This window comes from Colletes gigas, unplaced genomic scaffold, assembly GCF_013123115.1.
Source record: "Colletes gigas isolate AHSC1104 unplaced genomic scaffold, ASM1312311v1 Colletes_gigas_Sc00049, whole genome shotgun sequence".
NCBI classification, from domain to species: Eukaryota; Metazoa; Arthropoda; class Insecta; order Hymenoptera; family Colletidae; genus Colletes; species Colletes gigas.
In genome coordinates, this window is record NW_025106678.1 from 334,650 (window position 1) to 395,597 (window position 60,948).

At 34.3% G+C, this 60,948-nt stretch overlaps 1 protein-coding gene across 1 annotated transcript; it reads left to right on the forward strand.

The window, feature by feature from the left end:
• Positions 1 to 43,190: 43,190 nt before the first annotated feature.
• LOC122403338 lies at positions 43,191 to 55,593 on the forward strand. Its single transcript, XM_043406819.1, has 5 exons — positions 43,191 to 43,266; positions 43,864 to 43,968; positions 46,966 to 47,079; positions 49,662 to 49,843; positions 54,487 to 55,593. The coding sequence occupies exons 1-5, from the start codon at positions 43,191 to 43,193 to the stop codon at positions 55,330 to 55,332; spliced, it is 1,323 nt and encodes a 440-aa protein (XP_043262754.1). The 3' UTR covers positions 55,333 to 55,593.
• The last annotated feature ends 5,355 nt before the right edge of the window (positions 55,594 to 60,948 follow it).

Genomic DNA, 60,948 nt, shown 5'->3' on the forward strand with positions numbered 1-60,948 from the left:
TTTTGTCTTGAAACTGGGTAGGATTTCAGGGGTATGTGTATTCACCAAAAATGATTGTAATTGATCTCCGCACCCAAATATAATTTTTTCAGAATGATTTGAAACTTTTTAATTTAATTTTTTAATAATTTTATTTTGGTCTCTAGAATCTCTCATTAAAATTTTTCCCAGGGGTGGCCGAACACCCTGTAAATTTATAAAGTACTATGTGTTCAACGTTTTTAAATAAACGTTGAATTTAGTTTAAATTTTTACACTCTACTATAAAATGTATTCTTTAATATTGTATCCCAGAATAATTAAATATAAACAATAAATTGTATAAATGCTTGTGTGATATATAAATCTAACCATTTTGGAAACGCAATAAAACACTGAGTGGCGCATCTCCCTACCCTGCCCTTGCAATTTCAGGAAATCGGAAAAAAGAACACAGAATATGGAAACATATTTTTGTATTATTTGTGAATCCGGGGGATCGAATTTGCAAAATAAAAACAGTCTTTTTACGACGGTAGTTTTCCTAATAATCGATGAAAACTGCCGACTCCGATGATTGCGTAAACTGGTAATATTTTAAAGCGAACAAAGCCCCTGATATCGAGTACAAAAGTGATCTCGTCTTGTGGGCTCGTCCGAGCGTCGTTCGCGATACCGTGGTCGCGTAGGGACTGCGCAGAGTTGAAAAGAATATGAGCGGAAGTGAAATACGATAAGCCATAGTGGATTAGTCACACTCCCATGCTCACATTTTTTCGGTTATTATTGGTCGAAGCGGTCACATACGTTAAACTCGGACCTACTTCTATGTCAAAGCATACCATCAAGGACCAAATTGTGGTGGTTGGAGGTCAAAGGTACAATACTCTTGCTCCTTATCTTTTAAGTTTTGCTTAGAACCAAGTCTGAGTAACCGTAAGATTTTTAAGTAAATTTATATACTAATAACATTTTATTTATTGTTAGATCATGAAGTACATCGAAGGTGGCGAATCTCTATTTGAGGGTTACAAGAGTCTCATTAGTTAGGTGATCAAGAGAGTTTTGGATGTTCTAGGTCTGCACAGCTTTTTGTAAATAAAGAATTAAATTAATTTTACAATACTTATAATTTTTTTACTAAGTTTATCTTGTATTTGTGAATGAAGGGTAGAGAAAGGATTCTGTGTAATTGATAATGATGATAATAATAGTAGTGATAATTTACTGTACGGGTAACATCGTCTGAGTATACATTTAATATACTACAGAAAAATAAAACGATAAGAATTACAAGTAGTATGGTTCACAATAATGTCATCAAGTTTTTTTTTTAATTGGCTCGGTAAATTTGTAAGAAAGACTAGCGTAGCGGAAATAAAATTTGCTGCTATGCAGATTCTAGTTAGTGGATCGGAATTTCCATATTTAGAAGTATAAATCTGTGGCCTTAAATTTAAAATAAAAATCTCTTCTGATTAAATTGTAAAGAACAGTTATGTTTTACTTATAATTTGTCCTGCTTTAAATGCAATAAAACAGGAATTTATGTTACGTACTTTCTATCATCTGTTTATGTTTTATTAGGTTGGTCGACCATGTACCTGATGCATATTCAAGCTGCGACCTTACAAGTAAGCAGTAAAGCGATCGAATGCAACATGTATTGGTGAGTAATTAATTATTATTATTTTAAGCAATAGAGCTTTAAGCAATTTATTATTATAAATGAAAAACGAATTTTTAAGAAAAATCGACAAGGGGGAGTGCCTAAATTTCTCGGCGACAAAAAAAATTCGAATCGTTCTAAAAAAATTATTTCTAGGTTCTGGGGTCAAATACAACCATTTTTGGTCAATACAGATACCCTCGAAATCCTACGCAATTTCGAGAAAAAAATTCAGTAAGTGGACAAATTTTTCGACGAAATTGAAAAATTTCGAATCATTCCGAAAAAATTATTTTTGGTTATGGGGATCAATTACAATCATTTTTTGTGAATACACATATCCCCAAAATCCTACGCACTTTCGAGAAAAAAATTCAGGAAGGTGGACAAATTTTCGGTGAAATTTAAAAATTTCGAATCGTTCTGAAAAAATTATTTTTATTTGAAGCGATCGATTACAATCATTTTTGGTGAATAGACATACCCCCAAAATCCTACCCACTTTCGAGAAAAAAATTCCTTACCGAAAACATAATTTCAGGCCAGAAATGTTGCCCCGAAATTTCATGCAAATCTTTAAAAAATCATAACTTCTGAACTGATTAGAGGATTTTAATGTTTAAAAATGGAAACGACGCGTATTTTGCTGAAAAATGTTTAGAAATTCTAAGAATGTACGAAAAGTTGTTTCTTGACTTCGTAGAGTGAGAAAAACCCCATAAAAATGGGGCGAAAAAATGGTTTGGATGTAAGGTATACTTACATACCTCGTCTGTGATGTTATTTATCACAAACTTCTTGTTATTGATAATTGAATTAGTCTAAGATTAATTTGCTACGCGATAGTCGACTGTTTCCATCTACCACGGTCAATCTTGGACTTTGAGAGGCAACATTTACGAACGTTGGCCACGTTAATAGGCATAATTTCCATTATTGGTCCTTTGAAAATTCTCATTAGATGCGAACACCAGCGTTTTAGTATCGATGGTCACCAATCGTTTGGCGTGGCATCGCCAATAACGTAATTATCGGGTCATGTTCCGTTAATGGTTCTTTAATAAGTACAGCATCTGCAATTTTTCGCTAGAAAACATTTTGTCAGAACACTTGCAATGCTGCAACTGCAAAAATACTAACAATTATTTGAAATCGAATTAAAGAAAGAATTAATTAACGGTTGGAAAACATTTTTAACATTTTTATTTTTAACAGTTTTCAATTTACAGACCATTGAATTTATTTATTTTCCAATTAATAACTCCTTTGAACGCATATTTATTTTATTTTGTGGTTTGAATTGTTCAAATGAAATATTTCATTATGGATTACAAAAATAAAAGTATTTTATTCCCCCAGAAATTATTAATTCGATTTGTAAAGAATTTCTCGGAATTTTAATTCCGTGTGATAATCGACGCGATCGAACAAACTGTTTATATGTTGTTTTGTTTAAAAATTATTTGAAATGAAAATGTCGATTCTTTTTTTACGACACGCTGCATTTGTGTATGATTGTGAAGTTACTCGGGTAGGAAAATTGCAAACAGGATGAAGAGAGTGTTTTGTCAGGTTTCAGGTATAGAATGATCCTATCCTATTCTAGAGGACTGGGCTTGCGCATTGGATGGTTTTCCGTTTGGCTTGCTCGACGGCGAGATGCACCTACTTAGTTCCGTCAGTCACGTGGAGAACTTCCGCGACTGCGGTTCGCCTAATCCGTTTTCCGTTTTTCGTCGGGTTCGTCGGTTCCTTCGTGTTGTGTTTAGTGGTACGAAGTGATCGATCCATAATAAAAAAAAAGAAACAGCCGTGTTAACGATCAATTTGCCGAGGACTCTGGCAAAGGTAAGCCATAATTCAAATTTATTAGTCTCTTACCAAACACTGCTTTCCCGGCGCGTTTTCATCATAATTGTGAATCCCCAATGCACAGGTGTCGCACACAGCGAAAATCAAAAACATTGTCAAGTTGAATCGAAGAAAATTATTGCTCGTGTTAACGCATCGTAAATTACAATTAATTCGTATATCATAATGTACAGAAATTCGTGCATCATCAGATTAAATTTATTATTTTAATAAACTTTGTTAACGAATTAGAAAATCACAAAAAACTCAAATCAAAATTAAATCATTAAAGATACATAAGTTGACATAATTGATCGATAGCTGTCGATTTTTCTGACGTGCTAAAATTTTGTTTTTAATAATATTTGTCACGGTATTTATTGTTTTAACTCCATAGAAGCAAGTTCTATTCAAGTTCAGTTTTTTCTAATAGCTTATTTTGAGGATTAAGGGTGTTAGTAAAAGATTTTGTCATTTTTAAATGGTTAACATCGTGAAATTAAATTTTTACAATAATACCAAACTGTCGTTATTAATCATTTTTAGATATATCTGAAATGTAAATGTTTGTAATTTCACATTTTATCAAATTATAGTAGGTTTCAATGTAGAGATTTCAAGTTTAATATCGTCTTGTTGAAACATCAGATTGTTTACAATTGCATCGCGGTGATTTTGAGCGTAATAGTGTTGATTCAGCTAATTTGTATCCGGTACTTTGAATGCCCGATCGTTTTGCTAGCATTCGGTTGTAATGATAATATCAACAGTTGACCAAATACACGCGTCTCGCCATTAACTGTATTGCAGTAATTAACTAGTTAAACTTCCCGTCCACTCAAAGCTGCGTAACTTCAATAAACGTTCGCTACATCGTGCAACAGTTTATTTCAAATTATGGCTAGAAAATGTCATTAAGCAACGTAAACAAAAACTTAAAATATCTTTTTATTTTTGCATTCAGAACTTTCAACGCGATAATAATTTCAAAATGGATAATATTCAATTTATGGACAATATGTAATTTGTTCTTTCTAATTCTGAACATTGATCAAAATGAGGGTAAGAGATTATGGCTATTTGATTCTTCATTCTTTGAGAATTTTCCGGACAGATGAAACAACAATTTTTCAAGAATATAAATAAATAAATAAAAGGAAATTTTTATTCAAACGTTCTTTCGTTCTAAAACGTGTAAATATACTTCAGTTATTATACAAACTTAGCTTATAAATACTGAAAATTAACGTGATTGTAATGAATAATAATTAGTTGAAGCAATTTCTATTTGAACGTGAGAGTTTTAATTCGTAGAATCTTGAAAGCAATTTCTTCTCTCTTCTATTAAACCGGAAGCCCCAGCTGAGTCCCAGTTTCTAAACCCACCGTGTGGAATTGTAGAATTTTTATCTTTTCTTATTCCAAGAGTGTTGGTCAAAGTATATGATAAGAATATATTCACCCAACGCATTTGTATACTCATGCATCATTCATGGTTATGCAACTCCCCATACATCCATTTAATTTTCATAAAAAAAAGCTAAAATAGGTAAGAGTATACACTGTTATACAACTTTTAAATATTAATAGAATATTTTGGACTTTTCTCTATTTATGGGATCATGGAAAATGCAATCACATGGATTTTACAGAGCAGAAATGATTATTACTTTAGTTCTGATGCATTTGTTACTGGAATTGTTAATATTATATTTTGTAAATGTTATATATTAGAATTTATATTCGTTAGTAAATGCTTGTTTGCAATTATCATTTTGTTTGTCCTATTTATGGTCTTTTGTGTACTAAACGGATGAGTTTTACAGTTAATTGACTATTACGTTCAAGAAATATTTGATTAGTTTCATCATGATCTTAACCTACTTCCAAAGCCCTCAAAGGACGACTTGGTAGGATAACAGCAGTTTACGTTAGATTATAATACATAGTAGTTTTAGCGTTAGAACAATTTAAGCTCGACGTGGATGATTTAGTATAAAATAATAACGTACAAACTCTCTTAAAAGCAACTTTCGTATTTTTCAATCACGTTCAATTTCGTAATAATAAATCGTTTATTCGATTTTATTGTTTTGTACTAGTAAATCGTTGGAAAAATTATTTGTACTTCTTCCATACATGGAATTTTATTCCAAACGTAACTTCAATTCTATTGTTATATTTCAAATTTTTATACGTGCTTTATACGTGAATATTGTTTGTAATATTCGTCAAGAAATTCAACAAATAGCACAAAATACGCGTGAAAATTTTAGAGCTGTTTCATATATAATTGAAAAAAATATATATTTATATAGTTTCACTAAAAAAAGAAAATGGTAATTCTTCTTTTATGACTGTTTTTATTGAGATTCGAGAGGAGTTAGGAATTACAGAGTAAAGATCAGTACCGAATTGATAGTTTCAATTAAAAATGGAATCGAAGAAGGAATGGTCGTCGATAGGAAGGCATGTTTGTCGAGCATGAATAACTTCGTTTGAATGAAACACACAAATTGCATTGAAAATCTATTTCTATCGCATTTATGATCTCTTTGACTTACAATTTTTACTGTCCCCGTTTGATTGAAACTTCCGTGGATTACGCGTCGAACGCGAGTCGTTCATCAACGCTGACTATAAAGCGGTACCAACACTTCGCCATTTTATTGCCGCTAGATAAGGAGTGTCTCGGTGAATTTGAATAATGGCGCAAACACGGAATGTTAAAATAAACATCAAACTTACCCACAGGGCTTACGAATCGTTGATCAAGGCAATTTTAAAAGATCGCAATAATCAAATGTAGGGATTTTAACTATCTCTGTTCTCCAAATAAAGCTAATTTAAAAATACTAGTACTTTGATAGGTAAAATTTCGTTGCAGTGTTATTAAAAAGGAGATCACATTAAAAATTTACTTGTCCTTTATATCTATATTGACGATAAAATGTGTCAAAATTCGAGATAAAAAAAAAGTGACTACCCTAACTGGTAGAGGACGTAAAACTGTACAAGTATCATTTAAGCGAAAATAATCGTCAACGTGCTCGTTTTCGAGTTATTAACGAAAAACTGACGCGAACGATCGCTCCGGCGGCAAAAATCGTCGTAGGACAAAATTTCGACAGGCTATCCTGTAGGATAAAATCAGGGGAACCCAACACCATAGAGGGCTTAGAATAAAACGATACAATTAATTATGAAAAAAGTACATTATCCTGTTTGATAATTTAAAAAAAAAATAGTTGAAATTTTTATATTTCGCCTAAAAATATACGTTTCTTCAGAAGTTTTTTTAGTCGAATAAGAAAACTTTCAGAAGAGAATCCATACGAAGATTCAATTATTTAAAAGTAAACAAATAACATGTATTTATGTGAGTGGACAATTTCGTCGAATCTTTGGTGAAAACTAGGGATTCCTTCTCTAGGTTTAGTCGTGCTATCGATTCTATGAATAAATACAATAGAAGAGGACCCAAAAGTACGGACTATTGACTATTCCATCTTTGTATTTATTCATGACAGACAGCATCGGGAATTCTTTTCATCGAATTCCGTCCCTTAAAATATAAACGTCAATAATTGCGTGTTGTCGGGAAACCGACGTCGCGACGGTGAAACGTCCATCCTCGAGCGTTTGGTCGCGCGCTTTGAATTAACGAATCGAATTGCCCCCTGCCTCGACAAATCCCAAAGTGCTTTTAAACTTTCGCCACGCTCTGTGCGCCCGACAAACAAAGACGTTGTTTCGACGGTGTCTCGTGTAGCCAATAAAACAATCAGAGCGGCGAAATTCGACGAAGCCGCGCAGCAAAGACTGGAAATGAACGTCGTAAAGATAAATGTCCCCCGAACCCGTAACAACAGTATCGTCCGGTGATTTCCTCGCTTTGTTTCCTCGAAACGTAAAGGAAATTTGAATAGAATTTTTCGTTGCTAAACAATAATAATCTCGTCCGAAAGCAATATGTGCACCAACGTCGCTACCACTTCTGAAAACGTTGCTGGAAGCCTTCCAGTAAGAGGTTGTTGAGCTCCTCTTGCGTCGCGTTGCGTTTCGTTCGCTTTAACTGTGTCAACATCATCAAATCTTCACGTTTTCAGCTTCGTTTTTGATTCTCGAGTGAAAGGAAACATCACAAGGGCTTGGATCCCCGGGAATAGAAAGAATCGCGCAAGGTGTGCAGAGCCTCTAGCATTAATCGCCAAATTAATCACGAGGCTGTTTGGGAATCAAAGGACTGTTCTTATTTTCATTTTTATGGCTATTTTTTGGATACAAAAAATATTGCAATGTTTGATAAAATAATTCGAGTGGTAAACAAGCAATCTTATTGGTTTTTTTTTTTAAATGATCTTAAAATTTTGGAAAAGATGATTAAAAACAGTAGATTATAATATTATTATAACACGAAGGCAAAGTATGTAATGATTTTGAAAAAGAACTTGTCTGTGTTCTTTGAAATAATGTAGCTTCGTCCTAGGGAGTTTTTTTTTCTCCCTATACGATCGTGAATAGCAAAGACAGTTTTCCTTTATCTTCTTTAATGCTTTTTTTACAATTCCATTTGTTCGCTTTGCATGCACATTTCTCAGGTCTGTTTCCATTTTTCGCGTCCTTAGAAACGGAATAATGCCTTGGGCGACAAAGGGTGGCTCTTGTTGCTCGCACAACGCGCGTAGAACGAACTCTGGATGAATTGTATTAGTCCCTGCCAGGGTGGCGTACCTCTCGTTTATTGTCTCGTGGCTCCAATAGTGTTTAACAATGCTCTATCCTTATCTTTGGCAGGCGAATCAATATTCGATCCTTGGCTAACGAATGTAACAGGCACGAAAGTCTATTTACGATTTATGGTGTGCATGCCCTTGCACGGTGAATCTTCGATCGTCCAGAAAGAATTGAAAATAGAATACAAGAGGACGTTGGGCTAAGTTGAAGGAAAGTCTGGTAACAATTCCACGCGTTGCTTTTTGGGGCAAAGTGGGTTCAAAAATGTCCATTATTAGTATCCTCCTATGCACGGTTCAACCTTTCATCTTAACCACTATGAATTACAAAGGTATTATCATCGAGATAATATATCATTTAAACGACTATTTTTCAAATATTTCATTTCAATAATGGCCAAGTATCTCCATCTTAATATAGAATTTCCATACCAGCAGTGATTATAATTTTTCCTGTACGAAACACTATGATGGGGTTTGGACATTAAATCGAATGGTTTGTTTTAGTAAAAATAATTCATCAAATTTTTCATCAAATTTGTTTAGTAAATTGTTTTATTATAGTATGGTTTTTATCAAATACCATACTACAATCTTAATAATCTTTTACATGTCTTTCTGAATTATTATTTATCCTAGACCAATAGACTATAATTCGAAGAAAATGAGTTACAATTTATAATAGTTAAGAAAAAAATTACTATTAGATTCTTCTTGAATCCTCTCCCTGGCTGGGCCAAAAGTTGTCGATTTTAGAAACTGTCTTTTGTATCTATGGTAGAACGAAAATTATGGCAGTACAAATGTTGTTTACCCAAAATGTCCGATGAGTGGTAACGATTGTCCACCTTTTGAATATCCATAGCGCGGTAATTCGTAATAAATTTCGCGTACGAACAGCATCGAGTGCCTCGTTCATCTTGTCCATTCTTCAGGCATTGTTATGCCGTTCATAATGGTCGTCCCATTGCCAGTTGGTGTTCCCGCATCGCGTGCATTCGGATAATCGAAATGTTCGTTAGAAAAGTTTACTTTTAATCGGTCGAAAATTTATCTGTTTCATTATCCCCCGGAGTTTTCAAGTTTTGTTTTGGAGAAAGAAATGGCACGGTTCCTTTTCGTCGATTTGCCGCAGTGTTGTGCAGCATAATAATTTTTCTCCGTTGTTTGCTGCTGACGCATCGTTGCAGTCCCACGCAGCGGGACGGAAATATATTAAAATTAAATTTCGAATCATAAAATTAAATTTACAATCGAGATTTACGTTCATCAAATGCAGGACATCGTTATCTTAATCCAAACATCAATCGTGAAAATTTTCATAGGATAAAGAACGCTTTGGAGTGATTTATAGTAGTAATGAATGTTGTAGTAAATGGATAAACATTGTTTTATTAAATTTTCTATATTACGATTTATTCATTTCTATTTATTTATTTCTATATTACGAAACTGGTCAGTTTAATATTTTGTATAGTCTAAATTCAACATAATGTGCATCAAACGTTAAATAGAAATTAGAATTCGAATAACAGAATGTTACTTTTGAAATTAATTAAAATTAATATTTTATGTAGTCTAAATTCAACATAATGTGCATCAAACGTTAAATAGAAATTAGAATTTGAATAACGGAATGTTACTTTTGAAATTAATTGAAATCGATGTGGAAGTTATTTAATAATTAGATTTCAAAATACACATGGAAGACAGCATAAATTATGATAGCTCTTATGTGCATCAGATAGGGGATGAATGCTCTTTAAAATAAGCGTTCGTTCAAGTCGATAGCGTAATTAGTTCCGGAGATATAAGGGTTCGAGTGTTTGTTTACTTTTCATTGTTGACGTCCGCGCGAGGTCATTGACCGCACGTGCTCGAAGTAAAAAATGACCCTTTCGCTTAAATTGCGATATCTCCAAAACGAAAAGTCAGATCGACATAATTCAAAAACCATTTCAAAGAGGAAGCTATATCACTTCCAACAGTGGATCAATTATGGAGAAAATGATAGTAACTTCGGAATTGCACGCGTCTAAAGTTTTAGTGTTTCTAATACACTTTTGTGAGATGTAGGGTACAATTTTATATATGTTATCGTTAGATGGAGAATATAGTTAAAAAACTAGATACTTTGTTAACAAAAAAATTGATTTTTAAACGAGCATCGACTTGGCTAACGTGTCTAATCGTAACTCATTTTTGTCCACGTGTGTTGGTGAATGCATGTTGGCAGCGGTACTATAGTATATCGCCCCTCTTATGCCAGAACCGTAAATGTGCAATTCGATAAATTCTGGAATTTGAAGTTTCCGTATTGTTAAACTGGATAATAGCTTGCATCCATGAGTCAAGCTTAGAATGCCATCATCATAGTTATCCAACCCATGCAAGTACACTCATGGATTTGGCGTAAAGTTACGAATAAAAAAGGACGATTCGAAATACATTTTTACTGAAAAAGGTGAAAATCTTCACGTTCACAGATTAATATAATTGTAATACTTGGCTAGTGATTCGAAGTCTAAAAGTCTCACCAAGAATTATTCAACATATAAATAAAAGAAGTCTACTGCTTTGAAAATTAATATTGTTTCGTAATTTAAATATTTTCAAACAAAGAGTATTTTATTTCATGTATCTTTCGGTCCAAGTATTACCAGAGATGGGTTAAAACCAATTTTTGAAAACGTTGCAATTGGAAAATATTAAACGCACCATTGAAAGACCAAAGACAGTATTAGTTTTATCAGACATCTCTAAAATTTTCTTCGAACGCGATATACTATGGTTCTCTTAACAACGTGGCTTCATTGATTTCACATTTTCACTTTCATTTGTTATTTATGTGTAATATAAAATTTAAACATTTTTTTTTGCTATCTGAATTCACTCTAAGAGGTTGAAATTGACCCCCGAAAAAGGAAACAAAGGGTATAGCCGAATAAGGGGGTCAAATGTGCCCCCAAACCGAATGGAACGAGCCATGGGTCATTCGATAGCAAAAAAAAAATAACCCCTGTGTGCAAATTTTTAACTTGAAATCTCGACCGTGGGGGTAGTAATGGGGTGAAAACGAAAATCATGTTTTTGAATTATTTCTCTTGACCTATTGAGTAAAAAAATGTAAAAAAATTCAGAGACATTTCGGGTACCGGGGCACATACTTTGGGAGATTTTCAGATTTTTTGATTGATGAACCAGGTAGTGAAAAATAAAAAACAGCAAAAAATGCCGAAAAATGCCGATTACGTATTGAAGGAGGCCCGGAACTACTTTTATACTTTTACAGTAAACAGGTATTACTATTACTATTACTCTCAATTTTTTTCAGATTTTTCATTTTGGTGCGCCGCAGTGAAAAAAAATAAAAACCGAGTTTTTCCTCGTTTTCTGCGTATTAGAGTAACTTACACGTTGAATTTTTATGCATCCTTCAATATATAAGTGTTTTGTAGACTGTTTAATGTTTCTACACTAAGCAGAATTACATAACAATTGAAACAAATAAAATAAAGCCAACCATTGGGAGTATATATCCTAAAAAATCAACGATATTTTCAATGGCGTCGATGGCGCAGCGTTAGAGTGTCCGACTGCTGAACCGCTGGAAGTTTTTTTACCGTAGGTTCGAGTCTCTCTTCTGGACTTAGTATTTTTTTTTCTCCATTATTTTTTTTTTCAAATTCTAACTATATAACAATGCTTTATATTTATTTATAAATGTTCTGATAGCATTTTACAAATATTTTAACCTGAGATATGTATAAATATAGTCTTGAAGTGTTTTTTGCGTTTTTATTTTTTTTGTCAACCACGATTATTGTTTAACATCTCTTACACTGAAATTAATGTGAAATGTTAGTTTTCAAATCTCTTACCTTTGACTATTGTGAATGGATCGGAGCAGAAGATTGTATATTGGCTTACTATTACTTCTTCTCGCCCTTCGATCAAGCAGATCTTTCCTTCTCGTTCTCTTTCTTTGATAAATATGAATGTTTGCTGCGGCTTTAGTATCTAACGTAGACATGTAAGGGCCATTCCACGCCAAATCTATTAACCCACTCTCTGCCAATGATACTTTTTTCTAATAAACCCATTTTTAAGTACCAGTTTGATCGTTTCATGCTTATTTTTGAATGAAGTATCATTGCTCGATGGAAACCACGGGGAAAAATGATTAATTGTCCTACCTGCGTTACGAAGGAAATAAAGGTTCGTTGGGTGAGGGCCCAGACCGTTCAGGTCAATGGGTGATTGTCGCGTTCGGGTTTCACAATGTATTTTTTAATTACTCAGTTCAAGCTACTGTATGCGATGGGATTTATACATAATTACTTGGCATGGTCCGTAGAGGTTGGTCCTACAAGTGTTTTCATTATCTTTAAAACCAGCAGTAAGGAAAGGATAATAACCCTTACATGTCTACGTTAGATACTAAAGCCGCAGCAAACATTCATATTTATCAAAGAAAGAGAACGAGAAGGAAAGATCTGCTTGATCGAAGGGCGAGAAGAAGTAATAGTAAGCCAATATACAATCTTCTGCTCCGATCCATTCACAATAGTCAAAGGTAAGAGATTTGAAAACTAACATTTCACATTAATTTCAGTGTAAGAGATGTTAAACAATAATCGTGGTTGACAAAAAAAATAAAAACGCAAAAAACACTTCAAGACTATATTTATACATATCTCAGGTTAAAATATTTGTAAAATGCTATCAGAACATTTATAAATAAATATAAAGCATTGTTATATAGTTAGAATTTGAAAAAAAAAATAATGGTGAAAAAAAAATACTAAGTCCAGAAGAGAGACTCGAACCTACGGTAAAAAAACTTCCAGCGGTTCAGCAGTCGGACACTCTAACGCTGCGCCATCGACGCCATTGAAAATATCGTTGATTTTTTAGGATATATACTCCCAATGGTTGGCTTTATTTTATTTGTTTCAATTGTTATGTAATTCTGCTTAGTGTAGAAACATTAAACAGTCTACAAAACACTTATATATTGAAGGATGCATAAAAATTCAACGTGTAAGTTACTCTAATACGCAGAAAACGAGGAAAAACTCGGTTTTTATTTTTTTTCACTGCGGCGCACCAAAATGAAAAATCTGAAAAAAATTGAGAGTAATAGTAATAGTAATACCTGTTTACTGTAAAAGTATAAAAGTAGTTCCGGGCCTCCTTCAATACGTAATCGGCATTTTTCGGCATTTTTTGCTGTTTTTTATTTTTCACTACCTGGTTCATCAATCAAAAAATCTGAAAATCTCCCAAAGTATGTGCCCCGGTACCCGAAATGTCTCTGAATTTTTTTACATTTTTTTACTCAATAGGTCAAGAGAAATAATTCAAAAACATGATTTTCGTTTTCACCCCATTACTACCCCCACGGTCGAGATTTCAAGTTAAAAATTTGCACACAGGGGTTATTTTTTTTTTGCTATCGAATGACCCATGGCTCGTTCCATTCGGTTTGGGGGCACATTTGACCCCCTTATTCGGCTATACCCTTTTCATACAAAAGATACTTCTTTTCAATTAGATCTATTAAATGGTGGATTTATAAATTGGTTGAATGATCAGGAATAAATAACTAAATAATTAGAAAACAGGATAGTCCACTTTGAAACACAAATACAACTCACTTCCTAGCAGAAAATTGTTTGTTTTTCCTGTCGACGAAATTTCACGGGAATTCCAAGTTTCCTTCTTCGATGTTTCGCCATTCTTTGACGAGCCGTTGATACACTTCCTGCCATAAATCCTCCACCCCTCGCGGCGGACGTACGTTGAAGTAGCAATTTCGAAAGTTGCCCGACTCGCTTTTATACGCATTGAAAATTGATAAGGGCGAAACGAGCGCGTTCGCGTACAATGCGTGAACATTTTCGCCACACCGAGCTAGCAAAGTTTGCGATACGATCACCGGATCCTCCGCTATTTTCGGATCGATTGAATCGTTCAAGGATTTTCAGGTTACAATCGGCTTTTGTGCTCGTCAGAAATAGAAAACACAACGACGCGAGAAAATTGGGGTTCATTAAAGTTTCGAATTTTCGCTGCGTCCGTGTTCGATGGCAGGCCAGATCTATCCCGGGGGATCCCGAAGGGCAAGATAGAGATATCCAAGTTTAACAGTTCTCGAGAACGAAAGTATCCGGGGATTATGGGCCTGAGGGAAACTTTGCGTCGTTGTTCGAGTTACGTTACACGCCGTACGTGCGATACGTGCCGCGGTATTGTTTTTTCTAGACGCCATTGTTCCCTAAAAGCAGCATTACAAAGCCAATAGTAGAGCGTTATTATTAATTACTATCGATTTATTGTTATTTTTATTTATTTAATGCATTTGCTGAAACGGTAAATCTTTAAAAAAAAATAGCGATTTAAGAGAGAGTTTTCACGCGTTTTTTTAAATAAAAAAAAATAGAAAATTATGATTATGTTGGATTTCGTCGCGTGGTTTTAGCTTACATTTAAGAAGTGTACCAAATTTTTATAACGTAAATATATTACAATTTATTTCAATGAAGTCTGTTTCTTAAATCGAAGACCATTTTGGCGAAAAAACGTTTGATTTGTTAAAAATAAATTCTCGTAGTTGAAAGTTGTGCAAAAATATTGAAAAATAAAATTTTCACAGCACTTTATATCTCTTAAAATTTTGGTACGAACTTATTAAAAACGAATAGAATACTTGTTTTGCTATTCTTTGTACGAAAAAAAACGATTAACCAATAACGTTAAAAATTAAAGTACTGTGTGTATAAACGATTTTTAGGTAATTGGAAGGATCAACGAAGAATTTAGAAACAATTTTTGTTGGACTTTGTTTCGGAACTCGTGGCTTCGATCGCAGAATTTCGTGAATCGAACGGTGGAAACTTGACCGCGAATTATTTCCACGAGCTCGTCAGGGAAAGCTGGAGCTTTTCGGAGGAATGAGAAATACTGGATTTCGCGTGGTGCGACTTAATATGAAACTGGTACGCATACACGTGCGATGGAATTGCGTAACGTAATCCCGTCACGTGACGCATTTGCTCGCGCGAGGATTTCATATTATGCAAGAAAATAAGAAAAGCATTGCTACCCGTGACTTTTCGTTTGTCGATTGGAGGAGAACGGGGTTCATTATGCGTTCGAATTATTACGTTTTCCTTTATTTTTCTTTATAGATATTCCATCAGGAATCCATTTTCAAACCGGGAGGCACCATTCAAAATGGGATTATCCCTTTGCATGTTCAAGTTTCGTTCGAGGCGTTGCAAATGGAATCAAAGAGATAGAAAAATGGAATGTAATTTATGAGATTTATACATTTTGGCGGGAAAACGTTTAATTTTTTAAAAATAAATTCTCGTAGTGGAAAAGAGTCATTAACTTTTTATTTCTTATCGAATTAACAGAAATATGAGAGGAATCTATTTTTCTTTTACAATACATACATGCACGATTGAGATAAAAGAATTTAAAATAAAATTTAACGTTAAATTGTTGAGTGTTTAAGGGGATGATTAGCCTAGAAAATTCTCTCACCTCTGAAATTTTATGATATGAAAACCATTTAAGATACGACTTCGAAATATTGCATCGTCGTTTCTACATATTTTACCAAATTAAATACATTTTTTTTATACAAAAAAACATATAGTGATCTAAAGATTACTTATGTTTTAAATTTTCAAAAATGAATCAAAAGGAGTGAAAAATATGAAAAATTGGCAAATTGGAAACGTTTTTTTACACTATGTAAATTAAATTTGAATAAAATCATGTAGGGACGTGTGATAGTTTTATAACACTAGATTTACGGAAGCCGTCAATTTGACGGATGTCAGATTCCATATTTAAAATTGCAGAAAGCGTAAATATTACTTTTTAACAGCTTATGTTGAATTTGTTTGATACAATGGCATGAATACGTATTCCAATTAAAAGAAAAATCGTATTTTAAGGTAATCGTCAACATGAAAGATATCAATAAATATGCGTGCGATCAGTGCCTGTAAATCTAGTTTTAAGAGAACAATATGAAATCGGATTTTCAAAAGCAGTGGATCAGAATACTACCTTAAGTTAGAATATTTTGGTGCTTTTCTATAGTCTATTCAATTCCCTTCTTCATTACACTATGCGACACTATCGCGTTAATATAGGATGGGGAGGAACCATGCTCCGCAAGTTCGAAGCGCATCGTCAGACCCAAATTAATTTGTGGTACGGTGTTCTGTTGCAAACGTAGCTTCGTAGTGATCATGTATATACGCACGATCGTAAGCTTAGAATCTGATTGAAACGTCCCGCGGCAAATCCAAATTAAATTCAGCCTCCTTGCGCGAGTCCGTGAATTATTCAACCCTTAACTACCTATAGGAAACACGATTATCTTTTACAGCATGGTAAATTGAGAAAAATAACACACGGATCTACAGTATTATACTATTGTACTACCTTCTAGTGTTATAACACAAATTTTCAAGTACTAGACATAATCTTATTTGTTAAATGTGAAATACAATTATTTTCTTCCTTATTGCTGAGAAATGGAATCATAATACCTAAAAATGTTCAACGATGTTTCTACAGACGCATACAAAACAAATTTAAATATTTCTTTGAAGCAATATAAATTGGCTAGAGGCCAAAATAAGACGAAAATCAAGGATACTAATTTCTTAATCGAGGTTTCGTTAGAAAGTTATAAAAACATTCCCGACCGCACAGTATATTTTCGGTAAAGAATTTTTTTCTCGAAAGTGCGTAGGAATTCGAGGGTATGTGTATTGACCAAAAATGATTGTATTTTACCCCTGCAATTAAAAATATTTTTTTAGAGCGATTTGAAATTTTTTATTTTTGTCGACAAATTTGTCCACCTACTCGAATTTTTTTCTCGAAACTGCGTAGGAATTCGGGGGTATGTGTATTCACCAAAAATGATTGTGATCGACCCCTGCAACCAAAAATATTTTTTCCAGAACTATTTGAAATTTTTTATTTTTGTCGACTTTGTCTACCTACTCGAATTTTTTTCTCGAAAGTGCGTAGGAATTCGGGGGTATGTGTATTCACCAAAAATGATTGCAATTTACCCCCGCAACTGAAAATAATTTTTCCCGAATGATTTGGAATTTCTGAAATTTCAGGGGAATCGGAATGCCAGAGTCAGACATTGTACTTTCGGTAAAGAATTTTTCTCTCGAAAATGCTTAGGATTTCGAGGATACGTCTATTCACCAAAAATGATTGTAATTGACCACCGTAATCAAAAATAATTTTTTCAGAATGATTTGAAATTTTTTTAATTTAATTTTTTAATAACTTTTTAACGAAGCCTCAATCAAGAAATCGATATTCTTCATTTTCGTCTTATTTTCGCCTCCAGAATCTCCCATTAAAATGTAACTGTTTATTTATATTAAAAATGCTCTCTTGAGTTTAACATTGAGCCTCAGAGAATTATTAGAACAGTGATATAAATTGCTAAGCACTGTATGCACTCGAGAAAAATGAAACGTGCAGCTTGAAGAATGCTCGTCTAACCACGGGCCCTACTTTCTTTTTTCTCTCCTCCCTTGTCTAAACCTTCCATTCATTTCTCTGCCGTTCATCTGTCATTCAGGATTTTCTTCATCCCCTTTTCCACCACCGCCTCATTCCAGAACTCGCAACCCCTATTTAACATATGTTCGCGAGTCCATTGTTTCTTGCAGCGAGACGGGTCGTAACTCTAGAATAAATCTAGAATTAAACAGGAGATAGAAAATAACTGCAGAGGGAACAGTTCAATTTTATAGCAACATATATTTCTCTTCGGTTTTCATTTTATGTTTTTTATTGGAATCACTTTTTTTCTTCTCGTATTTTCTGTTATAACGAGACAGGCCGTAAGTCAAATTTGTCAACCGATAGAAAATAACTGCAGAGGGAAAGGTCGAATGGTAACATTGTTGCTTTACTGGAATTTTTCCATTGGATGGTTTTTCATTGGAATCATATTTTTCACTCGTGCAAATCAGTAACAGGAAAGGTCGAACAATTTGATAGCTAAAATGGCGCATAAAATCACAGAAGGTCTGAGTCTCGACAATTATCATAGCTATTTATAATCCAGGAAAAAGCAGATCGTGGAAAATAGAAAATTGATTATAAACATAAAATTGTTGTAAAGATAGAGAAGGTTTAACAGTATGAAATTAACTATAGAATTGTTGAAGAATAACTAGAAAGGTAGCATATTCAGAAACGTTTTGCTTGGACGTTGAAAAAATGTTAGAATGGTGGAGTTGCTCGCAAAAAGCCATACATACATAAATGAAGTGGGCGGAGGGAAAAGATTGGTGTCCTCAAAAGACTCGTTTCTAAGGAACAAACGTGGCGGAATGATGCTATATTTGTGTTTGAACCTGATGGACGTGACCTAACCAAGCGTAAGCCCGACAAAGAACTTGGAATACGAATTTGTGGGCAACCGTGAAACACGACGACGGAAGTGTAGTCTACTTTCAATAACAAGAGTGATAGACAAGAATGAATATTTTTCCAAAAGAAACTTCAATAAAAATTGTTAACGCTAACGTACGCAGACAAATCATAAATTGTTTGGGAATATTTATTATACGTAAGTCCAAAAAATATTTGCATTAAATTATATTGGCCTCTACAATCGTTGCATTTAAATTCTCTAGAGAATTGAAAAAGATCTTCATTATTTAACGAAGATTGTATCTAATATATTTGTGTATTTAATACTGAGACTATTTAGTGTCTGAATATTTTTGTTAAAATTAGGGTTATAAATAGTATTATCGAATTACATATCATTTTTATAATAAAAATTTGATTTCCATCGAGTTAAAATATCGCATAGAACGAAAAATTATTTCGAAACGAATACATGAAATGCAATAATTCAAACGCCATTTTATAGACGAACGTCGATCGAGCTTGTTTTTGGATATTTATTAAAAGTGCCACGTAAATCAGCGATTATTCCTTTCATACTTTCCCTACGTTCTGTTCAAAATACGTTATTTACCAGTCATAGTACCTATATCCTCTTCTTGGGAACGTATCCAAAGCACGTGCGATGGATGTGTGCTTTTCAGCACGGCGGAAAATTCAGAAAACTGCCACGAAGGTGGAGATGTTAGCATAAGAATTCGAAAAGCTCTCTGGGGAGAAAAGATTGATGGACCGGTCTTCAACACTATGGGCATAAGGTAAAAATCCTGTTCTTCCCTTAAACGCATCTTTTCGACTTACGGTTCGCGTATTTCGCGGGAATTATCGTATTTTCTCCCGGCAATCTCTCCTGAAGCAACTGAAACTTGGTTAACGTTTCCTCTGGTTGTCAATTAGACCATTTTTAGACTTCGAGCAATCTTTGAAAAATAAAAGATACCTTCTGCAGTTTTACACGAGCAAAAGATCAATTCAAACATTCGAGTCGTTCTAGGTACTGCAATAACAAAAATATTAATCAAATTTTTGTCAAGTTATTAAGAAGTGAACAAAGAAGTTTTACTTAAAAAAAAGAGAATTAAAGATAGGAATAAACTGCAAATGGTGAACTGATTAAATGAAATTAACAACCTATGTTATAAATAAAAACGTTAAACTAAACGAGCTTATATTAATTTTGTTACGAACACGCAGGATGGCTGGTTATTAATATTTTAGGAAGAAACTGCAAATGGTGAACTGATTAAATGAAATTAACAACCTATGTTATAAATGAAAACGTTAAACTAAACGAGCTTATATTAATTTTGTTACGAACACGCAGGATGGCTGATTATTAATATTTTAAAAATTAAAGCGTATCAAACAGGACTTTAATGATCGATATATCACAGAATGTATAATAAATTCAATTTTCCCGGATATCTTGCTCCATAGAGATCACTTTTTTAATCACCTGTACATTTATTGACGGCTGTCCTCGAGATCGTTAAACGCGACAGCCGGGAAATTAATGTTTTGAGCCAAACGAGGGGAAAGAAACGATTTTTTGCGTTTCCTTCGGGATCTACTGACAGGACTCGTCAGTAAGGCTTAGATCTCTGCTTTCGGAGGGATATCCGTGCAAGGATTTTTCTATGCGGGATGAGTCATGTAATTGGGCCGGTTCTTCGTTCGAGATACGAAAGAATTGTAGTGGAAATTTGAATGGTATAATAAGGCCTTTTTAAATATTTTTGTATCAAGTGTAGAATAAAAGATAAAAAAATTGGTATACAGGGTAACAAGACAGTGAATTTATAATAATGAACGTTTGACCTAATAAATTGTCTCGATATGCTATTTATTAATTACATAATTATCGAGATTCTTTCATCGTGAACAATTTTGACCTGTCGTGAAAACTTTCGATGATAAAAACGATCATTTTGAAGGACAGAGCAGTTAATTATTTCCTTGATAAGTTAAAAGGTTAATTGACTATGTCGCTGATCCAGGATGTGACTCGTAAAATGTAAGATAAACTTTTTTAATGGAAATGTGAACTTTACGATGGTCGAAGTCTATCAGTCCCTTGTCTTGCAATTTATTTTAAAGCAAAAATGTTTATTCAGACGAATTTAATTATTATAAATGAAACTGACCTAGTTCAATTTTTACTAAACTTTCCAATCAGTATTTGAATATTTTAAATAGTTTAGAGAAAGTTATATGGGTGCAATTTGTCATTTTCACTAAGGGGATTAAATTTACTGGATCATATTTTTGGTGAATAATTTTTGCCACCAAAAAAAGAATATCTTTAAGCATGGATTAATGAACGTTCTATTAACAATGCGGCGTTGCATCTGCATTATGGTCCGCATGGAGGAAGTGACTCCTGCATTAACATCGACGGAAAGAAAAAGTTTGGCACAGAAACGCAGGGATCTTCTAAGTTTGGCGATGAACTAGGTAGAAAAATAGGAAACGAGCGCAGTGTTTCGCGAAACTTTCCACAGCGAAGCTTGAGCGACGTTTAACTTGTTTATAAAAAGTTAATAAACGATATAAACTCTCGTAATTGAAAAATCTTGCATATATTTTTGCATATAAACACATTCATACACAATGTAAATAGTATTCTTTGCAAGAGTTTTGTATTTTTATCGAACGAAAACATGGGCACAGTGTTTGTTAGTTATCGATAATCCGTAAGTCCAATCGAGTTTTATAAGGTTTTCTAATTGAAAAATCTTACATAAATACATATATACAGAATGTAAATAATATTCTTTGTAAGAGGTTTATATTTTTATTAAACGAATACGTGGACAGTGTTTTTTAGTTATTGATAATCCGTAAGTCCAAACGAGTTTTATAAACGGTATATAAGCTCTTATAATTGAAAAATCTTGTATATATTTGTATATACACGGTCGAATATTACATTATACTTCGAAACACTGTTCTCCAAAGCTGTGTAGACGGTAACCACAAAATAGGTTGACGGATTACCTTAAAATTTAAGACCAAACCTTGCAACTTCACAAAACTGTTCACGAGCGGGTTTTCTCGTTTCTAAATAAAAGATGGCGATCGATCTTTCACAGAACTTGTGCATTTTCGACTAAATTTAAACTGAAAAAAAGAGTATAAAATAAAATTTTGTAACGTAAAAGTCATAAAATCATTTAGCCATAAAAGAAATAAAATAAAATTTGTGGAAAAGTGGAAAATAATATTTTTCCTGCTTTCGTGAAATACCGGAAAATAAAAACCGTGATAGTTTTGAATATTTTTTAATAAAGATCAAATTCTTGATGGAAGTTTTGTTTGACGTTGATTTTATTTGGATGAAAGTAAATGGAAAACCAGCTGCTTGTTTAAAACCGCCGAACGATTTATAAGAACAAGTTGTCCGGGCGCGAAAGGCAAATCGCATAACGTCCCGAAGCTAAATCCCTTTTAATGTACAGTGCAAGATCTTTCTGCACTGAATCGATCATTTAGGATTACAGCGGGGATTTCGTTATAATGGAAATATATTGCTGTCTGTATCAAAGTGCAAGGAAGAGGAAATTTGAATCCTGGACTTTCTTTCCGGACGTGAAACTTTATTTCGTACTCGCGAAAGAAATACTAATATTCTAGAAATTTTTCGCGAATTAGATCGAAAATACTATTTTTCGTAAAAAACTAAAATGGCATTTCATTGATTAATGCAGCTGAAATATAGAATTCTACTTATATGCATACGTTTTAGGATTTTATTGAAAATTCGTTGAAATCTTAGAATTGGACAAACAATGGGCAAAAGCCATTCTACCTTCTGAAAAATTTCGAATAAATTTAAATACGAAGGCAGCCATGATGTGCAATATACAGGGTGTCCCATAGGGTGTAAAGGCTTTCTAGCAGGCTCTGCCTTAGACGACTGGGATATTAGGAAGTTTCAGTTCTTTTTTTTTCTTTTTATTTCGTTCTCCTTACTTAAAATGTTTGTTAGTATCTGTAATGTTTATGAGGATGTGTTATTGTGGTTTTCCTTGGGTTAGGGTTCGAGGAAAGAGTTTCAAAAACCTCGTTTACCGATTATTGGGAAATCATTTGAGGAATCTATACATAGCAACAGAAGGGTGGATCGAGTGCTTGTGAGAGCGCGACCCCTCTGGTGGCGAGCGTGGGAAGCAACGTCACAGGCTATAACTCCTAAACGGTTGGGAATAGAAAAATATGTCATAAATCAAAGTTAAATGGTATCAGACGATGCATAATATGCAACTAATTTTATGCACCTTTGTGCATTGGTGCCTCAGAAAAATGCAACTGCACCTTTTTTTTTTAAATGGAAACCTACATTTCTGACTGCACCAGTCGATGTAGTTTCTTATGCTCTACATAAAAGTACATATGCATCCACGGTTATTATATTGAGATTGATTTTTAAGAAATAAATTCATTCGAAGATATAAAAATTTCAAACGATATCGAAATTCCAAATTAGATTAAAATATTTTAAAATTGATAAAAAGCTACCGAATATTCTTTTTGTGGCCATCAAGTGCATTTATAATAAATTTACATTTGTTGACGCATACCTGTTGAATTATTTCGTTTTGGAGTTGAATCCCTGAAATAGGATCCTTGCTAGGATATTTTTATCTGTTCCCTTACTTATATAGCGGCGCCGAATTCCAATCGATGGAATCTAAAATAATAAATACCATGCTCGATTGTTTACATGACGTGATTCCGTATGATAGAACATAACTTCGACCTTTATACCGCCACACGTAAGAAATTGATCTTGCTCTATGCGGGAACTCTTGAACCCCCTGATCGAATCGCCAATGAACGTGGAAAATATTGCGGTGAAATATGCTTCGAAGTGATAGATCCTGAATTATTAGCGGCCATCGATTGGCCGTACGGCGAACAGAGAGGGAAATATGAAACGATCCCGCTTAAGATTTACTATTTCAGTACCTCATGAGTATAATGTCCTTGTTATTCGCTAAAATTACGTATATATCTTTTATTAACCCGCGTGGTCGATGGGAAAATGCAACGTAAATCATTCATTCTTCTCCAGTGATTTGATCATCTTTCCCCCTTGGGGGGAACAACAAAGATAATCAATTTAAAAATTATCAAATATACATTTTGATACGCTCGGAAAACTCGCCATTTTTTGGATATTACATTACATTATATTTTATTATACATTTTGGTGTCAAACTGATACGAAGTTTCCGGGAATTAATATTAAAATGACTGTTGAAAATTGTGGAAATATAATAATATGACACGAAAAGAATCTAACGCGTGGAAAATATAATTTATCAAATATTTGTCGCTTCCGTAGAGACTGAAAAAAAGAAATAGCAAAATGTTGAATGAAATTTAGTTTCGTAAATGTTTCCTTCCCGCGAATATCGGTCGAATAAGAATAAAGATTTCAATGAACCGCGATGGACGAACGAGTACCTGTCCGTTCGATCGAATAATAAACGTCACGAATAAATAGCTGCCCGTCGATTTCGTATATCCATTATTAATATCCGGTATATGGATAATATCTATTAGTCGATATCTTGCAAGTTTGAAGTAATAATTCGTTCGCGGAAGTTTTCGCGCTATCGATTCTACTTTGCGCGGCGATAGGCTACTCTTTGTTGCTGACAGAGGCGAAGATCTATCGATAAAGCAGGCTCGTTGACATTTTTGTAGCTACTTTCGGCACCGAGCACACTTTCCAGCGACGGGGAAGACGGACAATCAGTTGGAAAGTTATTCTCCCGCCTAGGAGAGATTAACCGTTTCACCGGGATGATAAATGGAACGAAAGCGATCAAACTTCATTCGCGCACAGTTCTGCGAAAACAAGCAGAGACTCGAAAACAGTTAAATCGCGAAATGTACCGATTAAACCGTACTGTTGTCAAGGGCATAAGATACCCTGGTAATTAAATAAGATACCCGGTACGGTCGATCTCGATTTGTTGAACTTCAAACCCTCCCGGACTGACGGGAGCCAATTTTAATTAAACTTTCCATGTACAAACGGTCGATTGCTTTGCCTAGGAATTTAGTCGTTATTGGTTCAGTCTCTTATTTTTTAAGTCTCTTATTTTAAGGGAATTAAGTCTTTGATTTGGATTACCTTTTCTGTTTAAGGGGCAAGACCACTGTAAAAGCCTGAAATAAAGCGTCTTTTTGCGATTTTTTAAAAAATTATATTCAAGAATAATATTATCCATGTCGTTGAGTGTTTAAAAAAAAATATTTATTGAAAAATAGTGCAAAATGACGACGCTGGAGCCATTCTTGCGAGGCGTGTTGAACTTTAGGCACTCTGTGGCAAGCAGTGTAACTGACTTTGTATCTGGAAAAAAAGAGAAAAATTTCTCTTAATCTACGTGAGTATAGCTAGAGAAATACGTCGGGGATTTTTGAAACATTAATTTTTGTGTGATTGGCGAGCATTTGGAGTAAAAAGTTCAATTTTGTACAAAAAATGTTAATAATAATGTTAAAATTAACTTATCGAATATCTCCTACGTATTTCTCTAGCTATACTCATGTAGATTAAGAGAAAATTTTTTGTTTTTAAAAGTTATTAAAAAATTAAATTAAAAATTTCAAATCATTCACGGAAAAATTATTTTCGGTTGCAGGACTCTATTACAATCATTTTTGGTAAATAGACATACCCTCGAAATCCTAACCATTTTCGAGAAAAAAATTCCTTACCGAAAATATCATATCAGGCCAGAAATGTCACTCGAAAATTTCATACAAATGTTTAAAATATCATAACTTCTGAACGGATGGGTGGATTTTAATGTTTCAAAAGGCAAATGACGCGTATTTTAGTCAAGAATATGTAGAAATTCTAATAATAATGAAAAAGTTGTCCCTTGACCCCGTAAAATAAGGAAAACCTCGTAAAAATGGCCCAATCTTCGAGCGTCCATAACTTCTATAATAGTGAACGTATCTCATTGAAATTTTTTCTGAAGCAGAGCCCACGGGTACCTACAAAAAAGTATTAGACAAAATTTCCGTACATCGCCAAACAAAATTACTAAAAATCGAAAACGAATTTTTAAGAATAATTGATAGGGGTAGGCCTAAATTTTTTAAAGAAAAAGTAAATTTCAAATCGATCTGAAAAAAATATTTTCGTTTGCAAGGGTCAACTACAATCATTTTTGGTCATTAGACATATCCTCGAAATCCTACCTACTTTCAAGAAAAAAATTCGAGAACGTGTGAAATTTTTCGACAAAATTAAATATTTTCAAATCGTTCCAAAAAAATTATTTTCCGTTGCAAGGGCCAATTACAATCATTTTTGGCCAATAGACATACCCTCAAAATCCTACTCACTTTCAAGAAAAAAATTCGAGAAAGTAAAATTTTTCGACAAAATTAAAAAGTTCTCAAATCGTTCTGAAAAAATTATTGTCGGTTACAAGGGTCAATTACAATAATTTTTGGTCATTAGACATACCCTCGAATTCCTACCCACTTTCGAGAAAAAAATTCGAGTAGGTGGACTCCAGCGTTGTCATTTTGCACTATTTTTGAATAAATATTTTTTTTAGACACTTAACAACATGGTTAATAACATTCTTGAATATTATTATCATCCAAAAAAAAATTGCAAAGAAACGCTTTATTTCAGGTTTTTACAGTGGTCTTACCCCTCAAATTCTTACGAACCGTAAAGTTGCACAAAATATCGTACATAGCCACAGGTTTCCCCCACTAATAATACAAAATTAAGTAGCAGAAAAACACAGACAACGATCCAATTACCATCATCGTTCCAATCTATTCCGATCTGACGCGAGTTCTGGGATCGTTCCAATAATTCTAATGCACGGCGGGAATATTCGCGAGAAAGATGGTGAATAGAACAAACCGACGCGTTGTTCCGAAACAACCAGCGTTTGCTGAACGATCCCGGTGTCACGAGCAAACCAGCGTTACGAGAAAATCCGACGTTGCGTAATCGAAATGAAATTGAATACTTTATTCTTTGTTCCCGCGTTCGACGGGCCTGACACTGTCACAATAGCTTTACGAGGAATATCATACGAAAGCATTGTCGAGATAAATATCGCGTTTTATCGCGAGAATAAATTTAAAGTTCGATGGGACGACGGTAAAGTTTAATATAGATTCTGTACACCTTGCCCTTCCGCGCTTTTCACGTGAAAACTGTTCCATAAACCATACGTTTGTCCCACGAGTAGCGCGGATGGAATTGAAAGGGACGGTCACAAATCTTTTTCTAGCCGAACTTCTTACTACTGCTTCTTCTGGTAGCTGAAAGGGGTGGGCCACAAATCCTGTCTCTAACTGTCCCCTAGGAGAAGTTCGCGAAGGGTCGAGACCAATAACAGGGTTGGTTCATCTGCAGATATCGGTCAGGTGTGGAAAAATTGTTTATATCACAAAGAATAGCTCGATGAATGTTTCTATTTCTGTGAGAGGCAATTCTTTGGCTTGTTTTAATTTTAAATACAGTAATGTATGTAGCAACCGAGGGGTCGGTCGAGCGCTTCTGAGAGCGCGATCCCTCTGGTGGCGAGCATGGGAGGCAACGCCACAAAAATTGTTTATATCACCAAAAATAGCTCGATGAATGTTTCTACTTCTGTGAGAGGCAATTTTTTGGCTTGTTTTAATTTTAAATACAACTAAGAATGGTATTTTTTTCGTTTCAATTAACGACGACGAGTTTGAGAGATTCTCTAAACAAGTAACATTATACTTTAAAAGGAAGGCGCGGTTCTTGCATTTTTATACTGCGCCTAGAAGCTGCTGTTGCATTACAAACGATCGTCACGTACCTTTAAACCAAGGCAATAATGGTTCTGAATTTTAAAATTCCCTTTCATTTAATTAGAATCCTTTTTTCCTTCTTCCGTGCCGTTCATGAAATAAAACTTTGTCCGAAAGCCTGCTGAGAATGATTAATAGCACGCGTTTGGACTTTTTCAGAAACTTTCTGCATACAAATGGATATTAATATTATTTGAATAAATTACCACGAATTAAATCGTAGAGACTCGAACGGTTGAGATCAAACTGATTAAAAACGATATAAAATATCATATAATTCGTAATGCAGTTTTGGAAGTTACTTGAAATTAATAGTAATTAACTTCCACGTGGGGCATAAAAATTAATAAATAAATCATAAATTTGTCTCCATCGATGGTAATTACGAATAACTAAAATAGAATTTCAAAAAAATTTTAAGAATGTAATGGTTATTTAGTGACAAAACTCTTGTCAAAGAAGGTCTCTACGAAATTAATTGCAACTCCCACAATTTTCAATATTTCCACACGAAAAAAATTGTAAACACTCTCGAAACATAAAGCTAAACGTACAAATTCCAACTTAACAAAAAAATCAAATATCCTCTATTGAATAAAATTTCAAAGAATTCATTAAAAATTCGCGACCTAGAGGGGACTACTCTTAATATCGTGGCTTTTGAAGTATATTTTACCACAATTACGACGTGACGACGAACATGTAGTTGCTGTAGAATATCTCGATGATTGCACAAGAACCTGTTAGGTGCAGTGTGTCGACGAGTGGAGAGAACGGTCGCTCAGAACCGAGAGCGAAGTGGACGTGAAAAGAGCAGAAGTAAAGTGGCCGCCAAATATTTTGACCGTTCAAGTTTATGTTCCCGTCTGCGAGTAATGTCTCCAACGACCACCTTCTCGTTTATGGATGGCACCAGTACTCACGTACTATGAAAGCTTCGTCCACCTTCCAGCCACCAATAAAACTCATTTGTCTGTCTCTTTCGTTCCAATATTTTCTCCGTTCTTTCTCTCTGGATGTCCATTCCCCTGCCCCGATGTTTCAGTCTCTCCTTTATTGTCTTTAAAATCGCAGAAGCTTAACTGGACACGAAAGGTTTATAGGGGATGTCCCTGACAAACGTCTTCTGACGCTTTGGTCGCCAAGTGTCTGGTTTTTTTGAGCGCCATTTGTTCGCTGACGCGATAATTGGAGTTACCAGTTTTATTCCAGCTTTGATTTAAGACACTTTCCAGGCATGCAGGCCAACGATATTTTGCAATTTACTAAAGCTCTTAACGTTCCATTTTATCCATCACAGTAACTGAATAAATTTTTACTGTCTATTTTTAGTTAATTTTTATTGTCTTTGTAAGTGTCAATGTAGGAAATTTTCCAGACCTGAAGATCAACATTTTTTCAATAATTTCACCATCTCCACTACTAGTTTCTTAATTCTATAATTTACAAAATTTTTTAATATTCCCATTTATCAATCATAACTATTAAACAAATTTGTATGCCTTCATTTAATTGTATTGAAGGAAGTTAGATCTTGTAAGTGTCAATGAAAGAAATTTTCCAGGTTAGAGGATAAAAAATTTGTGAATAGTTTCACCACCACTTGTTTCTTCGTTCTACAATTTATAAAAACTCTTAATATTCCATGTTACCGATTTATTGATTAAATTTTATATAACGTTTTTGTGAGAATTAGTTAAGAGTCGAAACTTAATGGCCTTGTTCGAGCTTGAATTCCATGTAGGCGAAGCTGTGGGCGAACGCTAGTTTACAATGGCGGAAAGTCAGTGGTAACGAGTCATGTTTAATTCATTATGCTTGATTCCGTATACGCAACACCAATAAACAACGGTTTGAAGCGAACACGGAGTAAACACGAGCTAAAGGGACGAGTAGCGGAGCAATCGAGCGATATAGTACGTTCTAGCGTTCCCGGTGCCTCGAGGAGTCAAAATATTTGGCTTCCACTCGACCGATTATGGATAGTAAAAATACAGGGTGATTCTATGGTAAAAAATACGTCGGAAATGTGGAATAACGTTTTTTCGTACGACACTTCGTTTCCAAGATAAAAAATAGAACTTAAAACTTTGTCTGGCTATAATTTGGTGTTTCTACTTGCTCGCCCCCATGAATATTTGAAGTGAATTTTTTCGAAAACAAAGCCTCCTATAGGATATATGTATTCTATATTTTTGACTCATTTTTTTACATAGAATCCATTCCCACTGGTTAAATTTGAATTTAATTTTTATTCGTTTATATTAATTATTTGAAAAATATGAATTTTTAACTCGATCGTTCCACAAATTGAAGACATTTTCAAACTCCGTTAGTTATCCAGGTTTCCCCATAGAATATTAAAAAAGGGTGTAAAAAAATGAATTTCGCCACGACTATCAGATAAATTCTTAATTTTCTAATCAGTGAAGATTTGCAAAAGAAACTTCTTAAGAAATTCTTGACGTTTAGTTCGAAGTATTTAATTTTTAATTCAGTTGAGATACTATACTTCAAATTATCGTTTCATTTTAATATGTAACTTAATTTGATTTTCGTATTGATATTAATTGTAAATTCTAATCGTTCAATTACAATTTCATTTCATTATATTTATATTAAATTTCACAGGCATGGATAAATTATTTTCTTTCGAAAAATGTTTTATCTTATTTTTTCCTTCGATCCTGGATTACCCTGTCAGTCGTGTAATATCAAAACGAAAAAGAAGGGAAGGATGCTAAAATAATATTCAAAGTTCTTAGGAATATTGTTTACAAGCGGTATTTTTCTAAAATAACTTTCATATTGGGTTTCTTGTTATATCGATCCTGATTTATTTTAATCGAATAAAAACATTTGCCATTTTTATTAGGACATTTCAATTTAAGTTCTGCAGTAAATATCCCCTTTTGTGGAATGCTGACACTTCTTTTCTTCAACGTTCCTACATCGCAGCTGCTCCGCGAATCGAATGTAATTAAATTCTTTCTCGGGATAGTGTTTTGGCAAGGTTTCCGCGGTTTTGTATCGCGTTGGAATAGCAATGGAAAAAATTGTTCGCGCGCAATGTCGTTAAAGAATGCTCAACACATTTTGCTTGCAATCCTTGGAGATTGCGGACATAAATTTCTGTAAAATATTATTTGGAATTGAAGATAGTCTATTTTTGTGCACATCAAAGTTAGAGAAACAAAATATATATTTTTAATTATTTAACATGGAAAAGGAAAAATGTTTCGTTCGATATTCCTATTATCAAAAGATAATAAAAGATAAAAATAAAAATTACAATGAAATTCATATTTACACTAATAGTAAAATAAATTTCATTGTAATAGTAAAAATAAATAGTAAAAATACATTTTCACGAATAACATTCGTTCTCTATATTCATCCCACATAAAATAAATAATTATTTGAAACAGTATTTCAATTTTCTATTTCCTTGTGAATTATTCAGAAACAAGCATATTGATTTTTTCTAAATAATTCGATCAATGCAAATATTAAAAATAAATTTTGAAATAAGAGTGTCATCGTTGTTTTTTTGTTGATTTCGCGAAGGAAATTGTGGACCCCCCGGTTGGCAGGTTTTCAATTCTCCAGTTTGCGACTCTCCCCATTCGTGATAAGTGATTTTCCAGTGTGATATTCTGCAGAAATGTTTTGATACTTGGGGGCTGGAATTGTTTCGTCAAAACGTTTCGTGTCTATCGAAATCGTTCGAGGCGACAGTTTCCCTGTTCAGCGCCGTTTCTGGTATCGAGAAATGGTATTTTCCTGATCGGCTAAATCCCAAACGCGACACCTTGTCAAACGGAATAAGAACGAATCGAATTCTTCTCAATGGCAAACTCGTTTCGTTAAATATTACTGTCGAAACGTGTTATCTAATTTCCGATATTCGCCATCTTGAAAAATTCACCGTATTTTTGTAGAATTATAGTTTAGGAATTTATTGATTTCTATAGTAATCGCATTAAATAATGAGAAATACAGTAGTATTAAATAAATGATGAAAATGTAAACTTACATTTGTAATGGGGACTTTTGTAATGAATAGAAATCTAAACAGTTCTAAATCATAAGTACAATAAAATCGTGACATTTATTTTATGTACGCGTTTTGAGAAGCATATTTTATTAATGTATTTGTTCCTATATCTAAAAAATTGACGAAAATGGTGAATTTAGAAATATAACTCCATAAGCTGATGATTTAATACATACATGAATATTAATATACGAAATGCTGTGGAATCGAGGATTCATAATATCAGAAATTCGACTGAAGTTATGTACTTTGGAAATATTATGCAATTATATTTCGTTGCATAAATATAAATATAATATTTTAATATTCATCCTTCGAACTTTAGCTGAAAATTGTTAAATCCTCATAGAATAATTGTAAAATCCTAAGCAATCGTTCTTTCGAAATCTAAGATTCTTTATTCCGTCGTTTCAGAAAGAATATTTAAAAGAATAGAATAACAAACGCGTTGAATAATCGAAATAGATTTTAACGAATGGAAAAGTAGTTTTACCACCTGAAAAATAATTAGGTTAATAACTCTGATCATAGTTATCGTGCATAATTAACCACAGAGTTTTGTTAACACTCGCTACTGGTTAAATAAAAATTGTTCGATTATAGAATGAAAATAGTTACGAATAAATTGCCACGGTTATATTAATATAATTATGTTTAGTGTGTACGTCGAGTTTAGTTTCCTACTATGCGGTATATTATATTTCCGTGTTGCGGTAACACATAAGAAGCACTCGTGCATACACTAACAGGAGTTAGAGTGGTGGAAACTGTTCCGACAATCGAGTTCCTGCGTAAACTTCAAAAAGTTTTTACGAGAAAACATTCACGTTTATGACGTACGGTGACCCTTCAAACTTTTTATCTCCTCGACTAGGGTATTTAGATGTAAGGAAAAAATATAGCCAAAGTTCGAGTTGCATTTCGCGACGGGTAAACATTTTTAAACAAACTTCCACCCATTTTGACACGCTTAGTTGCTGGAATATTGTCGGATAAAAAAATATACAATTTCATTTACTTAAGTGGAATCATATAGAGGGTGTACGGCCACTGGGGACAAATTTTAATGGGAAATTCAAGAGGTAAAAATAAGACGAAAATCAAGAATATCAATTTGTTGAAACTTCGTTAAAAAGTTATTAAAAAATTTCAAAATCATTCACGGAAAAATTATTGTCGGTTGCGGGGGTCAATTACAATTATTTTTGGTGAATAGACCGACCCTCGAAATCCTAACCATTATCGAGAGAAAAATTCTTTACCGTAAATACAATGTCTGACTCTGGCATTCCGATTTCCCAGAAATTTCAAAAATTTCAAAACATTCGGGAAAAATTATTTTCGGTTGCAGGGGTAAATTACAATCACTTTTGGTGAATATACGTACCCCCAAAATCCTTCGCACTTTCGAGAAAAAAATTCAGGAAGGTGGACCAATTTTTCGACAGAATTAAAAAATTTCAAATCGTTCTGAAAAAATTATTTTTGATTAGGATGGTCAATTACAATCATTTTTGGTGATTATACATACCCCCAAAATCCTTAGCACTTTCGAGAAAAAAATTCAGGAAGGTGGACAAATTTTTCGACAGAATTAAAAAACTTCAAATCATTCCGAAAAAATTATTTTTAATTACGGTGGTCAATTGCAATCATTTTTGGTGATTATACATACCTCCGAAATTCTACGTACTTTCGAGAAAAAAATTCTTTACTAACCTCAATCAATAAATTAGTATCCTTGATTTGAATTGGTGCAATTTGTCACCTTCTAAATATCTATTTAAGGTGAAAAATTATAGTTTGGAAGATATTTTAATTTTAATACTGAATAGTAGGGTAGGGTAATTGCCTCCCAAGAAATGAATTAAGAACAAAATAAAAAAAATTCTGTCTCTCAGAAGTTGATTGAAAGAATTCTTTTCATCATTGAATTTTTTCCTTTCTATAATATTTTTTAAATTTATTCTGCAACAGAATTACTGTAACTATCTCTGAAATTATATAATTTTAATGATATTCGAGCGGGTAGATCAAAATGAAGTATTCCTTCCCCGAATGCAACGATAAATATTTTATTTAGACACTATAACTGGTCGCAGTAGATTTCGTCGGTGACGAATTCGCGAAAACAATTGGGAAAAACACCATCATCCCCTTTAACGAACAATGGAATGAACCATGGTTATTTGAAGTTTTATGAACGAGTTAAAATTTTACCTCCGGCTGATTAACATTTTACGAGGAACGGGTTTATCTAGGCAAAATTTACAATTCAATCTGGTTTTAGTATTGAAGACTGCCGTCGTAATCGTTCTATTCCGTCAATATTTTATAGACGGAAGTAATTTACTGCCGCCGATAAATCTGTGGATTGAAGTTCCCCAAAACTCTCAACATTTCCGTAATTTTAGAAGGAAAGAATTCTGCCAATTACCCTGAAGTATGTATCGATAAGAACGATTAAAAATTAATTTTATTGACACCGAGTTCCCCTAATTCCAAAAGGAATCGTCAATTTATAATTTTTAACGGAAAGCAAATTTTAACGAAGGTTTTGCAGAATGTAGATTATTTAATTCTCTAATAATTTTTAAAAATGATTTGGAAAAGATATTCTTTGCAACGCGACATTTAAATTACATATAAAATATTTTCTGTATCTCTAAATTCAAGATATTTCACACAACTTAAATAGTATTTAAATAAAGATATTTTGATGATTCTAACGTCGCTTATATTATTTTAAATATAATCCTAGCTCTTTTACACATCCACGAATCCTTTTATTCTCTTTAAAAAAAAAAGTACGAAGACCCTTATCGTAAGTTATTTTTACAAACTTTCAAACTTTGGAAGTGCCCACCAAGAGTTCAAAATTATCAACTTCTTTGCGAAAGAAACTTTACGAGCACCAAAAAACTACTAAAAAACATTGCAATTCTTATCTACCTGATATAAATTCTTACTCAGTGGAGAATTGTCGAAGAAAGTTAGCGAACTACTGAATTTAAAAAGACAGATTTCCCTAATGTTTTAAAAGTCCATTTTAAAGGGGTTTGTGTAGAATAAAAAAATAGTTAAGAACCACAGATTCATCGCGCAATTGATTGGATGATTAATTGTAGCCTCGAAGGGATGCTTTGGACACTCGAAGGGGTACAACAAGATTTGGAAGGGCAGAGTGGAGGGGGAACAGATTTATTTGACGTAAATTTACGACACGACAATCGATATTGACAGACAATAAGGAACTCCGAGCCTTAATTAGAATCGGGGGCGTTTCTATCCACGAAGCTGCAAACTAGAAATTAATATAGAACGGATCCAGAGACGCGTTGAATCTATAAAATAACGAAGAAGTCACGTTCCTGCCGTAAACCCTGCTTTTGTCATTGTTCTCAACGCGCGGCAGTGGAATGGCGACGTGGAAAAAATCTTTTATAAAATGACGGTCACGGTGTTTTAACAGCTCGTAAAAGGAACGTGACTTTTAATGAAACGATACACAGACTTAATTCCGATTTACAAAGGACTTTATTACGACGCGACGTTTTAACGCAGTACGACAATGATGGAACTAGTTTGCAGCTGGAAGAAAGTTTTGTCTTCGTAAACTACGATCAGCTCTCTTGTTTTTGATAATTAATGTGCAGGAGATCGTTCTTAAGATCGTTTTTAATATACGAGGCTTCTGAAAAATCAGGATTTACAGGATCTGAATCAGGATATGTTTAAAATTTAATTACTTGATGCAATGGAACAAAAATACAGTGAAATACTTTAGCAATTGATGTTTATTTAAGACTCTGTAACACTTTTGCTATATTATTCACTGTGATTATTGAAATAACATACTAGATGTTCGTTTATTGTATTATTTCAAATTAGAGATACAGAGTGTTCGAGAAAACATGGGAAAAATTTTAATGGGGGATTCTAGAGGCCAAAATAAGACGAAAATCAAGAATACCAATTTGTTGATGGAGCATTCGTTAAAAAGTTATTAACAATTAAATTTAAAAATTTCAAATCGTTCTGGAAAAATTATTTTCAGTTGCGGGAGTCAATTACAATCATTTTTGGTGAATACACATACCTTCGAAATCCTATCCATTTTCTAGGAAAAAAATCGGGAAGGTGTGAAATTTTTCTGTAAAAAAAAATTTTTCAAATCGTTTTGGAAAAATTATTTTCGGTTGCGGGAGTCAATTACAATCATTTTTGGTGAATACACATACTTCCGAAATCCTATCCATTTTCAAGGAAAAAAATCGGGAAGGTGCTGAAATATTTCGGTGAAAAAAAATTTTTCAAATCGTTCTGAAAAAATTATTTTCGGTTAGGGGGGTCAAAAACAATAATTTTTGGTGAATGACATACCCTCGAAATCTTGCGCATTTTTGAGAAAAAAATTCAGTATTGACGGAACTTCAAACGTTAATAACTTTTTAACAAAACCTCAATCAACAAATAAGTATTCTTGATTTTCGTCTTATTTTGGCCTCTAGAATCTCCCTCTGTATATGAATGAAAAATCACATCGATATAATAGGCGAATGAGACTACTTTTGACGTGACTATACCTACTGATAATGACAATACTCTATGACTCAATCTAACTATAATTGAACCTATAAATATAATTATAAATACAATTTAATAACGGCTTGAAGTTGCTTAGTAGATGAACAACGGAATAACGAAGGTGTAAAATCATAATTTCATCCCCCACGGAAGCAGCTTTAAAAAATCGCCAATATCAGAAACGGCTTCCATCTACATATATCAGCAGCTTTCAAAGTTCGATTTTTCATCATTGCGTTATAAAATCTGACCTTTTAAAAGCACTCTCATTTAAACAGCGAAGCTTCAATTTTGAATTACGCGATCCTCCTTCACTGGTTATTTAAACCTGATTTTTTATTAACGTAGATATTTCAAATTATCATTGTTCTTTCAAAGAAATAAATATTATTTAGGTATATCCTTAAAAATACAACATACATAAATAATTGATTCACGATATAATCCAGAATAATGATTTTCCTTCACCGTTCATTTAACCTGTATTTTTAACGCAGGTGGTCTCAATTTTCATCATTTTAAAAGTGAATGTTTTCATCCTCAAAAGCGTAATAACTGATAAAAGTTTTCATACATAATACAGAATAATATGCAGCGGAACAAAGTATCATAAATTCATTTACATTGTTACAGAATTTGTTTGCTTAAAAGTTATTAAAATTGAATTAAAATTCGAATTACCAACGATGTTATCCTTTCGAAAACTACCGTTGTTATTAATTCATTAATTTATGTCGCGTTTAGACCATTTCTTGACGAACAATAACTCAATGAACGTCGTTATGTCATCTGTGATCGATAAAAAATTCTATTTCTATTCACCTCGCGTTTTATGCAGTCGATTATGAAGCACAAAATTGCAACGTGCACCGATATATCGATCCCTTTACTCAAAATTAAAATTTTCAATATCCTCCATTATTAAAGAAATTACCATTTTCAATGTATATTTGTAATCCATCGTACGATGAATATTAATCGACTGAATGAAACGCTAAACAAATGTAATTGTGTTGCTTTGCCAGATTTTATCGTGCTGTAAACAACGCTTGTACTCCGTACGATCGTAACTCGATGAAAGTTACGGTTATTCGCGTACCATGTTTTTTAAACACGCGTGTGTCCAACATTCATTCCCCAGATCTCAACAGTTGTTTTCGAAATTACTTCGTCGAGGTTTTACGGCACTTTGCAATTCACAGTTCGCGTTTCAGTTTTGTTGTAATAACAATGAACGTGATACCAGGTGTGGACGGAAATTGGACAAAACCAACCGGCATTCGTATGAAAATTTACTCCGGAGTACGCGACTTCTCGCTGGAGAACATATTTTACGGGTGCATTCGTAATCAAACTTTTGTTAAAAAATAATTCATCATATTCAAACTACTTAAAATCTATGTTTCGTTAAAGCAATGGAACAAAAATACAGTGAAATTGTTTTAAATAAAATAGAATATTTTAGTTATAAAACTTTAGCAATTGTGATTATTGAAATGACATACTAGATGTTCATTTATTATTGATATAAAAAATTTATAAAAATTAAAATAAATAAGTGTGATTTTTCATTCATATATCTCTAATTTGAAATAATATGAGAAAGAAAAATAAATTATAGATTAATAATTATATTATATGTAATAAATATATTATTTCAAATTAGAGATATATGAATGAAAAATCACACTCATATAATGGGTGAATGAAGCTACTTTTGATATGACTATACCTACTGATAATGAGTGGACAATGTTCTATATTTCAATCCAACTATAATTTCACCTATAAATATAATTATAAATACAATTATAACGTTTAGTAAGAAATGTTTAGTGACATTGTTTGAACGAAATATTTTTAATGCTTTTTGAACTGGTTATTGATACCGAGTTAAATCGACGACCTTTCCATTAATTCCTCCGCGGAACGATCTTGTTCATAGGCTGTTATCTAACTAATATCACGTTAATAGCTTTTACGTAACCAACATTCGATTAGTCCGCGTTCTACAAATTTATTAAGCTTACCTTCACGGGGGAATTCCGCAGTTCCAAACAGTTTCCTTACTGACTTTATATTAATACAGTTACCCGAGTTCCATAGGCGAACTAATTGTAAACAGTTAATCGACTGTACTTAATTGCATCGTTTAAGCGGTCAAAGAAGCAGAATGTAAATGAAAGGATTGATATCTCGTAACGAGCTAACGTACACATAAAACCTATGATAAGAGTGTAATATATTATTATTGGTTGCATTGATATTTGTTATTATTATCATTTGGTCTCCAAACTAAAAAAAAAAATAAAGAAATTTCATTTGTACAAAGTTTGACTCTGTTTCATGAATAACAAATTGAATTTTTTTTTATTTTATTAACTATAACAGTAGTTTCTTTTTTTCTTTTCTGAAATTAATATCTGTGTTATAGATTTCTATTTAATAAAACAAAATTGATCTTTGAATAACATTGAAAATGCACAATAACATTGAACAAATAAAATGTAAATAGGACAGTTATATTTCCCCTATTGAGAGAGTTTTATCATTTTTCTCGAAAATGGTATGTTTTAATAATGTTTGGATCTAATATAGTGTGTTCTAGAGTGGCTAGTATAATGCTTGGTTTTTTAGAAAACTGATTTTCAAAATTTATTGATTACACGTCCAACAAAATAGAGCTTGAGTTACTATAAGTAGAAATAACGATTACTGGTCAGACGCGTTGTACTCAATCCTCATCACACTCAACAATTCTTTAAATTCATTTATCTCGAAAACGAAGCGATGTTCAAAGAAATTTTATTGCACATTTTCGACGTATTTTACCCTGTAGAATTAGTTTTCGTCCAATTAAACCATCCATTCTTGGATACCTCGTATATACAGGGCGTTACAACCCGAGGAAGTGGATCTTACCGAATGTCTGGCCATATATTGATATTTCTACTTACACCATAGTTCAAGCTATTTTAAAACGTCAATATATACATTACTTTTTTCTTTTCTTTTAGCCTCTTCTTGGATTGTCGTCCTTTGTCTCGCCACGTGTTGTACTGCTGTATTTTATTTTATAAATAAATCTTGCATTTTGTCTTACTTAATCCGGGTGAAGAACGCTGTCTGAACCTACAAACCAACAATTACGTATAAAAAATTCGTTTGAAGTCAATAAACAAACACGCGTGTTTGCAATATTTACACTCTGTGTTGATATACGTATTCAAATATTTCGTCAGGAAATGAATATAAATATTGCACGTTGATCATAAAGTCGCAACTATTTCGTCGTTTTTTCCACCTTGAAATTCGAAAAAGTGCATTATATTCCGTTTTATTCGGAGTACCAATGTCGTAGGAAAAAATTCCAACGCACGAAAGAAGATTTTGTCCCGTGGGTGAACGAAGAGGGATCTGGCGGTAACAGAAGAGCCTGACGACGTCTTGATGTAATTATCTCGGCTTCATCCTTCTTCCGCACAAATTTCCCGCTCTTTATCCGCTGTCTACCGAGCTTTTAGTGACGAGCGAGCCTTCGTCCGGGAAATACGAGACTTTCGGGGTTTCTTAGGAGTCTTCTCTACCGCGGTTAAGTGGGCTGTTTAGGGACCCCATTCAAACGAAGAAATCACGATCCCTCTGGTAGCATCGGAGAACCAAAATTCTCAGAGAAATTACTTGTTTCGATCGTTCATTCAGTAAAAAGAAATAATCATATACTGTTAATTTAATTTATAATTTTCATTGATCTTAACAGCTGATTTCTATACTGATGACAAAAGAAGACTCTTCATTAAGCACTCCTCTATGTATTTGAAGTAATTGTTCGATTTTAGAATTTTCGGTGGATCTAATATGTTTTTAAATTTATGTGCACCAATTCCTATGTCAATAATCTGGTACAAGGGCACTCCTTTCCATATTTCATTTTCGATGCACTTGTAACATCGCGAAATTGCTTTTGACCCACGCTCTTTGGGTCAGCATTCAAACTAAACTCAACGGTAAATCAAAAGTTGAACGAGTGATTCCCGGAGATCAATTTGTACGATTCGTGCCAAGTTTTGAATATCAAATGAACGGAGGCAACAAAGCTGAATTGGCCATTCCTCTTAGTTACGCCGCTAGACCCGTCGGAGGCGCTGATCCAGCAAACCTTATCGTAAACGTGACTGAAATCTGCTCGACTCTCGTTTTCGAGTCAAATCATAGTAATCAACGAAAGATTATGGCGAGGACCATACGTTCAGGAACGTAATATACCCGGAAAATCTTAGGAATCTAGAGTAATTAGTTTCCACGAAATATATTCAAAGTTCCTATTTTGCATTCTTCCTACTTTCTGATATACAGTATTGTCTCTATAGAAGCGACGCTCTCGGGGCTCAACGCTCGGCTATATCGTGGACGAGAAACGATTCTTGATACTTTGTTGACGCCTACTGGAGGCGGCGAGTATAGAAAAGAACAGCGAGCATATGACAAAGAGGGACTGAGTGGCCGAGCATCGCCGAATTTGCTATCGCTTCCTTCGCTTCGGGTCGGCTGTAACGAAACACAGGCGATGTTTATGCGAGCCTATACGAAATCGGTGTTCTAATTCTGACCTCTACCTCTCTTGGTAGAGGTCGCAGAATGAAATACTGATTCTGTATAAGCTCGCGTAAACATCGCCTGTGTTTCGATACAGCCGACGTGGAGCCACTTGAGCGATGCATGCCTTTGATTTCTTATTGCGTTAGTAAATAGGACCTAAATTGTATATCGTATTTGGTGTCATTTTAATTAGAAAAGTGTCACGAATATGTTGATGAAGTTCGAAAAAAGGAAGAACAAAAATAAAGATAAATTTCGTTGTTGATTTAATATTGTATATGTACTAGTTAAATCGTGTCATAACTAAAGTACATATATGTATGTATCGCTCATTTACTGCAATAGTGATATGACTCAAAAAGATACAAACTTGCGAATTTGAACTGTTTAACCAACTTATTTTACTCTGAGTTCTCTCACGATTTCAGCAAATAAATGATAGGTCAATTAAATTACAATTCCTTTTTTCAGACGAGGATACACTTTAAAGAAAGGACAAATGTATATTATAATTTATGAAAAACAATAATAAAAATTATGTTGTACTTGATCTTAGTTAAATCAGAAAACTGTCACAGACATGTTAAAAGTTTTAAAACAAGAAAAGGAAAAATAAAAAATTTGACAATGCTCGACGACCGACCGTCAAACGGGCCGCTATCCTGGGGAACCGCCCATAGGAAGGCACACTCGCCGGTTGAGCGAGTGCTGGGTTCTAACGGTACGCAGTGGGGATAAGTAGAGGGGATACGATATTTGTCTATATCGTGGACGAGTTCTGAGCTTATATAGAGAAAATACTGTATAGGGTGTTTGACCAACCAGGAGATTATAGAGGTCAAAATTAGACGAAAATCAAGAATATCAATTTTTTGACTGAGGCTTCGTTAAAAAGTTGTTAAAAAATTTCAAATCGTTCTGAAAAAATTATTTTCAGTTGCGGGGGTCGATTACAATCATTCTTGGTGAATAGACATACCCTCGAAATCCTACGCATTTTCGAGAAAAAAATTCATTACAGAAAATATAATGTCTGACCATAACTGTCTGTTACCCTGAAAATTGAAAAGTTTGAAATCGTTCTGAAAAAATTATTTTCGGTTGCGAGGGTCAATTACAATCATTTTTGGTGAATAGACATAACTCCGAATTCCTACCCATTTTCTGGAAAAAAATTCGAGAAAGTGTGAAATTTTTCGACGGAAAAAAAAATTTCAAATCGGTTTGAAAAAATTATTTTCGGCTGCGGGGGTCAATTACAATCATTTTTGGTGAATAGACCAGCCCTCAAAATCCTGCGCATTTTCGAGAAAAAAATTCAGTACTGGCGGAACTTTAAACGTTAATAATTTTTTAACGAAGCCTCCATCAAGAAATTGGCATTCTTGATTTTCGTTCTATTTTGGCCTCCAGAATCTCCCATTATAATCTCCTTTAGAATCTCCCCCTCTATAATGATATAAATTATTACAATCAAGAAATATTTTGATAGCAATTAAATAGCAGACACATTGTTAGATCCTCCGTTTACGATTTTAATTTTTTAACTATTCTCACATGGCATAAATAAATTTTAACTTGTACGTTTACCTCTGTTTCGCTATTTTTATTTTTGTTTGAAGAAAACGAGAATCGATTCGTGCAGCATTGTACAGTTGACAATAATCGTTAACTGTAATATTATTTAAATATAATCGCTTATATTTTGTTGTGATATTAACTAAAATTGTGACCATTTCTTATCGAAGATAAATTTATTTATTTGTGACAATTTTTCACGGTTACTGTACGCCCTTTAATGAATTCTTTCCGACACTCTGCACGTCTGAGAGGGAAATTTTATCGTCGTAGCGTTGAAAATCTCATTTGTATAGCAAGGGTTCGACAGCAACGATGTTAGAACGAACGAAGCATTCGATAAGAGGAGTGAAAAGGAATTATGAACGCGCTATGGCTTCGTTTAGTGAACGAAAATAGAAACATGAAGTCTATGCGTTCGCTATAACTAGGTGAGGCTTTCGAATAATTTATAGACACTACAGTGCCCCATTGAACTGAGTATTTCAACAAGTTTCGTCTTTTTTATACGTCTCCTCTTTTATTCGAATAATAGATGACAAATAAAATCAAACTTATAGCATTTTAATGGCGTCGTTTATTCTATTAAATTATTGCTTGTATAATTTTGTGTTCGATCGATCCCAGATAGAGTATTATTCGTTCAAACATTGGCTACCACGGTGGTCACTGGTGACCGTCATTTCAAAGTAAACGAGTTTTTAAATCGTTTACTTTCTTGCTCAAACAACATGCAACAAATAAAGTTAAATTTACAGCAATTTATTCTATTAAATAATGAGGTATAAAATCATTCGTTAAAACGTTGGCTGCTATGGTGGTCACCGGTGACCGGCACTTCGAACCAACAATTCTTAACTGGTTCAGAGTGTGCTCTTGGTACTTGCAAGGTATCGAATAACGTTACAATTATTAGAATTGCTATAAAAAGCGAGCACACCACTGACCTATCGATTGCATATTTTTTCACATTATATATTGAACAAATGTCGAGGGTATCTTTAGACGTGACAAAATGTCGTGAAAACTGACATGTTAATACAAATTGAATGCTATCTGGATAAAAATTATTCTCTGGATTACTCGTTTATACCGAACTGTTAACAAATATCTGAACTGTGAACCTAATGGAACGAAATTGAAAAAAATGTCGCCGACCAGAAAGGGTTGAAATTCGACCCTCTAACTTAACAACGCACTTAGAAAGACTCCCGAAGCGTCGTAGAGAATAGCTTTAACGAGAAATAATAGATGAAATGAAATTGCACTTCCACTTTGGTGAAATTAGAGAAATCAGTACGCTGTGTGCGATGTAAACGGTGCAAAGGGCGGGTGTGGGATGTTTCGTGGCGGTAAAGAGACACTTCTGAAGCCGTTTCACCGCAATTTACGTGTCTCATAAAGATTTGTACGTCGTAGCTCTCGCGGCGGTAAGGGGCCGCGGTGTTGTGTATTTTTAAAGAGAATTCCCGTGTTTGTGTTCCCAGAGAGACGTGGCTGGTTCCCCGCCGTCAGCGTGGAGGGAAGAAATCGATCCAGAAAACAGCATGCCACAGTATCGCCGAACAAACATCAGGACGTCAACGATAGCGGTGGGTGCATTAACAGCATGCTAAACGTATAGGATGATTTTCCAGGAATAGTACGCTTAATTGACTCGGTACCACTCGAACTGTCCAGCGAGCCAGAAGCTCCATTGTGTCGATCGTGAAAATATTAACGTGGCTTCGAACAAACTGAAATAAAATATCTTATCAGGTAAATTAAAATAACCGCCAATAACAATATATTTTAACGCGTAATCTGTAACTGGGCGAAAAGGGGGAGGAAATATCGAGCACATAGGGGTTGGAATCAATTAGAAGCTACACAGGGTGTACGGCTAACCCGGGGAATAATTTTAATGGGAGATTCTAGAGGCCAAAATAAGACGAAAATCAAGAATATCAATTTGTTGATTGGGGCATCGTTAAAAAGTTAAAAGTTATTAAAAAATTAAATTAAAAATTTTTCAAATCGTTCTGGAAAAATTATTTTTTGTTGCAGGGATCAATTATAATAATTTTTGGTGAATAGACATAACCCCGAAATCCTACCCACTTTTGAGAAAAAAATTCGAGAAGGTGTGAAATTTTTCGACGGGAAAAAAAAATTTTAAATCGTTTTGAAAAAATTATTTTCGGTTGCGAGGGGCAATTACAATCATTTTTGGTCATTAGACATGCCCCTGAAATCCTACCCACTTTTGAGAAAAAAATTCGGGTAGGTGAAATTTTTTGGCGAAAAAACAATTTTTCAAATCGTTCTTGAAAAATTATTTTCGGTTGCGGGGGTCAATTACAATCATTTCTGGTGAATAGACATACCCCCGAAATCCTTCGCGTTTTCGAGAAAAAAATTCATTATTGGCGGAACTTTAAACGTTAATAACTTTTTAACGAAGCCTTAATGAACAAATTGGTATTCTTGATTTTCGTCTTATTTTGGCCTCTAGAATCTGTCATTAAAATTTTTCCAGGGGTGACCGAACACCCTGTATTATCTATTTCTCATTTTATTTTTAAAGACTTTCAAGCACATCTTTGGCTCAATCATTTTTAAGAATCGATTTATCGCAATTGGAAAATATAGAAATATTCGAAACAAAGTCAGAAAAGATTCCAACGAAAGTTTTATTTGGATGAATTTAATATCTATTTAATATCATAATTGTATATTTTGAATTCTGAGGGAGGCACTCGAGTCATTACAAGCTCCAACCAACAGAAACGCCAATTTTTATTTAGTGAAAGGAGTAATAATTTTTTTTACCGTTTGACAATTTTTTTATCAAAAATCTCGTAGTGTAACTGAGAAGTGTATTGTGGAATTTAAACAAACGATAGAGTGCTTTCTATGGAAATATTATCGTGTATTTAATCGTGAAAAATAAAGAAAAACCGTGAAACGCCGTGGCTGTACAAAAACGGAAAAAGAAGTCTGCGTTTTCGTTCTCCCGGAATGACCAGGCACGAAAATTAAATGGGAAATGTTACTGACTCGCCTTGTCAAATACCAAAGGCCACTAAAAAGGGGGCTGCGGTGAACCTGTTAATTAGAGACACTATCCTGCTGGCGCTGCCAACGGTGTCTTTCAAATTCAAGTACTTTATGAGTTTACAACTTACGGGGGGACCGCCTGCGAGCGACAGGCGAAAATTTTCACCAACGTTATTCGTGGATACGGTTTTGTACATACGAGTGCTCATTAAATTTGCAACCGCACTGTACCGCGCGTATTTGGAATCATCCAATAAAATATTACCGTCATTTATATTTTCGAATCGGCGAACGCGTATTAGTTTCTTTCAGTCTCGTATAAAGGGAATAATAAAAATTGTATAAAACGTATACGTAGGTGGAGATACCATACACTTTGACGTTTTTAAAAATTGCATAGCAAAACAAATTGCATCATCATCCATCATTGAGATTCCATTACTGTAGATAATGAGTTTCGAGAATTGTGAAATCTTTGAAATATTTTGGGTGAATTTAATGCATTAAGAGAATTTTATTCCGTGTACAAATTTTCTAATGGCTGTTATCATAGATATTTGTAATAACAATGGTCAGAAAATATTCTTAAAAGGTTATTAAAATTGTAAGTTAGTTTTAGAAATAGATTTAGATTCACAGACAATGCAGATCAATGTTTCTTTCTGTTTGTGTTTAATATTTGCAATAATAATGCAAACAATTCCAAGCAATAATAATGCAAAAAATTCCAATAATGATGCAAAAAAATTTCAAGCAATAATAATGTAAAAAATTCCAATAATAATGCAAAAAAATTTCAAGCAATAATAATGCAAAGAATTCCAATAATAATGCAAAAAATTCCAAGCAATAATAATGCAAAAAATTCCAATAATAATGCAAAAAATTCCAAGCAATAATAATGCAAAAAATTTCAAATTTCTAATAAGAATTATCAATTCAAATGATAACTAACATTTAAAAAATACTGTTATTTACAAAATCGATCTTAGGGTACGTGACAAATATCGAATTAGAATTTTAAGAAATTTCAGATACTCCTATCCTTGTCAGTTCAATTTCCATTGCGTTTAATATTTTTCTCAATGGAAATTTTCATAGATAGTTCGAACAATGCTAGATTGGAGCAATTGTTGAACATTTTTAAAGCGTCTAGTTAGTATTTTTTGTTATATCTTTTTAATAGTTTGGAAGTGGAAAGATTACATTTCAAGAATGCTTTCGTAAACGATGATAGACAGCCATCTTGATGCTTGATACATATTATTCTAATGATGACTAAACTTTAAGAACATGTAATTTAAAAAAAAAATACTGTTATTTATGAAATCGATCTTAGGGCACGTGACAAAATTCGAGTTAGAATTTGAAAAAGTTCTAATAATTAAAAAGGGTCCAATTGTGATCGTAAATCGTTTGTATTAATGAAAGTAGTTTTCTTGTGCCTTTCTAATAATTTGGGGGTGCTCAATGTGCTTCAACTAAAATTTAAGAACGTGTAATATTAAAAAGAAATACTGTTATTTATTTGATCGATCTTGTTTGTTTAGGTCACGTGACAAAAATCGAATTGGAGCTGGAGGAGGCTCCGGACGCTATTCTCGTCGGCTCGATGCCGTCAGAATTGGATGCCACGGCGGAAATCAATTCCACCTACCCTAACGGTGAGTGGAAAATCTCGCACAGTTCAGGAGACCGATGATACTTGTTCGAGATCTGAAAGTTTTACACGGTACGTGGCTCCCGGTGCGCGTCGACATTTCGAAACCGTGGTACGGCTGTTAGATCGATGAGATTAATGGCCCTTTCAGACCTTTCCGCAGTGACGCGAGATTTTCGTGCTTCAATGAACCGCGTTTAATTAAGCAAACGCTACCGAATTTGCATCTCTATGCGCACTCCGTTGAAGTATGCCGCGCGGAAAGTACCGGGAGCCGTTTAATTCCAAATTAATATACAATCCTAATAACGGAACTAGTTTCTGAAGCTTTCTAACGGCGTCATGCAAATTCGAGAATTTTAAATACCTCGATTGCCCGCGGCGTTCGAAGGAACACTGTTCAGAGATAGCATTCGTTCAACAAATCATCGTTGATCGAGAAATTTATGCTATTCGAGTACAATTATTTTATATTCACGAGAATAACATGACTATTATGGAGTATACTGTAATCTTGCAATGCGAAAAAAGAAGATTATACACTGTATATGTACAGTGATAAGTAATGAAAAGTGGACAAAATATTAATTATGGTTCGTACTTTGACGGGCAGTAAAAAATTTCAAAAGTGCAAACATTGCTTTGTGACATTGTTTTCGTAATAAACTGTTACATTTTGTTAATTAAATCCACCTATTCGATGTACTGAATAATTGGATGTGTCGTCGATTTTTTTGTAAGAGTAGCATTTTGTGTTTACAGTTTTGTTCGCCATTATTATATGAAACGTAAAAAAATTCTAGATTGGTACCATATTTCTGTGACTTAATGCTTCTCGTATATTAAATACATTACTGTACAATAAGAAAATTCATATAATTAGAAAAATTCAAGTAGAATTGCTTACGCTAAAAAATTTTATACAGGGTATCCGGCTACTCGTGGGAAAAATTTTAATGGGAGCTTCTAGAGGCCAGAATAAGACAAAAATCAAGAATATCAATTTGTCGATGAAGGCTTTGTTAAAAAGTTATAGAAACATTTCCGGTCACACAGTATATTTTCAGTTAAGAATTTTTTTCTCGAAAGTGCGTAGGAATTCGGGGATATGTGTATTCACCAAAAATAATTGTAATTGACCCCTGCAACCAAAAATAATTTTTCTAGAACGATTTGAAATTTTTTATATTTATCGACAAATTTGCCCATTTACACGAATTTTTTTCTCGAAAATGCGTAAGAATTTGGGGGTATGTGTATTCACCAAAAATAATTGTGATTGACCCCTGCAACTAAAAATAATTTTTCAAGAACGATTTGATATTTTTTAATTTAATTTTATAATAACTTTTTGACGAAGCCTCAATCGAGAAATTGATATTCTTGTTTTTCGTCTTATTTAAATATAAAAAATGTCACAAACTATAAAATAATTCCATTTCAAAATCACATCAGACAACGACCAATTTTAAATGACAAATAATAACATATTCCTATAAGCTGTTGCTTCTCGTGTATTAAATATAGTATCCCGAATTTTCATTACTGCAATAATAAAATCCTTATAATTAGTAAGATTTAGAATTGTTTGCGTTAAAAATTTAACGGGCTTGGATCTGTTGGAACGGAGAAAAATGTTTTGGTTTGAGAAGGGTCAACGACGTTTTGAGGTTGAGAACAATTTAATTTGTTGGATTTGAAATGTATTCGTAACCGAAGTATCGACGATTAAAGCGAGCGGAGCAACGGTTATTTCTGGTTATCCCCATTAACCGGGCTTCTTCGCTTCAGAGTGGACGCCTGCTTTGCATGCTAACTACATAAACGAGCCTCGGTAGCGCGTAACGTCTGACCCATGTGATCCGATTCTCCTTTACTGATGCCATACTCCACACACATACCGCGTGTTTACAATTGTTCGGTGTCCGTTTATACAATGACTCCGTCGGTGTCTCCAAAGACAATTTCCATATTACTCGTTTAACTCCAAAGCCCACAGTTTCGAACGTTTGCTCACGAGACGCGTATAATGCACACATATACCCTACTGACTATTATACAACAGGGAAAGCGTAGAATAGCCACGCCGAGACTTTGGTTTCCAGAAAATTCGACTCTGATAATTATAATTAATTCCATATACGTGCATTGCAATACAACTTGGACATTGATACAAGTAGACAAATAAGTAATGGATAGAAAAGAGAAATGTACAAATTCAATTATTTCTAATAATATTTAAATTCAGCATAAATTGTTAACAAATAATATTTACGAGATCTATAACTTTAATTTTTTTTATAGAATTAATTTATCATTGTGAAAACGTTATAATAATGATGAATTAACTTAACTTAAAAATTAAATTTGAAACATTATATGAGAATACAAAATGATGGAGCTAAATAAATTAGATTTGTGTCGAAATAGATCCTGAGTTCTCCGTTTGGTTGAGAATTAAAAAGACATTTGGTTTCGTTTCACACAATGATGTTCAGAGAATTTATTTATGTATAATATTGCATTAGGTTAATATTATTGTTACTAATGGTAAAACAACTTTTGTTGCAGGCATTCCGGGGTCAGGAACAGTGGTGGTCAGAGCCGAAGAAGCTCTGATCGTTATTTTGGTGCTGTTTCTCTGGGCAGCGGCGATTGCCCTATTCTTCAATCGATGGGGGAAGATTAGGATGTTGGAACCGTATCAGCCTAAGTTCCAACAACAACACAGACCAAGTTGTACCACGATCGAGCCGAATCAACTTCAGGTAGATCTCCTGTTGCAATATTTATTTATGCTAACAAATTTTTTAAATAAATTTCCCCTGGCATACATAAATAATTAAATACATCATCACAGACTAGAGAATATTTCATAGACATTCTGTAACACATTTACCAACGTCACAAATTATAATTTTGAAATATACGCGATAAAGTGTTGTAATTCTGCATAATACAAATAATATTCATAAGCCTCTCGAGACCACTTGAGATAACTTCGTAAAAACGACCGACGCTTCTGTTTGTATCGGCCCAATCATTCAATTATGCTACTTGAGCCGAAGATTTATCGGTTCTAAGGGTGTCAGTTATATTTCGGTCCAAATGGCTCCATAATGTATTCGGGCAGATTAAGGCCAAGGCCTCTGGGATAACCAAGGCAGCAATTCGGTATCCTGTTCGCCAAAAATTAGTGTACGTCCGCAACACTGTAGAAAGGGTTAAGTGTCTAATATCTTGACAAGCTTTCGTAGATTGCGTCGTGATACGTTGATATATCGTTTCTCCTTTAAAGCGCTTTCAGCGCACGGTAAACTGCCCATTTCCGGGGACTGAAAAACGACCATCTTCTTGCGGTTTCTGCAAACAATGCGATCCCACGGCAATGCTGTTTTTCGTGGTCCTGGTGATCGTGATAAGTTGTCCGCAGTATCCAGCGGAAGATATTAGGATACACGGCTCTGAAATAACGACTAAAATTCTACACATGCATTCAATACATTTAACAATTTTAATGGGAGATTCTAGAGGGCAAAATAAGACGAAAATTAAGAATATCAATTTCTTGAATGAGGCTTCGTTAAAAAGTTTTTAAGAAATTAAATTAAAAAATTTCAAATTATTCTGAAAAATTAATTTTCGGTTGCGGGGGTCGATTACAATCATTTTTGGTCATTACACATACCTCCGAATTCCTATGCATTTTCGAGAAAAAAATTCGAGTAGGTGCTGAAATTTTGGGGGGAAACAAAATTTTTCAAATCGTTCTAAAAAAATTATTTCTGGTTGCAGAGGTCAATTATAATTATTTTTGGTCATTACATACACCCTCGAATTCCTACCCACTTTCGAGAAAAAAATTCGGTTAGCTGCTGAAACTTTTGGGGGAAAAAAATTTTTCAAATCTTTCTAAAAAAATTATTTCTGGTTGCAGGGGTCAATTATAATCATTTTTGGTGAATACACATACCTCCGAAATCTTACTCACTTTCGAGAAAAAAATTCGGGTAGGTGCTGAAACTTTTGGGGAAAAAAAATTTTTCAAATCTTTCTAAAAAAATTATTTTCGGTTGCAAGGATTGATTACAATCATTTTTGGTCAATAGACATACCCCAGAAATCCTACCCATTTTCGAGAAAAAAATTCCTTAACGAAAATCTAATGCGAAGCCAGAAATGCTTTCCTGAAATTTCATGCGAATCTTCAAAATGTCATAACTTCTGAACGGATTGGACGATTTTACTGTTTCAAACGGCAAACGACGCGTATTTTAATGAAGAGTATGTAGAAATTCCAAAAATATTAGAAAAGTTATTCCTTGACTCCGCAAAATGAGAAAAACCCTAATAAAAATGGTCCAATTTTCAAACAACCATAACTTCTGCAATAGTGAATATATTTCATTGAAATTTTAGGGGGAACTAGAGTTGATGGATACCTACAAAAAAGTATTAAACATCTTTTCTGTACAGCGCCAACCAAATTTATTAAAAATGAAAAACAAATATCTAAGAAAAATCGACAAGGGGCTGTTAGGTGCCTACATTTTTTGAAGAAAAAAAAATTTCAAATCATTCTGAAAAAATTATTTTAAATTGCGGGGGCCAATTACAATCATTTTTGGTGAATAGACGTACCCTCAATATTCTACGCATTTTCGAGAAAAAAATTCAGTATAAACGGAACTCTAAATGACGAAGTCTCCATCAACAAATTGGTATTCTTGATTTTCGTCTTATTTTTGCCTCTAGAATCGCTCATGTAAATTTTTCCCAGGGGTGGCTTGAGCACCCTGTATATGACTGACAGGATTGACCATTATGATACTAGAAAAATTAACTGTCAAGTTAAGGCGTTGAGGGAAATAAATTTGGATAGAATTTGTGAATTTTAGCAAGGTTACAAAAATAAGTACTGAAACAAATTTTATTTTATGCAGCTTACAATGATCTAAAATTAAAATTTTTGCGGAATATTATACGGTTTTGATCTGCCAGTGAACGTGTTAAGGGAATTCAGATTCCCTCAGGAAGTCAGATTGACTTTTAACCCCTTAGTGCCATTCTCCTTATTTAACTCAATTTTTCCAGGTAACGCGTAAAAAATGATCGATTTTCCCCGTCGGATTTGGTTCTCTAACGTTCATAATATTTCGCGAGTTCTTCAATAGGGAATCCAGCGATTCTCGGTGACAACGTCGTGTATTGTTACAATATATTTTTAGAAATTCACGATCCTTTCTCTCGTACCATTTCCTTTAGTCGATTTTCTACGGTTTCTCGATTTTTCGTCCCATGTCTTCGGTAAAATATAAATCGAAAGAACGGGAACGCGGTACAAATGGGAACGGAAATCGCTTCGTTCGATCTCGCGCTACGGAAGACGGGGCTTCCTTCGATCGGTAACCGGCCGAGAAATTATATAGGAGACCGCTTACTCGAAACCTCCACGATTTTCAATCAAGATCGCCAGTTTCGTGGTAACGTGGGAACCTTTTCCGATACGACTTCGCGATGGCGGTGGGTCGTTTCTGAAATTGACGACTCTCAGAGTCCTGGGCAGGCTTCGAATCGTTGGAAACGTACGATCACAAAATAGGGTCTTCCTTCGACCGATACACGGTCATCGTTTCACGTACAGAATGCACTAACTTGAAGCAAGATTTCACGTAACATGGAATTTTACGAAAATCAGTAAAGATCTCGTTTGACGACCCACAACTTCTTCGATTTTTCAATAAAATGTTCCTCGACGCTGTTTCAAATTATTTATATTTAATATGAATTACGATGCTAATTCATATTAAACGCTTGAAGATATAATTAGTGATAATTCATATTACTAAAATGCTTGAAGATTCTTGTGCCAAATTCATTTTGCATCTCCAGTTATTAAGTGTTTTATTAAAGTCACAGTTTCCAGAAAAAAATGAAAAATGACTGCAATAGACAATACGACAAATTTTGTTACTTTCATAGTGAATTAAAGTGAAATAAAATATACTGGATGTGACTTTTAAATATTACATTATAAACATTAGTTTTCTGTGATTCGTGCTCTTAGAATGCCCATTTAGAAAGGGTTAAATACATTTTGTACTGTCCATTCCAGCCAGGAAAGGTAAAAAAATTAATTATCGTCAGGCTTTTGGACTTCACGGTTAATGTGCGTTTTCATTTGTACCGGGTGATTATGTTCGTACCGTTAGCGTGGTTTTCGATAAAAAGCGTGGACGCTGTGTTGTATTTGGCAATATGCAAAGTGCACTGTAACGGTTTTTCCAACCCTCCACGAAGCTGTGAATAACGTAAATTATTGGAATCTAGTTTGTACGTCAGCTTTGCGCGATGTGACCGAGGAAATATCCGGATTACACGCCCTATTCATGTTCGCGGATGCTCGCATGGTGCATTGCGCGTATGGGCGTGTGTCATCCAAGAGAGTTATGTAGCACACATCCTTGCTTCCCTCGAATATCACGTGTGAACGAAAACGCAGTCCGGTGCTCGAGATTTATAACCGAACACAGTGGACCAGAACAACTCAGCCTCTCCAGTTCGTGTCGTAAAGAATTTTTACGGTATAAAAGCATCTTCATCGATAAACACAACAAAAAAGTCTCTATATGTAAAACAGATCTAAAAGATATGTTAGAATAGATTTAGATATACATATACATATACATTACATATGATAGAATACTAATGCTGCTCAATTTCATAATTAAAAAAATAAAGAAAGTTTTTGTATTTTCTGGTGACAAAGTAGTCGTTTAAATGATAGAAAAAACTTGTTCTGTATCAGTTTAACACTAAAACTATCAATACTTTATGTATATCCATTTCTACCATGATCTGTCTTTCCTTTTGTCTCGTACGAGGTACTCCTAATGTTTGCATTATATGTATAGAACGTTGTGTTTTAAAGTTTATTAAAAACAAATATTTTTTTTAAATTCTACACGAGCAACTTAATTTTTATGATATAAAATTAAATATAAACGTATGTATAACAAAAAAACAAAAAATATTATTTTAATTCAACCTTAATTTAATAAATTATAATTTGTTTATATTTTTTCATGTAAAGCCACTATAGTTCACTATTTTAAGGTAATTCAGTTTTTAAATATGTCAAGCAAAAATCATGTTATCCAGTGTTGTAGGAGTACAGTGTTGTACAAAGGCTTTCGCAATTTTCTTATCGTGTTAAACCGAAACCGTGTTATAGGAGGACTATCTGTATATAGATTTTGAAGCGTTTGCAAAAAAAATACAATGATGTTCTCAAATAAAAGTTTAACTGAATTTTGTCCACGGATCATCGTTTTCTGGCCCACAGTGAGTCGAGCGGATAAAACAAACCGATCCACCATCGACTCGTAACGATTCGTTCCCCTGTTCGCAGACTCGTCGCACGTACTCCAAGTGCAACGTCCTCTGCGCGGACGAGTTGGCCTGCGTGGCGGGTCAGTCGCGACCCAGACAGAACAGCGTGTTCATCGGTTCGAGCGCCTCGTTGCTCCCAGGCTCCCAGGGTACTCCCCGCCGTACGAAGAGCGCGTTCGACCTGCAGTCGTTGTTCCTGCCCGAGTGTATCGCGCAGGAGAGCACCGATCAGGACGCGTCTAGGAGCATCAAAGCGGCGAACGAGTCCACGAAACTGTTACAGTGCGACCGTAGGACCAGTGTCTGTCAATCGGACAGAAACGACGCGAGCAAGTCGTCGTTTGGTCGCGATCGAGGGATGAGCGTCTGCTACCTCGACGCCGGCCAGAAGCCGTGGCACCGCGACCGCGGCATGAGCATTTGTCAGTTCGATCGTATGGATGTGCTGGCGCGACCGTTGCAGAGAGACCGCGGCGGTAGCATTTGCCATTTTGACAGAATGGACGTTCTGGCCAGACCTTTGCAACGAGATCGCACGGGCAGCGCTTATCACTTCGATAGAACGGACGTCCTCGCCAGACCGAGCCTCTCCACCGTCAAGTCTCTGCTGAGGGAGAGACGGGTGAGCATATGCAATTTCTCGGAGAGGGACGAGGCGACGAGGATCGGTCAGTCGGACAGGCGTTCGAGCATTGGGAACGTCGACAAGATCGAGGAGGACAGGTCAGCGACGGAGCAGGCGGAGAGGCAGGGGATATTCGCCAAGTGCACGCTCAAAGATCGAAAGACCAGCTATCATCTCGATCAGCCGTCTTGCAGCAAGACCTCCGACGTCGTGTTCGGGTACAAGGCCACTTGCGTGTAGCGCGCGGAAACCGATGCGTCGCGGCAAGACAATGACACGAATTTTTGTCGACGACGGTACAAATCGACGGTCCTCGACGCACAGTTGATGTATCATTCGGTCGCCGGACCAACCGAACGCGTCTACTTTGTCGATATTCCGTTTTGTTCGCACCGAACGATGAAATATTAAACGCGAAAACACTTTGGTATTTTACGAAAGTTCGTCGGGTCGGGATTGGTTTGATATTTAATCGGGTGTTGCATCGAGAAATTTTAGAGATTGAGTTTGTTTTACAGTTTCACCAGTTGGACGTCGAAAAGGTGCATTTTTAAAGTATTATTCTCTTATTTTTAAAGTTATGAGCCAATTTGACTCATAAAATGATTAATAGTTAATTGTTTTAGACACATAAAATTTATGATTTACATTAAGAAAGTTCTTATCGGAATTCTAGAAACACCTAATGAGTAAACATTCATGTTCAATCTTGTCAATTTAGTAGTTAGATGAGGTCAAAAAAAGCTGTTTCATATCTTCGACTTATACATTTATAAAATCAATTTTTGGTCAAACAATTTGGTCCGCCAAGGCAATTTCGATATTTATTTGGAAAAGGTGTTTCCGTGGCACGCTTATGGCCGCACGATGGCGCTTTACGTTGGAGTACTGTAGGGGAACCCCCAAGTGAAGCTTGCCAGTCGTTCGCGGGGAACTCCCGTGCTTGTGCATTACTATCGAAACAGTTTTATAAAACATCCCCTCTTCTATCTTTGTAATTTCGCTGTATGGGTTTATTAGGTCTGAATAAATTACATTTTATATCACTATCGGACCACAATCTCAATTGACATTTATTTTACATCTAATTACGTAGGGTTGCCATCTCTGGAAAAAATCAGAAAAAATTTCGTTCTCTAAATATATTTTAAAACCAGAGTGTATACGTAAAGAATGTTTCCAATCAAATTTTTAACAATAAATCTTTAATTTAAATTTGAATTTAACAACTTGAATTTTGTTGTATGAGTCAAATTGGCTCGCTTCAGTAAAAATAGGTATACATTCAACATCCGTAAATCTAGTGTTAATAAAGGGTTCATTGTCATATTACGCGGAGGAGTAATCCTACCCTTAATTAAAAGTAGTCTCGAGATACGCCATTTTCATCTGGAAAATCTCCCCCGATGGTCTTACGCAGATACATTGGAAAATGCAAAATCCTCCTATTTTCATTAAAATTTGAATTCCGAGCACGTGGCTGTTGCCTCGAGCTATCGGACACGCGAGTCGAAAGGTCGATTATGCTGAATAAACAAAAACAGCGACGAGTATGGCCTCGATTTATTTATCGATGGCGAGAATTAGTTCATGTAACGAGGGAATACTGCATGCACTTCGACGTCCCATTCGTTATTTATTCCTGTTGCCGATTAAAGTCGTGGCAGCAGTTGATTTAACCACTTCCAAACTAACTCGCTATCAATTTTACGCCGGAGAGTTATGGGCAGTTTGTTTGATACGTTTCGTTTCCTTTGAACTCGATACTTTGGGCGCTTACAACATTCAGAAATCAAGGATGAAATTGTAATTTGATCGTCGTTTACGTTTCCGTAATAGAGATGGATCTCCATCGAACGTTCGATATTTATTATAGGCGTTTGTGCTCATTTCCCCCTCATTACTCGTAATGGTTGCGCCAGTTTACGGAGACGTTGTTCGAAACGAAGGAAATCGTTGCGGATATCGTGTTGCTTTTCACTTCAATTTGAAATTTGATACGCTGGCATGCAGGCCATCATTAATTATCGTAAACTGCGTGGTACAATACGCCGTGAACGCTGGCGCATAGATCGCTACATGCGCATTCGAATCAATAAAGGTAAAAGTTCATAACACCATGGTTACCTGAGACCATTGGAAATCATCGTTCCCGCTCGAGAATCTTTCGAAACGGACCAGGGACGTTTTCACGGATGTTCGATTAATTGAAAAAAAATTTCTATTGGAAGTTGCAGCACTTTACTCGCTAAAACTAGTGTCATTCGTTTTGGAAAATTTGATATTGGACGGGGAAAATGGCGTCGAATGAGCAGATCGAATGTAGGTATAAATTTTTTTATATTTTTGGGTATTTCTAGACACTTGTAAGTAACATAATTGAAATAGAATTAAAATACATACATACATTACTTATAATATTTCATTTTGTGGATCGAAGAATTAAAAGTTATGAAATAAAGTTTGAGTTATTTGATCGCAGGTTTTGCTATACTAGCAAAATTACAAATAAATTAGCGTGATTGTTAGCATGTACAGAAAGTATACAGGGTGTCCGGCTACCACTGGGATAAATTTTAATGGGAGATTCTGGAGACTTCAATTTCTTGACTAAGGCTTCGTTAAAAAGTTATTAAACAATTAAAATAAATTTCAAATCATACTAAAAAAATTATTTTCGGTTACAAGGGTTGATTACAGTCAGTTTTGGTCATTACACACACCCCCGAAATCCTACCCAGTTTCGACAAAAAAATTCGTTACCGAAGGTATGTCTGATCATGAATGATTCCCCTGAAATTTGATGTATTTCAAATCGTTCTAAAAAAATTATTTCTAGTCGCAAGGGTCGATTACAATCACTTTTGGTGAATAGGCATATCCTCAAAATCCTGCGTCCTTTCGAAAAAAAATTCCTAAACGAAAATATAATGTACGGCCAGAAATGTACCCCGGAAATTTCATGCAAATCTTTGAAACATCATAACTCCTGAACGGATTGGACGATTTTAATGTTTAAAAATGCAAACGACGCGTATTTTAGTGAAGAATGTGCAGAAATTCCGAAAATAATCGAAAAGTTGATCCTTGACCCCGCAAAATGAGAAAACCCCCATAAAAATTGTCCAATTTCCAAACAGCCATAACTCTTACAATAGTGAATATATTTCAATGAAACTGTTTTCTGAAGTAGAGCTCATAGGTACCTACAAAAAAGTGTTAGACAACTTTTCTACAAGGCGTCAAACAAAATGACTAAAAATCAAAAACTAAATTTTAAGAAAAATCGTCAGGATATGTGCCTAAATTTTTCGACGAAAAATAAAAATTTCAAATCATTCTGAAAAAATTATTTTTGTATTCAGGGGTCATTTACAATCATTTTTGTTGATTACACATATTCTCGAAATCCTACCCAGTTTCGAGAAAAAAATTCAGTAAGGGCGGAACTTTAAATGTTAATAACTTTTTAACGAAGCCTCCATCAACAAATTGATATTCTTGATTTTCGTCCTATTTTGGCCTCTAGAATCTCCCATTACAATTTTACCCAGTGGTGATCGAACACCCTGTATGTCTAGAAAATTTCAAAATAAAAATTAAAGAATAAATGTAATTTATACCTAATTCAGGGCTGCTTATGGCAGAGTTCGATGCCATATTAGAAAAGACTAACGAATATCACATTTTTCCTCGTTATAGAGTTGAGTACTACAATTCCTAATGGAAATTTTTTCAAACCTGAGAAGCCTCTTTTGTGAGAAATTATAATTCTCACTAAAACAATATATACTCTAATATATTATGTATTAGATTATACTATATTATTTTATATTATATTCTTATATATACTTTTTAATATATTTTCTTTCTCTTCCAATATATTTTAAAAGACACGAAGCATAGGTCTTGCAAGTACCTAATTAAATTCTATTTCACAAAATATAGATCATTTTTAAACATAAACAAATTTATAATTATATACATATAAGAATTCTATAAATTTCAAACTAATAAATTGAAGTGAGTTACGTGTAATGTAAGAATGTACGATTTAAGTTAACATCACAAAGCTTTAATAAATGATCATAATTGAGTTTACTATTAATGCATAAATAAATTAAACGATCTTTAATGCACACATGTTTCCATGGCCATACAACCTGATATAATTATAAATTACATCAAACTGTACAATGAATGCTTGCAAGGCTTATAATCCTTTTATCATTTAAAAATAAAAGCGAAATTACTACTATTTTTCACATATTTTACCGTAAACAAATTCTTTAAACACGAAGCAGCCAAAACACGGTTTTGTGAGATTCGTAAGAATAGGTAGATTTTTCAAACTAATTTTATCGGAGGAAATAAGCAATACTTTTAAAGTAATGCTCCCGTTTTATCGTTCAATGCGGTTGGAGCACACTGAAAAGATATTTCGAGACTGGTAAATACACAGGGTGAGCCAAAATTACGGTATACGTCGAAGTATGTGTATCCGGCGTGTCAGGAACAATAGAAAAGCTCCGGTCTGTTTTAGAATCTGAATATTCGTTTCCGACGTAAAAGCAATAAAAGTTTCAGAGTTTGACTTCCGGCTCGTGCAATTGAAATATTGAGTGGCGGAGCGCGCGTCTACACTAACACATATTTAAAGTCACGTTCTCACTCGTGAACACACTCTTTTTCTTTAAAAAAACGTAGATTTCTTCAAAAACAAATAAAATTTGACGTTTCTGTGTATTTATATTAACGAAACTAATAAAGTTTCCAATTTTTGACGCGCAGATAACGAGAAATCCACAGCAATTCTTTATTAGCTGATCTTTTCATTTCACTGATATTCAGGACCACAGAAGGAAAATTGCAATGATTATCGAATAAATAAATTTGCCTGAGAAATAAAAATTCAGCGGATTTATGTTTGGGGAACGAGTGGACCAAGGCAGTATGTCTTCTGGATCTATTCTTAATTAAATACTCTTTAACACATATTTAAAGTCACATTCTCACTCGTGAATACTCTTTTTCTTTAAAAAAACGTAGATTTCTTCAAAAACAAATAAAATTTGACGTTTCTGTGTATTTATATTAACGAAACTAATAAAGTTTCCAATTTTTGACGCGCAGATAACGAGAAATCCCCAGGAATTCTTTATTAGCTGATCTTTTCATTTCACTGATATTCAGGACCACAGAAGGGAAATTGCAATGATTATCGAATAAATAAATTTGCCTGAGAAATAAAAATTCAGCGGATTTATGTTTGGGGAACGAGTGGACCAACGCAGTATGTCTTCTGGATCAATTTTTAGTTAAGAACTCGTTCGTTGGAGATGTATTTGGCTATCAGGCTAAAGTATAGCGATGCAGCGCGATGTTTAAATCAATTACGACGTACGGCATCTAATGGAACTTCTTCCGATAATTCGTGCAATTGATTATTCAAGAAATTGACACAAGATTGACTCGTTAATCTCCCATCGAGGAAAGCTGGTCCGATTACGTTATCGTCAATTATCCCTGTTCACGCATTTACATCGAATATCTATCGGTGACCTAATTAAAGGGCAGCATTAGGAATGCAAATAATAATTATGATTATAATAAATCGATACAACTTTTGCTTATCGAGTACGAACAATTCAAATGCTACGATTATGATTTGGTAACTAAAATTAAATACGGCACGCGTTTATCGGTACATTTTTAATTGCTTTTGTATTTCCAGCTCGAATGAAATAGCTTCCATTTGCTGTGGCACACCATGTGTGTTTAATTCGACTAGAATATATTCGTATAATATTTTATTATTAATGGGAGATTCTAGAGGCCAAAATAAGACGAAAATCA

Excerpts from the sequence above, each read along its gene's own strand:
- LOC122403338 (XM_043406819.1), top strand. The coding sequence starts at position 43,191 with ATGGTGGTCACCGGTGACCGGCACTTCGAACCAACAATTCTTAACTGG. Across the intron at positions 43,267-43,863 it reads GTGCTCTTGGTACTTGCAAG|AGAGACGTGGCTGGTTCCCC; the intron begins GTATCGAATAAC and ends TTGTGTTCCCAG. Across the intron at positions 49,844-54,486 it reads TCGAGCCGAATCAACTTCAG|ACTCGTCGCACGTACTCCAA; the intron begins GTAGATCTCCTG and ends CCCTGTTCGCAG.